This window comes from Poecile atricapillus, chromosome 11 (assembly GCF_030490865.1).
Source record: "Poecile atricapillus isolate bPoeAtr1 chromosome 11, bPoeAtr1.hap1, whole genome shotgun sequence".
NCBI lineage: Eukaryota > Metazoa > Chordata > Aves > Passeriformes > Paridae > Poecile > Poecile atricapillus.
This window is the reverse complement of record NC_081259.1, coordinates 13268319-13340229: the sequence shown is the minus strand read 5'-3', so window position 1 is coordinate 13340229 and position 71911 is coordinate 13268319. Positions and strand designations below refer to the sequence as shown.

At 42.1% G+C, this 71911-nt stretch overlaps 1 protein-coding gene across 1 annotated transcript; it reads left to right on the top strand.

Annotated features, from left to right (window-relative positions):
• The first annotated feature begins 17401 nt into the window (after nucleotides 1-17401).
• RFX7 (regulatory factor X7) lies at nucleotides 17402-67073 on the top strand. Its single transcript, XM_058846922.1, has 9 exons — nucleotides 17402-17761; nucleotides 39543-39576; nucleotides 46730-46812; nucleotides 47595-47717; nucleotides 53513-53633; nucleotides 55363-55443; nucleotides 56104-56311; nucleotides 58576-58871; nucleotides 59773-67073. The coding sequence occupies exons 1-9, from the start codon at nucleotides 17613-17615 to the stop codon at nucleotides 63082-63084; spliced, it is 4407 nt and encodes a 1468-aa protein (XP_058702905.1). The 5' UTR covers nucleotides 17402-17612; the 3' UTR covers nucleotides 63085-67073.
• The last annotated feature ends 4838 nt before the right edge of the window (nucleotides 67074-71911 follow it).

The following is a 71911-nucleotide window of genomic DNA, read 5'->3' as shown; positions in this document are numbered from 1 at the left end:
ACTGTAAAGGCACTGTTTGTAGAGGAAGTCATTATCTCTGACCTGAATTTTAATGTGTCTTGTAACAACAAACATCGAGACTTTTCCTAGGAACTAGCTAGTTAAAAGTAATGTGTGATGCTGGCCATGGAAAGTTGCTAAAGTTATTTATAAATCTTTCTCCTCTTTTTAAGTACTAGAAGATTAGTTCAAGTAGAAGTGGAGTAGTTTTAAAGTAAAATCAGGTTAAGGAGATACTGAATGCAATAAAATAATTTTAATATTTTGTAGCAACCCAACTTAGCAGAGGAGTTTCTGAGACAGTGTCAGGTTCTAAGGGATTTGCTCACAGCACCCCTGGTTTCTGTTCTCTTGCTGTCTAACAGCTCTGCAGTAGGCCTGAGTAACTCCTGTGTTCTGCTCCATTCACTGGCCTGGGGCACAGTACAATACTGTCTGTCCTGTGGGCAGAGGAAATCAGAGAAGGAACTTTCTCTGGCTGGTTTGGGAGATGATGCTAGAGATCACAAGAAATAAGCAAAAGGAAATCAGATCCCCAGAAAGGGTTGTCAGAGCTCATTCAGCCTTAGTGAATGATCTAAAGAAAGAGTCTCCAATGCCAGGCTGGGACAGCAAGGAGAGCTGTTAAGAGTTGAGCACACAAGTTGTGAATAGCAATGAGCAGAATTAGTGGAGGTTTGCCTGATGACTCTTTCAAATCAAGCACATGAAGAAAAGAAATCACTTTACCAGCACACAGTGGAAAATTAAGGACTTCAAAAGTATTTGCAATGTGTTGCTTGTGAAAGAGGAAAAAAGCAGGTAATGGCTGTGAAAAATAAGTTCATTTTTCCTTTTTATTTTTGAAGTCAGTACAGCATGAACAGCAATCATGCATCCTGTGCTCCTTTGGTCCTTTGGTCCATGACCAAGTGCTGGCCTGTAGCAGAGAAACCACCTCCACTAAGGCTGTGGTTTATTTTCCAGCCTTTCCAAATGTGTTGACATTAACCATGAAGCTGCACATAATGTTATTCCATACTATGTATAATTGTGTTTCCTTATGTAGTCAACTGTCCAACAGGAACTGAAAATGAGCTTCCTCTTTTCTGGGCTGTGTTGAACAACTTTTTGATAAGTGCCAGGCACTTGTGTTCCTGAGCATTCAGTGTTGCACAGAGCAGCACCCAGGTTTGTGTCAGTGGAGTTTTACAAAGCTTCCTGAGTTACAAGGGCAGTTGTCCACCTGAAGGGGCTGTGCTGAAGAAAGCAATACTTGTGTAAATTTGAAAATATATTTTTCCCAACTTGCGTAATATTTTTGTAGATCTCATCTAACAAAGATTTTAGTTTTGTTGGAGATTCATTCTGATGTTGGAACTCTCTTTCAGGAAAGTGGTTAAGCTCATATATAGAAATAAGCATGTGAGCTGTTACCAAACTCACACAGGTGCTGATCAGATTAGTTTCATCTCTTTTTGACTGGAAATTGATCTCTCTTCTGAAATACTGTTCATGCTAATCAGAATATTTTTCCAGAAAGCCATGCTAGTTGAGTTAGTATATTTGCCTTTAAAGTTTGGTTTCTCCTGGCAGAGGCAGTAGTTTAAATTGTGTCTGGGCTACACCAGAACAAATTCTGTAATGAATATGTAAGAGATGTGAGGAGCATATCTAGTTCCTGCAAGTAATATGAGGCACCCCGTTTTATTGTTTTAACTATGACTATGCTGTACTGTTTGAAATTAAAAAATATTTCTTCTTTTGCTTTAAATCTGTTCCTAATATTTCAGATTGTCACATTGTTTATCCTTTGAGTTAGTAACATGGTATGAAACAGAACTGTTTCTTTCCAAGTTCTTTTAGAATTTACTTTTTTACATGAGTTTAACTTAATTTTTACAAGTGTTCATAGTAGCTGTTCTCTACCTGCACCCCTTCACTTGCCTTTTCTTTTTCTCAAGTTTTTCTTTTCTGTATATAATTTTTCTGGCAGAGGCTAAGATGCAGAGACCCACTTTGGGACAGGTGCTGTGTCACCTGGAGTCTTTGCAATGCATATTGCAGTCATTGACACAGTGTAGACCTGAGCTCATAAACACAGCTTTGCACTCATGCTGTGATATTTGTGTCCAGGTGACTTTAAGCTTTTACTCTTAAAATATCTCATTGTTGCCACCGCCGGTTCAGCTTCATGAGAGCTTTAGTCCACAGACAGTTCATGTAACAACCAAACTTTTGTGTGGTAGGTCAGCTGGTGTTCAGACATTCATCACTAAAGCAGACAGAATAGTGGCAGAAATAGTGAGAAATTGCTCCTTTGGTAGAGGGAGAAAAACTGAAGAATGGAATGGGCGTTTCATTATCTCAAACACCAGAGAGTGCTGACACTGCGATGTGTTGGCACATGTGCACAGTCTGACAATAACAGCTATCATGCCCAAATTTCCATGGCATTTATTCATAATAATCCCTCTTTTTCAGTAAAAATGTGAGGTTTTGGTGACTTTTCAGAATTTGTTTTCTGCCAAAAACTATGTATCTTAAAATCTGGATTCAGCCAAACTCCCTAAGACCAATCTGTTTGTTTGTACTTTGACCAAAGGATTACATTGATGGTTTCCCAGGATCCAAAATTGTATTTAATCTGTTTACAGAGCTACATATATTATTTGAATGAGAAAGAGGGAAATGAGAGTGGCCATATCTACATCAGCTGGTAGCTGTTCACAGGAAGCAGCAATTACTGTCTAGCCTTCTTCCCTGGGAAAGCTCTCCCGACTGCTTCCCGTACCATGGAGCTGTGCCATGCACTGGCACACAGCAGGGCCATGCAAAACAGCAAATAAAGTGCCAGAGAGCAATAAAAACTAGTTTGGGGGGTAGATTAATAAGGATGACAACAATTCCCTCATGAACAGGACTGAAGGTAATTTCATTTGCAGTTGTCAAACTGAGCTAAACTGGCAGGGGAAGGAATGTGTGTTTGTAATCAGTAGCTGTGCACTTGCAGTGGAGGAGGGACTTGGGCATGGCACACTTAGGCAGTCTCACCTCTTCCAAATTTGCTCAGCCTGTACAGCATCCTGCATTTTTCCCCTTTGCTTTGTTTGGTCCCAGCTCACATATGTGTGAATCATCCAGGGGGAAAGTTTGAGAGATGCTGTGTGTCAGGTCAGTCCAGGTTCATTCACTGTTTATCCTTAGAAAGCCAGAAACAGTGGTGTGTAAACAAGGGGGGAGGGGAAAGGAAGGTTTAACAACACAATCAGGGTTAATCTTTTCTTTCAATGGTGCATGTCATTTGGTTTTCTGATTACACACTAAACAACAGTTATATTTTCTTTAATTCAGTTATACAAACACAGCAGCCAATTAATATTTCTGCACTCTCTGTGTTGTGAGAGGTGCACAGAAAAAACCTTTGTTATTTTTCTAGTGCTAAATCTGTTCATGTTAAACCATATTCCTCTACACAGCAACAGCAAAGTAAATGACAGCATCAATTCAATCCTTGAATGCTTGATAAATTGAGAGGGGTTGTTTACCTAGTGTATGAAAAAGTCCCTTAGGGATGAGTTTTATTGTGATCTGCATAGTCATCCATATTCCTATACTGTCTGTGCTCATGTTTGTGAGTTAAACATACACAGTAATTTAGCATTCAGATAATCCCATGGCTATAATCCAGACAGATTTAGCTCAAATTTCTCTGGGATTTCTATTATCTAGATTTAGCAATGTGATGTTGACTGGGTATTTTAAATTGCTGCAAATGTTTGGTTTTTTTCTGCAATAAACAACATATTTTGGTGTTCTCGTAATTGAAGATGTAGATTCTTTCTGGCATTAACCACATGTAAGAATGTATCTTTGTGAGGACAGTGATTGCACAGCTGGAGCATGCTTTTAATGGATTCCAGCTATTTGACTACATACCACATAAAATCATACAATGTTTATATGAAAACCAGGATAACATATGTGAAAATACAAATGAGAATTATCTGAAGAACATTTATGTCCACACATCTTTCCTTTGAAAATCAACTCAACTGCTTCAATTTTAATAATATTCTATTACAATAGATTTGACAGTATGATAATATAGAGCCTGGCTCTCTTACAGCACTTTTCCTAAGTAGACCAGAGCTTTTATTGTTTTCAGTTTCCTCAGATGGAACTTCTAGTCTTTCTCACTCAGCAGTTTCGAGGAAAACAGGGAATGTGGGGGGAAGAAAGAGCATCATTATCCACATGAAATGAGGGGATATTAAGCCCAAGTGCCCTGGGTACCTTTCATAGCAGACCACCCTTTGTCATATGTTGCTCTGATTAAGTGCAAATGTATTCAAGAGAGCAGAGCAGACACTGTAGAGAGGGTCCAAATGTTCTTGTACCAAAAATGCCAGCCCTCCCACGTGCCCTAGCATTGGTGCTTTTGGGGCTGCAGGAGTAAGAATTCTTGTGTGGGAGATTTTTAGGACGGAAGTGTACTGTGGGAAAAATTGTAAAGCTGCTTCTTCTACCCGAGTAGCTCAAGTGAGAGTGTCTGAATTGAGGGAAACAACGGAGCAGGGCAATGCATGCTCTGTGCTCTGCCTTGTAATTGTGTTGCAAATGCACCAAGTACATTATTCACCCCCGGGCCAGATCTTCTGGGAAGAGGCTTGTGCACACTTGGCAATAATTTGATGCTAAGATTGTGTCATCCATAAGTGTCTCAGAAATTCAAAATAAGCAAACCACTTGGAAATATTTGCAAAACAAACTATTTGGAATCATTTATGGGATTTAGGAAGCTGTGTGTCATATTTTTGGTCCCTGGAGGATTCAGACACCAGTTCAGTAAGTGAGTTTCAGGTATGCTGCCCCTTAAAACATCCCCATCGTGCTGTGTTGCCTTCTCTGACTGTGCATTACTGACAGGCCCAGTAACTGTAAAAATCTTGAGAGGTATCTTCAATGTGAAGAAAGAAAGAGGATGTTTATTTAATCAGTTGTGATAAAACTGTTCCACATATAAAATTTATTTGCTTAGTCCCCAAGCAGCAGGTTTGCAAGAATGATGATTAAAAAAAAACCAAACCAAACCTAACTGAAACCAAAAAGCATGAATGAGAAAGACTTTTATAGCTAACAATCATAAATCTGGGTAAAAACTTTCTGAAAGAAATATCCTGCGTCAGTGTGTCAGTACTTTTGGTTTCATACTTGCTCTGAGTTACTCTTTGCAGTACTACAGCAGCTGGTTTCAGAAGCAGCAGCAGTGCTCACGTACTTGCCATAAAAAAGTCTGAGCATTCACTCTCCTCGCTTCAGTGCCCTGCTAAAGCAGGGGTCCTGCTCCTGCTGCACTAAGAGCTGGTCTGAGAAGTCATATTTATGCTCAATTAGCTATCAATATCTGTGTCTGATCCCTAGTAAGTCAGAACTATGAAGCTGTAATGCCAGTGAGATAGAAAAGCAATCTGAGAGCTCTTAAACTGCTCTTCTTCCAGACGGTGCCTGTGGCACCAGCGGTTGGAGCTGGGAGTTTTCAAGGCCCAATTCTTTTGTTTCTCAGAAGAATTTCTTTAAGCCCCTAAGGAGTGATATCAAAACCCCAGGTAAGCAGAAGTGTTTAAAGTGGACCTGACATAACTGTGTATTAGCTGTATCTTTTTTGAAAAGAAGTATAAATCAATTTAAAGTTTTACAGTCAGTGTCTGAGGAAGTTGTCAGTGCACCCACAGGCCTTCTCATTGCTGCACATAGCAGCTCCACACTCACCAGTTGGACTCTGGCTGCCTCCTTTATTTTCCTTTGTATTTTTTTTCATCCTATTATATCCTGACTTCTCATTCAGCAATTATTTTGAATCATGCTGAGGACACTTTTCCTCTCTCCCTTTGGATTTCCTCCTGCTGATGCGAATGCATCTCAAAATACCACCTTCCAAAGTTACCAGATCCAGAGCTTGGTGATGTGTACTGAAGTATCAGACCAGCAAAGAAAGACCAAGAAATGAAAGAGCACCATGTAGCTATTGACAGATTGTTTTTATGACTAAGCTATGATTATCCTTCATTAATTTGTCTGTGCTTTCAGAAAGAGAGGAAATTGCTGAAAAGCAGAATAGTATTTTTTGCAACAGACAACTGTGTGCTGGGATTGTTAAAATTTCTATTCAAGAAATCCCTCAAAATGAAAAAAAAAAAGAAACCCTACTGTCTTACAGAGAGGCAGCTCTGCAATGTTTAAAAGTAACACCAGTGTGCTCTATATCTGCATCTGTAACTTGAGATTAAAACATAATTTTTTCTGTCTCCCTGGCATTTATGCAGTGTATTGTTTCCTTTCTGACAGCTAAATTATTAGTAATAAAGCTCTGTAACTGTGCCATGACTCTGACATGGCTGTGCATCTGCATCACCTGCTCTAAGCTGCACCAGCAGAGTGAGGGCAGAATCTGGGCCTGGAACATTAAGTTAATCAAACTGTGTTCCAGTAGCAGAGCTGATGCTTTTCTACTCCTTACCTTGGTGCTGGAGGAATAAAGCAACTCAAACTAGTCAATTGCTGCAATTCTGAAAACAGATTTTCTGTGCACAAACTTGCCATCTGCACAATCATCCTTTTCCTCCTCAAGTAGCAAACAGCCAGAAGGTACCGAGCCCCCTCTCTGTGCTGCAGAGGGAAGAATCCCAGACATGGCTTTGGTAGCTGAGACCTGATGGCTTTTTTAACCCATTGAAGTATTTTCTAAAGATGCTCTTCTTTCCATGTGCTTGGCTGGTGTTATGGTGACCATGAGTGAATATATCAAGTTACTGGTATGGGAGTAGCCCTGCCAGGAAGCCAGAGGGCACGGTCAGTGCAAACTGTTTTTAGACGCCTGAACAGGCACAGCTCTAAGCTGGGTGCCTGCTAAGTTAATAAAAGGACTAAACTCCTACCTCCTGTGTGTGGACAGAACACAGACTGTATCTGAGGCAAGCCTTACTCCTGGCCTGATGTCACACTTGGCTAATTGGCCCTTACAGTATTGTGTAAATAGCAATATTCTAAAACTATGGTTAGAATTTTTGAGCTTGGGTTCTGCTAAAATTTGAGGAGAGGACTTTGAAGAACTGAAAGGGGAGGAACTAAGAAAAGAAGCGAAAGAGAAATGCCCCAACATGGGAAATTTTTATGAACAAAATGTGATCAATTTATTCTCAAAGTTAAAGAAAATGAGCAGAGGGAAAGCTGCCCCTACTTCCTTTCTTCTTAATGCTGAAAAAGATCTGTTCCTTGCTTCATGAGGGAAAGAAAATTACTTGAGTCAGGAAAATCAAGATAGGAAGGTGACCTGCCAATTTATTTATTTTACTCTTTGCATGGTAGTATAAAAGATCCAGCTGCAAAGTGTACTGGTTTGTAAACTGAGCCACTCCACTAGAAATTGTTCAGATTAAAAATGCTGAAAAACCCTGATCACCATCCCAAATAATGAAGTCCAGTATTTTATTAATTATAAGCCCCATGCTTTTCTCCTATTCCCAGATCATATAAGTGATATGTCAGTCAGTGATACAAGTGATATATGTCACTCATATAAGTGGCAGTTTTTAGGTAAATTTCCATAATTTCATACATAATTTTTATTAAAAGGTATTTAAATACATGAGTTGTCTCTTAGGTTCTCTTATAAACAGTAGAGGACATGAAGTGTTCTCTTGTACTGAAATTTATACCTTTTTTTCTTTTTTCTTTTGAATTGTTAGAGCAATGTTAGAAACCTGATAGTGTGGGAACAGTTGTGTCTTGGCTGTATGTGGTATTCATTTGTAAGAGTAGTGATACAGAATTGTTCAGCTAATTAAGACATTGATAAAGCATCTTGATAAAGGATGCCATTCTTCTCTTATCTAAACTGATTTGATTCTGGGTTTGTTGCTGAGTTGAGCATCCAACCCAAGCACAGTTAAGACCATGGGTACTGAGAAGACCACAACCACCACTGCTGATTCATTCACTGCCATGTTCATCTGGCACAGGAGCTGCTCCCCAGCCTTTTCCTCCCATCCCTTTCACAGGTTGTTGTCTGCCAGGGACAGGGTTCTCTCACCAGATCTCTGGCTTCATCCCCATCTCACTGGTACCTCTCTCAATAGCCTAATTTTGGCTCTGAGCTACATCTAGTGCTTAGATAGGATAAGATTTCAGCCAGATGGATTATGAACAACATTTTCTTTTCAATGTTCTTGGCTCCAACCCCACAGAAGGTTGCTTTAGCCCAACAGAATGGCCTAACAGAAAAGTTCCATCCTTCAGACAGCTGAGCCAGTTGCCTTACTTTAGCACGCAGTGTAATTATTGTGCATGTTCCACAGAAGGCATTCCACCCACAGCTTCTGTTTTGCACCTGGAATCTGAGTGTGTTGCTGACATCAGGGCCCCACAGTGCCTTATAAAGGAAGATGAAGGCATTAAGAATCTGGACCTTGTACAGTATCCTAAATAAACCATCTTTCACTTCTTGTGTTTCACCCTGATAAGAGAATATAATGTCTGTGCTCCACGGAGCTCTTTGCTGGTGAGTGAAACTCAGTGTGAAGCTTATAAACTCATTCAAATTGATAATATGACTTTTTCCCACCTTGATTCAGATTATAAATCAATGAGATCTCGTCCACCACTCCTTATGAGTAATTTTGCGATCACATATTCATGAGGAAAACTTTTCAGTGAGATTCTTTTCAAGATAAGTCTTTGCCAGCTATTGGAAGTGATCATTGCAGAGCCACTAACATTTTTCTGCTCTGTATCAAATGCATCACAAATCTGCCCAGCATCTTTGTCAATCATTTAAAGTGTAGCAGACAAAAATAATATTCTTAGAATTATTACTGGAAGAATTTATGGTCTCTTATGAAGTGAAAGTGATTTTGATATATGAACAGCATTGGGAGAAACTGCCAGTGAAAACTCACACCAGACCTGTGTGTGTAATATTCTTGTCTCGCAGGAAGTAGTGGGAGTAGTATGTGATAAAGAGTTGTTCACAAGTCAGAATCCTTAGGAGCTCTCTAGATGACTCTTCCTGCATTTTGTGATATTCTGCTAAGAGAAAGTTCCTCTTTCCCCTTCTTGAGCCTTTTTATGTCACAAACTGTGCACACAAAGGCATGTGTGTAACAGCTCACACTGGTTGCTCAGCAAAGGAGGTAGAGTAGGATCAGTTACAAAACAAAGGTTCCACTTATGATGGTGGTTACAGTTACAAATCTCAGTGCAAAATAATGGTAATTATTAAAAGAAAGATATTCTTAAAACTGTCTCCGTTGTTAAAGGCTAATTTATTTTTTCACATTATAATGAGATGAATACCAGAGAAGTCTTCACTCACAGCTTAACTGGAACCACACTTTTCATAATGAAGTATACAGCCCACAAAAAATTTGTATTCCAAGTGTGTGCACAGGCCCTGTTGTTCCAGACTGTACCTCTTTTCCTGAAGTGTGCAGTGACAAGCTCTTCAGTGTGCTTATTACTGTACAACACTGTAACCAACTGATGTTTATTATTGGCTGTGCATTGGGTCAGTGCAGTTTCACCACAACAAGGTACATTCTGGTACGGGCTGTGCCTGAAGGGCTCTATCCCTTATGGAGCAGCTCAGTGGGGATAAGAGCCTGCATCTTAATAAGGATGTGCTGAGCATCCACCTCAGCCTCAGGGGAGAGCAGGTAAAGTGGCAAGTCCTGTCCTTGTAGTCTCCAAACACAGCTACTCTTTATTTGTACCTGGCCTTTTTCCAAGCCTCTGTGGTCGAGGAAATCCTCCTCATGTCCTGCCTGACTTCATATGGCTGCACTAAGGCCAAATGCAATTACTGGCATGTGTATTATGCAGAATAATTCCATCTATGTAACATAATAAATACATGTGTACTATACCTGTTATGTTCATAGAGCAAAGATGCAGCCATAAAAATATGCACCAGACTGCTCTGTACAAAGAAGACAGATGGTATTTATTCTATATTAATTAATATTGCATGCAGAATTTCCTCCTTCTTTAAATATCTTGAACATCCTTTTTCAAAATTTAAATGTACACATATAGATTTTTTTTTTTGTTTTGACAGCTGACTGTTGTATTTTATCTCCATTCAGCATAGGTGGCCTTGATTAGTTCTTACAAGTGCTATCTGGTGAATCTTCAGTCTACCTGTCATTATTACAGTTCTCCTTTCTACTTAAATCAAGTTAATCAATTTATTTAATCAATTTAAAGATGGAAAGCAAACAACAGCACAAACACTCCTGAAATTTGGAGAGTTAATAAATTAGGTTTGACAGGATTGATGTCTGCAGGTTTTGGCTTCACTGGCCATCACCTTATTTAATAGTTTGTTTTTTCTCAGTCACATGTTTCAGAATAACATTACAGATAAGGACGAAATACAGCCACTGCTGAAATTCTATTGTTCAGTGTGACTTGTTCACAAATGCTCCTGGAGACATGTGGTCTTTGCCTGTCGTCGTAGTTTTACACTGGAACATTTCTGCCTTACAACTAGAGCCACACATAGACATGGCTAAAAACAAAATAGCAATGGCACTATCATGGATATTCCAATGCCATTGCTTTAAGGGATATTTTAAAGGAAAGTAGGCCAAAAACTTGACCTATTTTAAAAGACATGGCAATCTGTTCTTTTAAAAAATCTTTCACACTTCATTGAGTCCTTCTCTGTCTCGTATACCATGAAAAATATTGTACAGTAACAAGATTCAGAATTATTCTCTCTACTGTTACCACACAAACAGATATTGCAAACTGAAATCTGCAGTTTAACAAATTAATTTTTCTCCATCACTGATCTTGAAAAAGGAACCATCTTAAAAATTACCAAATGCATACATTGAATTAATTAGGTGTAACTAACTAAAACTGCCACATTACTGCACCTTCTCCATAGTGTTTGTTGCAATGGATCCATTTGGCAACCAGGAAGTCTTAGGATCCGTCAAGGATTTTTGCTTCTAGGACTTCAATGTTTTGAATTTGAAAACCAGAAGCAGTGAGCCATATTTCTCAGTTATTTTGCTGTTTGAAATCTGGCTGTGAAACTCTGTTTACTTTGTGTTGGACTCCTGCCAGAGGAGGCCTGGTTTTAGCAGATGGTCGTGGAGCGGAGGCCAGACGTTTCCTGCTGCGTCCTGACGAGGCACTGATAGCAGCGCTCCCAGGCACAGCACTGATGCCTTCAGCAGCCACAAGGATGGAGAGCAGGCGCTGCTGACAGAAAGGTTGTGGAGAGTCCATGAAGCAGCCCCTGGGGCTAAAGACTTTGTGGAAAAGAGGGTCCTGAAATGGTGCTCAGAAGTGGTGGAGCTGTCAGACAGAAGATGAGCAGGGGAAGAGCTGGAGTTTTGACCAAGAGGAACTGAAGTGTAAAAACCAGATGGGCATAAAGCAGGACTGAGGAGTGTGATTGCTTTGATCTTTGACAGGACACTTCTCTGTCTTGTCAAGAAGAGATTTGAAAGAAGAAGGTCCCAATGGAAGGCTTTACTGTGGTGTGGGTTTACCTGTCTGCTCTACAGTCACTGTGTGCAGGGAGCATTTTCCTTTCCCCCAGTTCTGGAGTGGGGGGACAACTTCTCTCAGAACAAATATCCTTAATATGTCCTCAGGCTGGGTTTGATCTTTTAAGATGCTGCTTGCTCTCAAGATGGGGAATCAAAGGGCAATGCCATAATCGCAAGCACTTGAGTATCACTGGATTGCTGCCTTGGCAATTTGCGGCAAAAAGAGAAAATGCAAACAAATTTCTCAGGAGGCTGTATGGCTTGGAAGTCTTCCAGAAATCCTTCAGGCATCAGTAAGATTAAGGACATCCATAGTTTATTTGGGGATTCAGATCTTGAACCATGTAGCTAAAATTCATGGTTCCCATGCCATATGGCTCTGTGTTTGGGGATTTGGTGCTCTCCCATTCCCTGCTATCAGATACCTGGAGCCACTGCATTGTGTGTCAGGCTGATTTGGGTAATGATTTTGTGCAGGTGGCGAGGCTCCTGTGAACTGCTGACCCCTTCTTTGCACTCCAGCCAATCTGCAGGTAGGCAATGTTGCATTTTGAATGCTTGTGCCTTTCCAGTTTAGTACCAGATCCCAATAGGAAAGAAATCCCAGGGAGACTGAAGAGTTGATTGCTTTGTTACATGTCACTTGCATGTATTTCTCCCTCCTTGCTATTATTCACTCAGAATCTCCCCAAAACTGAGTCTCTGTGTCAGCATAAGAGACAACTTACAAGATCAGGCATCTGCATAGGGGTCTGACTGAAAATATTTTTCCTTGAGCTTCTACCTGCAGAGCATCAACATTCAATAACCTCAAAAATGGGGAAAAAGTGGTTTAAAACCTCATTCAGCCAAGTACCAAATTTTGGTATTAATTTCAGTGACATCCTTCCTACTTCCTACTTAACAGTCTTGATAAGACAGGACAGTCTGAGTCACCAGTTTCATCACCCCACTTGTCATCTTCTGTGTAGTTTTCTTAGGCTGTAGTAGTTGCTGCCTTTTTCTACTTTATTGACTTCTTCCAACTTGAAGACAAGAATGCAGTATCTAGGAACACCACACTCCATTTTTAACAGCTCAGCAGCTGAGCCCATTTGACATTGCACTGAGACAAAGATTCATTGTACTCTACAGAGAAGACAGTCTACAGAAATTAAGTTTCAAAGTATCTGTATAATCGAAGAACATGGATAGACCTTCATCATAACTTATGGAATGCAAGTGATCTATGTCTTACCCAAGATGCAAAATGCCACATCCTCCTCTGACCAGCCATGGAGCCATAGCCGGGCTGGGAGCCTGGGCCTTGCTGTCTTGCACCTCATGATCATCCATATCCTCACAGAGGAGGGGCTCATAGCCTGTTCATTAGCACCCTAAAGCTGCCATGCAGAGGTCTGAAACCTGTTTCCATCACTAGGCAGAGGGGTGGTTAATGCTCTTCCTTTGCTGGAGAAGGGCTCATGATCATGGGGCCTACCTAAGACTTCCCCAGCACGTTTTTAACATTTCCTGTTATTTGCCAAGTGACCATACTGTGCCCCACACAATGCTCATTCCCACTCCAAACAGATGCTGCAAGACCCAGCAAAGATTAGAAAATTTCTGGTCAAGCAGGCTTTCATTGTAATTAAAGTAGCCCCCTTTTCACTGCCCAGTTTGAACACAGACCAGTTTCTTTTATCAGCTGGGATGATGTGAGTTTGAAGCTAGGCAAACTGGCTTTTGTTTGTTTGTTTGTTTTTTAATAGTTGAAACTATAAAAGCTGAAGTTTTCATTAAAATTTGTTAGGTGAATTACTAGTTATTGCACTTTGATTTTACAGATACTACACTTGAATGGAGATAAGAAAATAAACAGAACCAGAGTAAAATGTCTTTGGCATAGCTCAGGATACACAGAGACAGACATCCCTAGGGAAGGAGAGTTGCAAAAAGGCATCAAAATGGAGTTCACTGAACTGGTGTTTAAAGCTTTTGGGAAGTGTCTTTTTTTAGCAAGCCTTTAAAGTCAATTATCCTCAGAGAATGTGCTTCATGTTTGTCTTGAGAATAAAGATAGTGAGATTTCATAATGTATCTGGCTCATAACTCTGAGTGTGCAGGTCCCCTGGCCCTGTGCTAGACAAGAGGCGGCAGATCCCTCTCTATGGACAGGAGAGTGGGAAAAGCGCCTTCCCCTCGGTGCTGGCTGCAAGCTGGAGAAAGGGCAGCGAGGCATTCCTCCTTGAAAGTGAGAGACACTGTATTCCCCAACTGTCAGACACAATTCATTATGGAGAAAAACAAAACAAAGCCACGCTAAAGTACAGCAGAGAAAATCCTGGAAAATAGGTTAGACAGTACTAAGCATAGTAAAGCATAACTTTTCCCCACAGAGAAGGCTTGTGTTAGATCCAAAGTTCCAGAAATGGAGGGAAAATAAACAGAGCTTTTGGAATTAACCTGGCAAACTGGAGTTGGCTCCCACCTGTCACAGGACTGCACAGTGGAAATCGTCCTCATGCAGACAGCTGGCTCTTTCTCCAAAACAGCTCTTTCATTCTCTTTTGAAGACCATCCTCTCATGAGTATGTCTGTCCAGCATGGGAAACTTGCAGTGCTTTTGAGTTAGAAAAGACAGGAATTTTAGAACTAGTACGGCAACATCAGTTCCTAGACAAATAAAATCTGCCTGCAGAAGGAGAGAGAAATCCCCCACCTACTCACAATTCAGCTGCTGTGCTCTTCAGCGAGGGCAGATGTTTGGAAAACCAGAGAGAACAGGAAGGATCCTGGTCCTGCCAACACTGGTCTGGTTTCTGGCATGCTTAAACTTTCACACATGTCTTTCTTTACAGTAATGGGACTTAAATTAACTCCTATTAAAATTAACTCCTTTGTATTACTTTTGGTGTGTTTCTTATACAGTGCTGACCAGGAGCTAAATCTTTGCATTAAATCAAAGTTTGCAGAACCATTATGTACAAGAACTCCAGCAGATATTGTAGTGGTCCTTGGTGGATAATCCCTGGAGATGTCAAGTCAGTCCATTTCATAGCTGTTCATCTCATAGCAGTTAAATAATTCCCTTCAGCATCTTCGAGTGAATTCTGGCAGCACAAGCTCTTTGTCGACACAGTAATTCTGGATCTATTTGCTCTTTGCTGTAGTTACACGTGGCCATGTAAACTGTGTATGAATTGCCACCATCTTTGCCCATTTTGCACAGGTGCATGGGACTGTACAAAACATGAGGTAAATTCAGGTGGCTGTGTGGGAGGCAGCCAAAATGGCCCCCATTTATGAGCCTACAAAGGGCAGGACTCCCGCTCAGTGTGGACACAGGCACGTAACAGACCCGTGGCAACCACGGGAAAGCACCTCGGGAGAATTACTCCTAACAGGAAAAGGCTCGTGGAGAGCAGAGTGTGAGCTTCTCTGCTGTACTTATACACAACACAGCCCCATTTCTTCTAGGTATCACATTGGGAAAAAATGTTAAATTTTCATTTACTGCTAGGCCTGAGAAGGAAATCTCTTCTTTACACAAAAGACGACCTCGATCTTATTTTGGGCTTTTGTGGAATCTTATTTTCGGCCTGATGCTCAAACCTAGCAATAACAGGCTTATACTTGAAAGACTTCACACCAAAAGGCACAGGAAAAAAAAAAAAAAAAGTTTGATTGATGGAGAGATATGGGAGCATAAACATAGCTTTTGAAGCCCATGGACTATTTTGACCACAGAATTGCAACCTGGAAGTCTGGCTCATTAGTTTAATCTCTGTGCCAGTTTAATCCTGTTCTGCCCTAAAACACCTGGTGTGATTTCAGGGTGGCATGGTGGCCCTTGGGTGCCAGCCTGTCATGGTATTGCAGATTTTGCTGAAGAGAAGTGACTCTTTTTTTTTTTTTTTTTTTTTTTTGTGTTTTGTTTTTTGTCACATGATGCCCACACAGCTGTAAATAAACATGATTAAAAGTACATGTCTGGGAACTAAATCTATGAGGAGCTAAATAATAAACTTGTCTTCCAGCTGCTGGTTTAGACTGAAAGCAACACTGAAATGATGTGTATTTTTTACAATTTATTGTAATGGTCTGTAATCCTGCATCCTGATGTACATCTGTTGAACTTCATTCTGAGGTGTAGGACCATCAGTTTCAATCTGGGACAATATATAGGCATTGGCCAGAATGATTTTATGGCTTGGATCTCCATGGGTTGGGATCTGACCAGGCAGATGTGACAGAGTCCAACAAAAGATCTCAACAGAAGCAACCCTGGCTGTGTTGATACAGTTGCTATTAAATGGAAATTGCCACAAAACTAGAAAATGTCACCAAGGTCATTCACCCTTGTTTTCCTATGCCAGTTTTCCTGCATACTGATGTAGTTTTCTTGCAAAAAAGCATAGCAGTTAGGATTTAAAATTGATCACTTTTCTGTTTACTTCTGATTAAAATTTTTACTTGTGGGTTTTTTTACTTCCTTATTTTTTTAAACGACCTTCAGAAACTTTCAATTATCATTAAAAAAATTTTTAATAAGGGGCAGGAACAAGAAAGCTTAGGTTTTTTTGGTTCTAATGAGAGGTTTTTTAAGGGGAAGATCACCATCATTGTCATAGCCATTAATGTTCTGATTTTGGAGCAGTGGAGACATAAGCAAATATTTATTTTTGAAAGGCCTTTGCTTCGGTTGATGACAAAATGCTCATCTCCTAAATTTAGCAATGCTGTGTCTCCATGTGTATATTTATATTATTAGTCACCTTTAAGCCCACATTTTCTGTGATCAGCACAGGCTAGGGAGTCACTGCATCCTTGTGTCGGTGAGGGTACCTGCATGTCCACGCCCCTGCCAAGTGGGCTGAGTGTCCAAGTGGTGAATTCCTGTGGGAACAGACTGGAACTGGAACGGCTGGGAAAAGAGGGAAGGGAAACAATAACCACGGAATATCCCGAGTTGGAAGGCACCCACACGGGTTATCAAGTCCAACTCCTAATAATGACTTTAATAATGGTCACCTTGTATCATAGTCCCTCAATTTAGGTATTTACCTGTCCACTATCTCAGGCTGTGCAGCTCCTCTGGATTTTTTTATTAAAAGCCACGATTCCAAGGAGCAGAAATACGGCTTGTACCTGCAGTTTAGAGAAAGCAGTTGCGGTAGCTGCACAATTTAAATTTTGGGAAAACGTTTTCATAGAAAGGCTGTGGGACTAATGGCAGCCCGGCAGCACTTATGCCTAGGGGACACACGGGAAGCCTGAGGGCAAGCGATGGCCCGGCCTACCGCTGCCCGTGCGGGCGTCTGGCTTCCTCAGGGCCATGTGAGCACGGCGGCGCTTGTTATTTTGTTTCGAGGCGCGGCGGAGGGCGGGCCGGGCGCGGGGGCTGCGGGGCGCTCCCGGCCGCGGTGCCGCAGCTGATGTAATGCTGCTGCCGCCGCAGCGCCTTCACGTGTCTGCGGCGCGCCCGGACAGCGGGGCAGAGCGTGTGCCGCACGGGCTGCGCGCCGTGCCACACGGGGCCACGCACACACACTCACACACACACACTCACACACACACACTCGCACACACGTGTTATTTGCGCCGCCGGGCCGCTCCGGGCGCAGTCCAGCCCCTCCCCACCGCCGCGGGGGTCCCGGGGCTGACGGAGGGGCCGCGCCCCCCCCCCCCCCCTCCGGCTGCGCTCGCCGCCCCCGGCCCCAGTCGCGGCCCCGGCCCCGGCCCCGGCCCCCTCCCCGGCGGCGGCGGCGGCGGCGGCGCGGGGCGGCCCGTGTGTCGGGCACGCCGAGCCTGCGCACTCGGCGGCCGGGCGGGCACGGCGGCCGCGGGGCGAGGAGCGGCGCGGGGCGGGCCGGGCCAGGTGCTGCTGCGGGGCGGGGGAGCGCGGAGCGACCCTGCGCGGGGGCGGCGGGGGCCGGGCGCCATGCGCCGAGCCGCGGGCCGGGCTCGCCATCCTGCGGCGTAGCGGCGGGACGGGTTCCGCCCGTGATGTCCCCCGGGCAGCGGGGGAAGGCGACTCACTCGAGCGCTGCGGCAGAGGCCTAGTGCGGCCAGCGCCGCTCGCGTCCCATGGCCGAGGAGCAGCAGCCGGAGGGGGGGCAGCCGCCGCGGCGGCTCGCCGGCACCCCCGCGCCCGGCGGGGCCCTGCCGGCCCTGGTGCCGGGGCTGCAGGGCGGCGAGGCCAGCGCGCTGCAGCACAAGATCCGCAGCTCCATCTGGTAAGGGCCGGGCCCCGGGCCGGGGGAGCGGGGGAAGGGCCGGGGGGCTGCGCGGGCGCGGGGGGGGGCGGTGAGGCCCCTTTGTGCGGGCAGCGCGGAGCACACGCGTGTTCGCGGGCGGGGGTCGCGGCCGGGCCGTGGCCGCGGGCGGTGCCGCCCGGGCAGGACCAGCCCCGTGTGCGGGCGGGCGGCGGCGCTGCCCGGCTGCGGTGGGCGGTGGGCTCGGGTCACCTGCCGCAGGCGCTGCAACAGGGCGCATCTTGCGCGGCCCGCTGCGCTCCCGGCCGTGTGGGCAGCGCGCACATGAGCGCCCAGCACGGCGCTGGTGCAGCGGGGGATGCGGAGCCGGGCAGGAGGGGTGCGATTGTCCAGCCTCCTGTAAACCTCTGCTCTCCTGAGCTCCCGGTCAGGCAGTTCAAATGCAGTTTTGGCTGGACCTCACGATGGTTTTCAAGTTTCTGCATAGGAATCCAGGTTATTTTTTTGTTGATTTTTTTTTTCCCTAAAAATTCAACTTCCTAGTAAATCAGCATTTTATTTAAGATTTTTTATTTTATGTGTATAGAGGGAACGAGGTGAATCTAGTTTAGCTTGCTGCAAATAAAGCACTTCGTTGTTTGGGGTTTTTTTAATATCTGCAAGAGGCTGTCACCTGCAGCATTTGTATTTTATGTATGTTTTTAAAAGCTGGTTTTGGCTGAGGGCACTGATAAAGAGTACTGAAAGTTGGGAGTTGTAAATACAGGTTACTTGTATAATGTTTTCCTTTATATACACACACACCATGTGTATTTAATACATTTACTCGTCCCAATAAAAACATACTGATCTAGCTTGCATATTACGTCATATTACAGTTAGATTGTGTGGTTTGAATGGATGTCACTAGAAAATAAAGAGAATCTAAATATAATTTTACCTTCAGATTTTTTTATTGTAGGGCATACTGAAATTTCATTTATTATTTGGGTGATGGTTGTTTTGTTTTCATTTATTTAAACAGTACATAATAGTTCATTCTCCTTGATCCACACTTGCTATCTTTTGTTTTGGTGTTCTCTGCAACGTGACCTAGAGAAAGAATATGAACTGCAGAATTTTCTGTCTTTTTGAATCATAAAATCTTCACACCCTCCTAATATATTATGGTATTTAGTGATGGTCTTTTCATGTTTCCTTCTCTTTGCATGAACCTGCTGTTTGGAAATGAGCCTCGGAGAGCATGTTTACATTGCATTCAGATTAGGTATCATGTCCAAGTTGAAGACAAAATGGCTACTAAGTAAAACCTCTGCTTTTATTGTGGGTTTTCTTTTCAAGGAAAAAGAGTAGATATGTTGGCTTCTGAAATGAAAACTGCTTGTTTGATTCAGGTGATATTGGTGAATAGCCCAAGCCCATGTTCGGTACAAAGGAATGAAGCGTTTTCCCCGGGGTGAGTGGCTCGCCTGGTGCCAAGTGCCTGTGACCAGCAGAGGTTTTGGCAGCACCTTGCAGCCCTGTATCCTGGTGCTTTCATAGGCGTTCCTCACCTTCACAGAGTGTTCCTCCTGGCTACCTGCTTCCTGCATCGGGCTTCAACTTCCCTGCTGCTCTCAGGCAGCATCCGTTCCCTGCAGGTTGTGCTGTTGAAATGCAGTATTTGAAGATAAAATTATTTTTTTATAAGAAAACGTTTTCTGTCCAGTCTTCATTTGAGGTTAGAGTTTAATGTTAATTTGCATCTTCCTGGAGATGTGGTGGTTGTTTTGGCGTGGCAAGGATGAGGAGCGCTGCCGGGGTCATTGTGCACACTGTGCCCCAATAAACAGTGGAAAGTCTCCTTCTGTACTGGCAGTCTGGGGTTTGCTCTCTCTTCAGTGGGTGCTGGTGATGGATAAATGGGCAGGAGAGGTTGTGGAATGCCAGTTGTGAAGATGGCAGTGCACTGCTGTTAGCAGAACGAGGTGTAATGTGCAAAGCAGAGCTTCTTCCTCTTTTCTTCTTCCCTCCTCTTCCTCCCCTCTTCCCCTGCTGTGCCAGTTGCATGTGCTGGCAGGTTGGCGCATTCAGTTCCCCCTTTGCTGCTTTGGTTTAGCACATCCAGGTCACTACTCTTCTCTGTTGTTTTCCCCCACCTCCTTTTTTCCTACACGTGTTTGTGCATAGTGGATGGAGGCTTTTAGTTGGTTGTGTTTGTTACAAGTTTTGTTTGGTTGGTTTTTTAAAAGGTTTCAGTCTTCAGATTGTATTGTCAATGAAAATAGTGGTATAGCAAAATATAGCAGCTACGTAAATATGGACTTGAGGATCACAAACAAGTCTGTGCTTGTCCCTCCACTTTACAGACAAATATAAATATAGAGAGTGATGCAGGCCACGAGTGGGACAATGAGCTATTCATTATCTCAGCTCATGCTTATTTTATTCTGTTCATTAAATTAAAATGTAGTTTGACAAAACCATATTAAGTAATTGTGTACATGTGGAGTCTCTTATATTGAAACAATAGTTTAAGCCCTGCTGATTACATTTGCAGGCATGGTCAGTATAGGTACTGAAGACTTAAAATTATGCTTTTTAGGTGTCCAGTCTGTTGCATTTGGTTTTGGGTTGGTTTTTTTTTGGGGTGTTTTTTGGCATATAAGGTGGCCATTAGTTTGAGCTGAGGAGGGGAAGATAAGAGTGACTTAGCTGTGCTTAAAAGCAAATCAGGAAGTATTTATTTGCATTACAACATCACATACAGGTATTTAACTGCTATTTGGTTACAGTAATTGAAGCTCATCACTGTCTATCTGTATTTGTGTCCTGCCTGCCCCTCTTGAGCACACGCAGCAAAGTGGTGTCTGGTTTTGTTTCGTGCTGTGTGTGTGAGTTGCTGAGGCGGTTGGATGTGTTCTTACGGTGTGGGTGAAGCGGGCAGAAATAATACTGGATGTCTTTTCCCATTGACGGATTAGAAGTCTAGACAGAGAGAACACGTCTTTGGGAGCCCAGCCTGGCTGATTAGTGTCAGCATGGGCGGGTTTGTAAATTGCCCTGGTCTTCGCTGGACACTGGACCTTAATCTGCCTGTTTTTATTTCTCTTTAGATTCGTTAAAGCTTTCATATTTATTAATAGCTTTTTGTCCAGACGTTGGAGCCCGAGGCGGGAAAACCTCCCTAGTCAGCTGTCTGAGCATATAGAGTAATGGGGTTTCACTTATTTCTTCGGGTGAGGGTACTGTATTACCCAGTGTGTGTTGTTTGTATATGATGTTTTTGTACCCAAGCATATGGTGGTGAAGACGGAGTCTACTCAGTATCACATTGACTTGCCAAGGAATATCTTACAGCTGAAGACAGCCAGCAAAGTATGGATGTAAAAGCAGCGTGGCACAAGGATTGAGATGCGGAGATGGCCAAGGGAGGATGGTGTCAGCTGAGGGTCTGTCATTGCTGGCATAAAAGGAAAAGACCAACAGTTTTAGGCAATTTAATCCCACCGCTGACTGTATTAATCCGAAATCCAATAGCTGTGAACATTGAAGGAACGGACAGGTTTGTTTTCTTGTTCACTGTTGCGAATAACTGGTGATGGTTCTGCAATGAGCACTTGTTTACCATTGTAAATAGTAATCTGGTGCTTGCATCTTGGCATAGGTTTGCCCTAGCTTCTTTCACCTTGCCTGCATCTCAGCTCTTTTTGTTGTAAAGACATCTGTTAGGATTTGAATATAGCAATTCTGCTTGAGAGATTAATTTCTCTCCTTCCCCGCCCCGGTGTCTCATGTGTAAACCAAGCTGAGGACCAGTCAGTGTGGAGTGGCAAACACAAAGCACTGCATTTGCAGCCATTTCAGCTGGATGTGGCTGTGGGTTTCAGACCCATCATTTTTGTCCTCAAATCGCTCTTCTAGCTGGAAGTTGTATTGGAAAACCACATGAGCTGGTCTGGGCAGTGCCGAAATTATGTGTCCTAATGCCCAGTTTGTCTCATGTTGAAGGAGGAGTAGGATGTGAATTGTGCCCGTGTTACTTTTGGGCTATTGGTGTTGTGCTAGAAAACCAGATTAGCTGATTGTAACACAAGTGTGTTCTAATCTTTGGAAGGCTCCATTTGTTTTAATGACTTAAAACATTCCTGCTCCCTCCTACAGTGGCATCCATCACTCCTCATTAGGCATTGTCAGCAAGCGTGGATCGTCACTTAGCTGTTGGCAGAGCAAATGTTCTGCAACTTGGGAAATGCCATTGAGGTTTTTCATAATAGAAATTGCTACTTATTTGTATAGTTAGAGTTATTTGTATATAGTTATAGGTCAGCAGAAAAAATGATTGACAGTCTTGATATTTTTAATAAAATGCCTGGCAATGAAGAGGGACGCTTGAGGGGTGTGTGTTTCAGGCTTTTAGCAAATGCAGATGGATATAGCTTTCTGGTAGCTTTCTTCTGCAGTTGAAATTTCTGTATGTATTTTTTTAAAACAAGTATTTATTGAGTCAGGTTGGATTAACATGTAAGCCAATCCATCTGCATTTTCTCTATTTCTCATAGCTTGGGAGGGGGAGGTGGGAAATAAGAGAAAGAACCCTTAACATAACCCTCAGTATTTTGGTAAGTAGCCTGTCAAAATTGAGAGAACTCAAAATTTCCTCTGATTACAGAGTACTTGTGGTTATTCTGTACCCCCAGCCCAAAATGCAGCGGATGTCATTCCCTCCTTCATCCTGGTTAATTCATTGTTGGAGGTGGGAAACACAGGTTATAAGTCTTCAATTACAGATTACTGATTTCTGTGAGGAAAATCAAATAACTATCATTGACAGGTGTACAGCCTGCACTCATTTCACTTAATCTATGCAGCATCAGAAGTGTGTTTACCTCTTTTGAAAAAGTACCTTGAGCCACTCAGCTGAGAGATGGTGTATAAAACTGCAAAGATTTCTTATCACCAAGTCAGTTTTCCCTAGCTTCTTGGTTCTTCTGTTTCCAGGTGATGGTAAAGTTTGCCTGTCCTGAATGTGTTTCCTGATATGGTGTATAAGCAGTCAAATACATAGAAAAAAATTGAATAAAAAAAATTTAGAGTAGTTCATGGTGTTTTCAGGGAAGGTCACCCCTCCTTGGGCAAAGCATTTAGCAGCTTGTCATTCTCCTTCACACTCTGCTTCCCCAAATGGACAGGAACAGAAAGTGGAATTTGTTTCATTTCACTCCACCTGGTTCTGTACAAGTTCCCATGTAGTTATTGTGGAGGAAAAAAAATGCATTTCTGAGGTGAGGGCCGGCTCCTAGGAAAGATGTTTCCATGAAACAATCCATCCTATCACTTCATGTGCCTAATCCTCTGACTGCAAACAAATTTTAAACCAGGGTGTAACCATCTGTGGTGCAGAACTCCTGAACTGGGCAAAATAAATCCTACACTGTTTGTCCCTTTCTCAACTTGACTTCTCCTGGAGATGGCCTCTGTGGGTTGTTCGGAGACCTTCCACTCCTCTGAACAAGGGCCAGGTTCACCCTTTATCTGTTACTACACATTCCTGTACACAGAAGCTCCTTCTGGGGAAGGCCCCCAGAAGAATTCCTTCTCACCAAAGCAAGGTTCAAAAGCTTTTGCTGTTCCCTGCTGCTGTGCATCCCTGTGCTGCTGGGAAAGCCTCCGAGTGCCGGGAGCGGGCAGGTCAGCGGCGCAGCAATCGGAGCCAGGGTGGCGTGGGAGGAGAAGCGACTTTCCAAAATGGGGCACGGCCACCACAGTGCTGCAGTTTCTAGGTCAGCAGGTGTGGAAGCCAATTTGGTCTGCAGGCGTTTTTACAAGGTTAGAAAATAAACCTGAGTAAAATGAATGGTGACCTTTATGTAACCTTTGGAGAATGGAGCTGAGGTTTTATTGAATATCCTGGCTCCGAGTTGGAGGGAATAGCTTTGCAGAAAGAAGGTCTTTATAAACCTGCTTTTAGGAGGGTGGATTTTTCACTCTTGTTTGTGTATTTTGTTTGTTTTTGTTTCGTGGAACAATGGAATCTAAAAACTATATGGGGGGGGGAAGCACTAGTCATGTGATAAAAGATTTGGATAAGTTTTACTGATGTTCATTTGGAACACATTGGAGTGCATGCAACTGTTGACTTCACAATATCAAACATATGCAATTCCTTTTTTCATAAACATTTTACTTTCCACTGCAGGAGTTTCTTCATTGAAGTAAGTCAGATGTGGTTCAGAGCAGCAGTTCTAATGAGTCCTTAGTAAGCACAGGGTTGCAGGATTGTCATCCCAAGCCTCTGTAGCTGGGTTGCTTGCCAGCTGGGAGAGTTCTACGTTATTTACATGTGTCCATGTGCCACTGGCAAGTAGGAATCCAAATTTCTACCTTGGAAACTCCCCCCTAAAAGTTTCTGGATACTGTATAAATTAATCAGAAAAAAACTGTATAATTGGATGAGATGACAGTCCTGCTCAGGTCGGGGTGATCAGCTTTATACTGAAGCACTGATTAATCTTTTAATTAATTGGAGCTTGGGGTGGTTTTGTTAGTCTTTTTCTGTGTGTGTGTGTGTGTGTAATTTTGAGAGCAGGGGTTGAGCTTAATGTTTTTATACAGATCCCATAACTTATGTATGTTGCCTTCTCTTGTTACTCTACTCAGCTGCTTGCCAAACAGAAGTATTTGGAGAAGGGCCAGAGCTGCAAAATTCAGATCAGGATCCAAATTTGGATTTTTGGTTCAAGCCTTTCTAATATCTAATATTACAAAACCTCATATATAAATACAGAACTCTTTATTTTTAAACTGTGGCAATGAGGACAGGGAGGTAGCTTCCTCGCTTCCCTCTGGGGCAGTCCAGGTAGACTGCTGGACTGTGTTACAAAGCTATCAGCAGGTGATTCAAAGGTAAATTCAATAGGTGAAAAGGCAATGAGTGCACTGTCACCCAGAAAGAGCCTGAGCAAAGGCCAGCACAAATTGGTGCTTTCAAGCCAATGAGAAGAATCCCCTAAATCTAAAAATTTTGGAAGAGCTGGGATGTTTTGTGGTGTTCCATTAGATCTTTGGGAATTTTGAGGGTTTATTTTGTTTTGTTCTAAATGGAGTTAGCCACTATCTCAATTTTAATGCTTTCTTGATTTAATGGAAAAAGGATTATCTCTCATCAAGTAGGATGCTTGTTATCAGCTGCTGTGCCATCAACAGGCTTTCAGTAAGCTGCCCAGTGTTTTGTGTTGTTGAATGTTTAATCATTAAGACAGTGGAAAAAAGAACATTCAAAACTTCCCAAATATTTTCCTTGTTGCTTCTTTTGAATTGTTTGTGGTTGCTGTGGTGACATTGTACCTGTCACAGGGTGGGAAGCCGGGTGTTGCTGCAGGACTGGGGATGGGGGTGGCTCTGGCTGGTGGGACCTGCACCTGATGAGTGGCACTGTCTTCGTAGCTGGGAGCTGTTGTCCCTCCCCAGCTGTACCCCGTGGACAGCACCTGGCTGCTCCAGGGCAGGATATGTGTCCCTGGCAGTCTGGGGGGGTACCTGTGGTCCTCCACAGTGACGAGTCCCACTCAGCTTTTCCCTGGAGCTGCCTGGGAGTGCCCATTGTCAGGTACTTCAAGTTTGGGAAGAAAATCTTGTTCCTGGGGAAAATTGTTTATTAAATGAGGTATATTTGTATCTTCCCCTGAGAGGAAGTTTGTGGTTAGATGTCAAGCTCCATGATCAATGGCTGTGCTTTCTGATGGATGGCCTCAGAGGCATGCAGGCAACCTGTTTTTCTAAGTCAGAAATTCCTAAGTGCCATTATAAGGTTGTTGGGACACCTGTGGGTGAAAAAGTTAGATTGCAGTGGACAGTAGGAATTATAGTTCATGACTATGCATATAAAGCAGTGAATTATACTGTTTTTAAAGTGGTCAGCAATACATACTGTTGGAACTTTTTTTCATTACAAACAAGGTATCTACCACAAGCATCCTTTGGACAAACAAAAACTAGTGTGTGAGAAAAGCGTGCAGGATAATAGGATGGGCAGTTTGTTCTCCTGTGTTTGCCTTACCACCTTCTTGCTCTTGTTTAGAAATCACTTGAAAATACCTGGAGTAGTCTTTGTGACTTTAGTGGAGATATTCCTGTGTGCCTTCTCCCTCTTCAGAACCACTGCTACATTAAAGTACAGACTGGAAAGGCAGTTAGTCAGTACCGCAAGTGGTACCTCTTTGGAGGCCTCTAAATTGAAAAGCTTTAACATTCATTTAATATTTTTTGTGGATGGAATTTTAGTCTTGTTTTTATCTGCTATGAAAAAATGTGACAGCTCCTTCTTCCAGAACCGCGTCTTAGTTTTATTGCTAGTTAAGGGGAGGAAAGTACTAGAGAGGTTTGGGTACTTTTTTGAACCGGAGGGAGAATTTTGCAAGAGGATTCTGGATCCTGTGTGAATGCAGTGTCTGAGGACAATCTGAAATTGAGACTTAAGGGTTCTACATCAAGGCTGGACATCCTCTGGCATGACCAGTTTGTTGTGTGTGCTGAGGGTGTGCAGGCAGTAGTTTTTGGGAAGAGCATGCAGGATGCCCTGCCAAAGAGGGCTGTGCTCCTTGCTGCTTGCCATCATCCACTCAGAGCTCCTGTCTCCTGCACCGTGCTGTGTTCAGGCGCTTTGTGCAAGGCCATGATTGCTCTGTGGTCCATGTTCTGCTTCTGTGGAAGTTGGTAGCTGTGGGTGAAGCATCTGTAAGGCTGGCCAGCCCTTAGTGAAAGCTGCAGCTCCTTCTGCTGTGATGGGATTGTCTGAAGAGAAGGCTAAAAATAATTTTGAACTATTTTTGCAGGAGTCAGATTATGCCATAGAAACTTTTTATCCAAGCTCTGACAGTGTGACAAAATTCCTTTCATTAAGGGTGTATAAAAGGTTGGTCAATTTTCTTTGTGGTTTGATTTTCTTTATGTATTAAGCCTTTTGGCATGATAAATGATGAGGGCCTACAGTTGCTGTTAATGGTCGTATAAACGAAATGAATTAGTTGATATTTAAAAGTCAGTCAAGTTACTCACTGGCAGTAATTGGAAGCTGCACACCTGGACCCACATTTTGCTGAAGAGCTAAGCCAGCTTTTGGCTCCAGGAGCCTGCTCTGTAGCATTACCTTCATTATGCTTGATTGCAGTGGTGTAGTTCAATCACTGACTCCTAAAAAGTTGCAAAATGAAATGTCAGCTGAGGGAAAAGTATTTGTCTCTTTCATTCAACAGGTGAGTGAAATAGGAATGATGGATATAGTTTTAAAATTAGATAAATATCCCTGGAAAAGGATATTTTGAACATAATCTGTTAGTTGTTGGGAGATAGCTTGCTGAATCAAATAAAACATTTGGAAATGCTGGTGGTTTCTGTGTGTTTAATTACACTGGGCAAAGGTTTATCAAAATGCAGTTTATAGTGAATATTCAGTTAAAAATTAATCTTGAGCATCATTTTATCATGCAAAAAAATGCTAAAATGCCGATCCTTAAGATTTGGTAACCTCTATAATTAAGTCTGTGATCCATGAAGATATCCAGACACCTTTCCCTTATTGCTTACTTCTCAGTAGAAGCCAGGTGTCTGTTTACCCTGTAGATGTGTGCCTGAATATACTTTGATTAGTCAGTTTTCAGGTAATGGCAGCTAAAAAAATACTCTTGATCTCCAAGGCTAAGAATAAACATGAAACAAAATACTTTGTTTTGTTTAGTACCAGTGAGTTTAGGCAGTCCCCACTTAGCTTTCATGGAACATATCTGCATGGACTGCATCTTTCTTGCTAGCAGCTTACTTTTCTTAGAGGGCGTAGGAATGTGGGTTCATATATCACCATGGTATGTACAATCAAGTTGGTGGAACTTGTAACTTAATTGAAAAACAGAGTTTAGCTCATATGTGCCATGGTTCCATGTCTGGAAGCCCCTCTGTGAACCCTTAGTCACCCTTGTATGCACTGGGACGCTGTCAGTGAGTAGCTCCAGCTGTTCAGCACGAAAATATTTGCAATCGGTGTTTGCAGTGCAGAACTAATAATTATTATTTGTCACTTCACATTGATTTTTGTCACTTTAGTAAGTACCTATACTGCTGAGTACTTCACATAGCAGTAGCTTTGTGGTGAGACCCAGTGTAGGATCAGGAGATAGCTCAAGTGTGTTGTATTCTTCTGGAATCTGTCAAACTCAGAAAGATGAGTTGCAGTTTTGGCTTGATTAGTTCAGCTCCTGAGCAAAGGAGTGGCAAAGCAGCATATAGTTCACAGTGCAAATTGAAAACAAACTGTGTTAATAATCAGGAAAGGACATTTTCATTCTCATAATGCAGACATCAGCTCTCCCACTGGAATGTTTACGCATGATGTGATTCACAGGAATGAAAATCCAGACCGATCAATTCTGTAGTGCTCTTAAACAATGTCTCCTTCTGGAGGGACCCCTCAGACAAGTAATTGTAGGTAACATTAACGTGAGACTTTTACAGAGGAATGATTCAGTGGATTGTTAGATGCTGAAAATGTGCAGTAGCCTGCAGGTGAATGTCAGCAGTGCTGTTACTCTGGTGAGTATTGCCTTAGAACTGTACATACATCTGAAATACAATTCTCTGGTGTTACGGTTTTTGGAAAGTCAGAAGTTTAGTGCAGCTTTTCCGAAATCTGATCTAGATTTAATCAAGGACAGCCTTTTCTGGTTTTGACTCTTTTACTAAGTAATTTGTGGTGTAACTGTGCAGCTCCCTGGGATGTTTGGAATATACATGCTATGAATAATGAATCCATGCAGGTGTTCTGTAAATTGTCTGAATAGGGTGCTAAACTCAGGAGCCTGTGTGGCTGTGGCTTCAGTACTTTGTACTAGGAAACATCACGTGCCTCTGCTACATTTTCAAAAGAAAACCATGACAATATGAAAACTTCTGAAATTGGTATCAAAATGCTTATGCATGGTGCTGTGCCTGTTACTTGAGATGAAAATGGCAAAGTTGTTAGGTTTTTGGGTCCTGTCCCCCTGGTTGCCTGTAGCAATAGGATGGCAAGGCTGCACACATTGTTTCCTCTTCTGAGGACACAGAGAACTGAACCCTAAAGTTGTTTGGTGTCAAATACTGGTCAGATCCTTTCTGTTCATAATTTTCATTCATGAGCAGGTTTTAGATTAAGTGTTCTGATAGACTCACTTGTTCAGTCATCACAGCTTCAGAGGCAGCCTGGCAGGGAAGGAGCAGCATGTGGGGTGGAGTGCATGGTGCTGGCCTGCCCCACGCTGCAGGTTCTGCAGTGCTGCCCTGGAGCTCTGTGCTGCTGCTGTGGAGCTGGGCTGGCCTGATGGTGGCAGCCCCAGAGCTGCAAACATGACCCAGGCAGGAGCAGCCAGTCCTGCCATGCAGGGCCATGTAAGGTAGCTGCTGGACAGTTAATTTGCCACCTAGGAGTGAGAGTAGTTGTGTTTAAACTGTGCTGTGTAGGTGCAAACTGAAATAGATGCATGCACGTATGAACTTACATGGCTTTAGGTTAATTAAATTTTGTGCAGATTTAGTTTTAAGCAGGTGCAGCTTACACATTTAGACAAGCTTTTGAGTCTGCAAATAAACTAAAGTTTACCTAGTTTGTAGGCTAGGGAAATTCTAACATTTCAAAATTAATCCTTAGGAATTGGAGTAGCATGTTGTAACTCTTCTGAAGATCCTAGTTCAAAACATGCCACACATAGGTTATTTTTTCTACCCCCAGAAGCAGAGGATGGAAAGCTGACGAGTTACACTGCTTTAGCACTCACTGAACTGATCTTTGAGATAGGCAAGAGTCTTCTAGCTACTTGCACCTCTTTATTTGCAGAGACCAGACAACTTCTGTGCTGAGAGTGGGTTGAAGCTGATAAGCAGAGGTGTGTGAGAAGTGGCTCGGTGCAGGTGCGAGGCTGAAGGATGGATGCCAGAAAGAACCTATGGGAGCTGAACAAGGGGAGTCCTCTGAGATGGGAGGTTGTATGGTCACCATCAGGCAGCAGTGCCATGTTCATCCTACATGTGTTCAGCTTTAAATTTTCACCTGATGATAAAGTCAAGGACAGGAGAAGGTTCTGGGATGTGCCAGTGAGCAGCATGGCACAAGTTGGAGACACTTGCCTCTCCTATGGCAGTGAAGCTGTGCCCATCCAGCAGGAAAGAAGTGAGTCAATTCTCTTAGTAGGCAGGTGCTTGGAGAGTGCATGTAGATACTCAGGGCATTACTCAGCACAGAGAAACCTAAGAGGTTGCAAGAATTGCATTCTGTGGAAGTCAGCAGTTCCTCAAGTGGAAAAAAGGGTGCAGAGGAGCTATGTGGTGGGCAGCCATGAGAGAAAAGGGAGCAAGGAGAAGGAGGAACACATGTGTCCAGAAATCAGGGCAGAAGCAGGGATAATAGGACGTTGCAAGCAGCGTTGGGAGGGCTAGAGAAAAGCTGCATTTGTTTGCAAAAAGACAGGCTGATGCCCATGGGGGAGCTGTTCAATGTGGAGGGGAGAGAGGGCATGGGGGAGGAACCAAGAGTGTGCCAGGGAAACCCTGCAGGTTAAGCTGGGCCTCCTCAGTGCAGTGTCTGTGAAAGGCCTAGGGCAGCCTCTGGGTTGCTTCTCTGCTTCCCAGTGTGTGCCAGGCCCAGGGGGCATGGAGGTGACAGTGTGTTGGGAAGGCTGGGGCTCATTTCCAGGCTGACAGTGGGACACCTGCAGCTGTTGACCGTGCAGGTTTTGGGGAGGGAATGGCTGTGTGTGGTGTCTGGGTGCTGGCTTGTTCTGACAGTGTGTGGGGCTCTGCAGGGCAGGGGGGGTCTCATCTCAGGATAAAACCACAGAAGAGCTTGGACAGGACTGGATTGTGGTATTTCAAACCAGATGACAGCCCCTGGGTATCAAATGTATAGGGAAATAAAGAGTTACAACCAGTAGCAGCAAATCTCTCTTAATAGAACATAACTAGGATAGCTGTGGGTCTTGAACATGTTGAAGAAAATAATGGGAAATAAAGAAGAAGAAACACTGTTTTTATTAGCAGGCTGAAATCTGCCATCCAGGCACCTGTGCCAGCACTGGGAAACACGTGTGGTAGGAAAGCCTTGCTGCAGAGCTGCTGACACTGGGAGCTGTTCTGTCGGATTCAGCTGAGCTCTGTGCAGTAAACACAGCCCTGTGCAGATCTCTATGCTTCTGTGTGTGTGTTACATGTAAGCAGAGTGTAGAAAGTGTAGAACTCTTCCTATTTTCTCACATGAATATTGTTTTGCTTTGCCATCAGCTGTCTGTCACCACCATTTCCCAAGGGAAAGGCATCAGAGGACCAGGTCTGTGACCTGTGGCAGGCTGTGATGCACAGCAGGGTGCTGCCTTCCTCCTCCTCCTCTGCTTGTTGGCTCTGCAGGCATGGAAAAGAAACAATTTTATGCACAAGTTTTATAGATGCACTTAATTTCCTGCTTGGTTTTTAAGTGCTGCTGAGGAGTGTCACCCCCTTAGTTTCACTAGGCATCCTTTTTTGGAGCCATGTGGGACAAAGGCTGGAGAAAAATCCTAGTTGGCTTTACAGCGCCTCCAGTTCAAACCCGTAAGTAATAATGTTGTGATGGGGTTTCTGATGACCTCGGCTGAAAATAGCACAGCAGATCTCTTAGCTATCTATAGACTGGATTCTGAAGCAACCAAAGGTTGATTTGTTTATTCATAATTAGTTTTAAACCCAGCAGTTTTCATTGTGGAATACATGAGTTGTTGCAATGGATGATTTGCTTCATAGCCACAAACCTGCATGTCTGATGACTGCTTGCATCTTTCTTCTTTCAGTGGGACATTCCTGAGATGAAATTTCTACTGAAATAATCTTTTTTCATGATGCTTTTTTGAGATTGTAGATTGTTAGTAATAAATACAGGATGCGGCTCCTCTCTAGTCATTATCTTCCCACATCCTGTACAGAGGGCACTGCATCCTTGGAACAGAATCTCCTGCCTGAATGTAACAATATGCACTGATTTTAATTCAGAGCAGTGTTGAAAGAACCAGGGTGAGAGCTGTGTAAAAAGCATTTTCTTTGTCTCTTCTCAGAGTTCATTACAGTAAGTTGTGGCAATACACTGAATTTAAATAAATGTGAAAAAAAAAAAAGCCCTACCCCAGAACTTAAATGACTGTCTTATTGGAATAGAGCACCTGGCAGTGTGTGGTTGTTGCAAGTTCTTCCCAGTTATTTTAAGAATAGTGGAACAAGCCTTTAGCATTGAATACAACTAGATTTCTTCAGAGAGTTGAAAGAGATGTTTATAGACCTACATTTCAGACGTAGGTATTCTGATGTCTGCCGGCTAATTATTTCTTGGCAGTTCATTACAATGGGCTACATTTGAGACTTGGGCATTTCATTAGCAGCCTTATCTTCCTTCTTTGTTCAGCTGTTTGTATAGTTGGCATTATTTATACTCATAAAATGATCATAGTGTCAGAAATGGTGAAGGGATTAAATTTTTATCCTCTGTGAACTATTTTAATTGCATTTATTTTAGTAATAAGTGTTGAAGTCACGCGTTTGACACATTTTAACCTGCATTAACTTCAAGGCATGCTGAACCAGTACCTTTTTCAGCACTGTGATGTAGCATTGCTCCTTCTTATGTCTGATGGAAAACTGGTTTGGCTTATTCTCTCTGGTGAGTGGAAGGAGATGGAGTAGGTTACAGGGAGAATGAAGTAGTTGCAGCTCACTCTTCTTATTGCACTCTTTTATTGGCTTGCTGAGTGAGCATTTGCCTCCTGATTTTGCTGAGAAGGGTGGTTTGCCTGGGATTGAGTAGGAATCTGCCTTCAGACTGAGACAATATTTACTAGTTGGTGAATACTTGCTTTGTATACTTTTTGAGGCCTCCGAGTTGGACACTTCTACATTTCCAGTGGACACTTCTCCATTTTTATACTTTAGGGAAATAGCAATACTTCATGTGCTTTTAGGATGCAATTGTGGTCCCTGTGGCTTTTATATGGAATAAAAATAGATCTGCATTTGAATCCTGAAAGACCTAATTTGTCTCGTACTAAATGTTTTCTGCTCTCTGCCTGTGTTTGAGTTAGGCTCAAGTGCCTGGTGTCTGGGGCATGACACTGGATTCTCCCCAGGGAGGGAGCAGTGCAGGCAGGGACAGAGCCCCTAGGTGGCATCAGAAGCCACCTGATTTTTGGCTGCGGCACTCCCGAGGTGGAGAGGTGAGGATGGGAGGTGGTTCCTGGCCCTGGGGTGCAGGGCCATGTCTGCCTGGGGTGTGCTTTCCTTTCTCAGTGCCCTGTGCTAGAGCTCTTACACATTAGCCCAGCGGTATGGATAGTCGTCATTTTGCTAATTCAAACAGGTTTCAACCTTGTGCAGCTCTGCTTTCTAAATATTTAATTGAAATGCTTTTACAGCCATTTTACTTCTTTATCACTGTGAGCCAAGCCAGACAATGTAACATGGCATATGTTAAGATGTTAATTGAGTAGCGGCACACATAGGCGGCTGTTTCATAATTTTCTCCTTAGATGATCCTTGGCTCCAGTTTAACATTTCTTTGTGCTTCTGAGTGGAAGGTTATATAAAGATATATTTAGAGCTGTTAGTCTAAGAAAGAGAAGCATTAATTCAGTAAGATTAAGAATTAAGGGCTGATTGCTGCAGGCACTGCTGGGACGCAGTGCTTGTCGTGGTAAGGATGTGATAATAGTACCTTTCTGATAGTACCACTTACTGTAATGGGGTTGGTAATCCTTTTATTGAGTGGTTCCTCACAGCATGCAGAGTAAATAGAGATTTTTTTTTAATTTTTTTTTTTAAACGTCACCTGATGTCATCAGTGTTGTGGAATTCAGATTGAATCTTTCCAAAAGGGTTCGTGGTCAGTTTGATAATGACCCTCCCTATTTTAACATGGCTTTCAGAAAGTTGCCTTTGGCAAAACTGTCGATGTTGGTACTTTGTAGTAGAGTCTGACTTGTTTTCCTTGGGAGCTGAAGTGGGTTTTTGCAAGAGACAAAGGGGCAGCAGGACACTGCACAGGAGAAAGAGTTCCTGGGTGCTGTCAACACCCAAATGCCTCCTGTGCCTGGGAGACACATGCCTGGCAATGCTGCCCATGCAGCCCTTGCAGGCTGCCCCTAGGCCCTGGTGTTAAGCAGTTTGACAAAGAACCTGTGGGGATGGTATGGGGGAACAGCTGATACAGTGGGAAATGGAGGCTTTGCAGATCGCAGTAATTTCTGAAAGGCCATGTGGCCAAGACACTCAAACTGCTGTCTTGGGTATCCTTCTCTTGTGGAAGGCTTGTTTTCAGGTGTGAGTTAAATACCAGGGCAGCAGGTCGCCATGCACTGTCAGAGTTGTGTGCGCTGCACGTGAGCCACTCAGAACTTTCCTGTGGCCTGAACAGTCCCTGGTGGGTTTTGGGTTTTGTTTTGCTTTTTCAGTTTTTCCAAAGACAGTTTATTTTATAACTTTGTAAACATTTTCTCAGATGGCTGAGAGAGTAGTTTGCAGGCTGAGGTAAATAACTAGGTAACTGTGCCCTTGGTAACTGCACACTGGGGTTTTCCATTTTAGTTGCAACTTTTTGCTCTGAGTCCTGCATGTTGGGTAATAATGTAACTTAATACACCAGTACTGGAAACTGGGAATCTGCAGAGGGATCCCTGGCTGTCTTGTCAGGAGTTAAGCCCTGCCTTCCTGGTATATGGCTCAGCTATGAGCAGGGATGGAAAGCAGTTTCTTTTCATCAATTGCATTATGGTTTGGCAGAAATAATGTTTTCTGTAGGCTGTCCAGTAAGTGCCAAGCATATGAAACACAGCTATACAGAGGCTGTTTTCAGGAGGATGTTTCAGTTCATGCAAATATTTGCAATCCTGGACCTAATGGGATACAGAGTATCTGTGGCAATTTCACTGAATGCACCAAAGTTTTGATGAAAAAAATCCCTCTGTGCCCACCTCCTCAAACCATTACTAAATTTTGCATGACAAATTGGTGCTCCACTTGTCTGCTTAGTTTGGTTGAACTGAGTCTGTTGTTGACATCCTCCTCCATTTGAGGAATCAGTCCACTGCCAATGCCTGAATGGTGAGAGCCATGTCCTGTGTGACTTTTGGGGCTGGGAGGTCTCCCCTGACTGAGCAGAACAGCGATGTCCTGGAAGTGCTGCTGTCCTGCTTCTGCCAGGGACTCATCCCCAGAGCTTTTGGCAGCATCTGGCAGCATCCTGCTCAGGACAGGAGCTGTGGGGCAGGATGGGTGTTCACAGGGGTGTTCACTGTGCTCACACAGTGCTGGTCACGCTGCTGCCTTTCATAGGGGCTGAATGCTCTCAGCTGCAAAACTGCTGAGGGTTAGTGTCAGTGCAGTGCAGGCTTTGAGAAGGGTCAGGGTTAACCAGGCAGTAGCTGACAAATCCAAGGGCTTTCTTTTATTTCTCCCAGCCACCTCCCTTTTTCTGATCTCACAGACATAAGGCTTCTCTTATCCTTTGTGGTTATATGGCTTCTCCTATTTGTAACATTAAGGAGGTACTTGTACTCAGAGTAACTGAATTCTGCCACTTCTGGTAATACAATAGTCCCATATTGCTCAGTGCAATTCAGCTGCCTCTTCCTGAAAGTAAACTATTGCTTAATTAGAGAGGAAGGTTGGCAGCATCTGGTTCAGTGTCACTTAGAAAAAAAAAATTGCATCTTCTTGCCTTATTCTTCTGCTTTCTTCCCCTCTCTCTTCTTCAGTGCAAAGTAAACTCAGCTGCTCACCTGGAAAGAGAACACGCTCCTCATTCTGCCCATGCCAAGTAAGGTCTGTTCTGAGCAGAAATACATAAGTAGGTCAGGGAAAACAGAAATGCGTACTTTGGCAGAAGATGGAAGAGCAGTTTGAGGAAATACTTTCATGTGATTTCTCCCCATCTCATTCTCCTAAAGATAATTTCAGGAGTTTGTCTTCAGCCTTTAGAAGCTTCAATCACTACAGCCTTTGAAAGTTATCTTCAAGAATCCTTGAAACATTTTGACCCTAAAAGTCAAAAGCTGAGGCTGTTACAGTGGGCCAAAAGCTTTTCTGTTAGGCTTTTTGCTGCAGACCCTGAGCAGCCAACTCATGTTCCCTGGGAAGTTGTAAGGTCTGGGGTTCTCCATGAAACACAGCAGCTTTTGCAGGGAGCTGCCCTGCGCTGCTTCCCCAAGCACAGCCTAAGAAACCTCCTTTTCTCTGCTGTTTACTAATTAGTAGAAGCTGGGTGCAGGTTTTGAGTGGCTGGTGGGTAGGTGACCAGAGATGACTAGATTGATCTGTGCTGGTGGTGTTCAGAGCAGAGTTGACATTTTTTGAGGAACATTGCTGTAAATGCTACAACAGGGTCCCTCTTGAGTCACTCCTTGTGCCTTAACTTTGAAACAGTCAGTAGGATGGTACCCACTGAACAAATGTCTCCTTGTTGGTTGTGATAGTGTCTCTGATTTTTGATTGGAGAGGAGCACCTACAAAGTTTTGATCTAAAATTTTTTGCTCCACGGTTCTTGTGTTGGGTCATTGGGCACAAGTTGGTAAATCCAAAGCAGCTGTAAAAGCAGCCGCATTTGTTGTTGCTCACAAGAGATAGCTACCCCTAGAATCACAAATCTTGTTCTGGGTAAAACTGCGTGAATTGTTTTTTGGATCAAGTAAGTGAACTAGTTTAACTTGAGGGAGACTGTCATCATGAAGAGCTACAAAAGAGAGAGTAACACCAGCTGTGCTTCTAGATGGGGGTAAATCACAATGAGCTTCCAGAAGCAGCTCCAGAAGGAGCTGACTGTGGGCTTTAGGTGCAGTTTCTGAGTTTCCAGTGGGCTTAGGTTCCGAATAGATCCAAATGGTTATTTTCATTGGAAAGAGCATCATTCCTGCTGCTCTCCTGCAGCTACTCCTAGGCTTGCAGCAAAATGTGTGGGTAATGGCCTCCAGATGTTAGAAATGCCTCTGTGTCGGGCCTGGTTGTTGGAATTGCTGGTTGCAGGCACTGTAATTGCAGCAGTAATTAGGGAAGGGATGCATTTGACAGCGACAGAAGCAGACTTACTTGTAAATGAAACTTCAGCTTTTAAAGCATGCATGTCCCTCTAGAGAAGAGAAGGAAGTGGGGCAGAATAAACAAAGGTGGCAAGTGTAACTGGGATGTTTGTCCCTTTGCCACCTTTGTCACTTGTCCTTTTATCTCCTGATGTGATGCAGAAGTGTCCTGCAGTGTCACCAAATGCAGTGTTTCTGTGCAGTGCTCAGGACCATGGGAAGGTCACTCCCAGTACTGTCCCAGTCAAAGGGCTAATTCCTCAGGGTTGCCACTGCTTGACTTTGATGTGGATCACCTCCACTGGAAGGAAAATAAGTATTTTTGTCATTAGGCACAAGCTTTATGAAATGAAGCAACATTAACCTGTGCTCTGGTTAGGAAGAAAGAAACCTCAGTTTACCACTAACAAATTTTAATGATGTCCTCCCAGTATACTCAAGAGTGTGGAGCAGGAGATGGAAAATTAAATAGAGATCACACTTATCCCTGCTGAAGCAGTGGGACCATTGCCTTTTAAAATGTCACAACATCTGCTTGCAGATTGGAGACATGAACTGGCCATCCTTTTTGTGCCACCAGTTGACGAGAATGAAACATAGTGAAGCTGTATTTACTGGCCCTATTATTGCTTCTCTGCTGCAGCTTCTCAGCACTGTTGATCAGTGCTGTAGGAGCAGAGGTCACAACTGGAAGAGCCTGAACTAAATTTAAGTTTACGTTTCCTGACTCAGACTCATATTTGGAGATAAAAGGACAGCTCTAGGGATCTCCTGCCCAGCTGCCTCCTGGCAACTTGCCTCTTTCATTTTGCAGGAAGAAGATGTTAATGCAAATGGACATGCTGATGCTCAGGTTGGCAGAGGGAAGCTGTGCTGGCTGGAGTGTGCTCTCCTGAAAAGCCCAGTGCATGGTGTTGTCTGTAGAGGCTGTATTAGGGCTAAGTTTGCTACGGCTGTACCCTGCATCTCCTTGCATTTTATGCACCCTTTCTGCATAAGCTGTCATGTGAAGCCATACAAGAGGTTTGGGTACAAGAATGGGTACATATGCCCGATTCCTGTTGCCTGCTGCTTTGTAGGAGAAGCTGTTGATCTGTAGCAGCACGGGATTTGTGAGACCTTGCTTGGGGCTGGAGACAGTGGATAGGTGGAGTCCGGGCTGGAGAGGTGCTGCTGGAGCAGCTGTGTCCCCATCAATTTGCTCAGCTTTGGGTCAGATGCACTGGCAACGTGCAGCAGCAGCAGGTTTCTGTGCTTGGTGTCCTTTGACTTTTCTGGTAAGGTTTTTGATGAGTGAGATGATGTGTAGGTTCCCTTCTTCAGTTGCTGCAGTGTATGTGAGCATCTTTCCTAAGGCAAGGCAAAGCTTCCATTTTACCATCCTTTTTAAGAACTCCCTGTTCTTAAAAATCCCCAGCAGCTCTGCTTTACTGTCTCCTTGGTGTTCCTGTCTACCCACCTGATGGCTTTTCCTACACAAAGTCAGCTGAAGTGGATGTCTGCTGATGGATCTGCTTCAGTGAACTTGTAAAATATTCTTACCTGTTGAAATCTTTAATTGTGTTCTGTCACTATAACCTGAGCAGTTTATGTATGGGAAGGGGCATCAGTGTCAGCAGCCTCTACAAAACAGATTTTTAGATTGTCTTGTTTCAAAGTAGAAGTAGTGTAACAAGCAGGGCAACCAAACTCCTGCCTCTGGGCATCTGATGGAACAGAAGATGCTGGTTCCTATCACCACCAGACACTAGAGCTGTTTGTTTTGCTTGTTTCTTACTTACAATTTTAGTAGATCTATCAGCTGCCTGACTTGGTCTAGCTTTGTATTTGATAGCATCCTACAAAAGTAAAGAAACTTCCATGAGATGTTTTGTTGTGTGAGGAGATTGAATTACCTTTTATTTTACAAGGAAAATAATTGCTCTCTGAACTCAGAAAATGATAGTGTGATGCTTGTTCAGTAGGTGTTCAGACTGGGGTTTTCTGTATGGGAAACCACCTTCTCTTCAGAGCAGTGATAAAATGCCTTCAACTAATGCTGTCAGACAAAACATGTGAAGTATAGCACCCTTAAGAAACACAAAAGCTGCTCATGGGTGTGTTTATAGGAAGTATAATAAGTTCCATACTGTTTGCCTGCCTTGGCACATGCACTGAGGTCATTCCTGGCATATTTCAACTGAGTCCCCACCCATTGTCGTATTAATATGCTAGCTGGGAGGTAGAGAGACTAACTTGGAAAACTCCAGAGTTGCCAGTGGAATAAGAGCTGTGTGCCTTGTAGCTGCTCTTTGGAAGGCTAGAAATACATGCTTTAAAGTGGTGGGATTTACTGAGGCATGGGGAGAGGGGGATGGTTAATTGTGTTTACAGATAAACAAGTCAAATGCATTTGAGTTGTGTAAGAGCTACAATAAAAGTAGTGACATCCATCCTGGCTGCATTGTATCTTGGGATAATAGTTGCAATGGTATTTCACTAAAAAAATACAGTTGTTATGTAAAAGAACAGAGCAGCAAGAATTCTAACAAGCAGTTAAGTTTGGGTGACTTTCTACAGAAAAATAGTTGAGTATTATTCCATAGACTAGCAAGATATTTCAGAGAAGATCTGAAGCCTGTAGTGCAGTGATAGAAATTCTAATATGCAATGTTTTCATCATTGATTTTAGACTAATTCAGTATTTCTCTTCTCTCTTTTTTTCCCTCACATCTAGCAAAACTGTACAATCTAAAGTGGACTGCATTTTGGTAAGTACAACTCCAGAATGCTTTTCAATATTTAACGAGCTGCGAGACCAAAATAGATGGCTCTGGAGACTGACAACTATTATGAAGGCTTTCATTAGCAGTACTTCAAGGTACTACCACTAAATGTGATCAAAATTAGTTACCATCTCAGGTACCTTCCCAGAAATGTGCAGCACTACAGGTCCTGTTAGCTCTGCTGTGCTGCGAACACAGCAGAGAGATCATTTTTTGAAGCAGGAAAGGCTCTTGAATTGCAAAAATATCATCTTCATTTGTGCATTAAAATAACAGGATCTAGGCAGTGATAAGAGATTCTTTTTAGGAAGCACTAGTTCAGAAAGAGGTTTATTTGTTTTTAGTAGTGAGCGGGTTGTGAGTTTTTTTTAAATCAGAGTCTTGAGCTCATAAATCTTAGGACTGGAAGGGATTGCTTATCCTGACTTTCTACCTTCAGCACTTCATCCAGAAGTACCAGTGGATAAGATAAAAAGGTGTCATAGACAACCATCTGGATACTATCAAATAGTATGGCTGAGCTAACAAAGAGTACTCCTCAAAGTCACATTATCAAAATCTGATTCAGGTGATACTGAATTGTCCTGCCTTAAAATGTCTTAATTTATTGTTTTATAAGATTTGAAGCTGTATTGTGTTGCAAACAAACTTTGGACCCCATTTAACCTCTATTTAAAAGTTCTTGGGTGCACTTAATGGGAATAGGGATGCAGAATGTAATTTTTGTCCCCTTTATTCCTTATTGACATTTGTGAACACCAAGCAGCTGCCCTAAGATCTTAACTGTTTTGCATATAAGTCTTCAGTGGTAAAAGGACAGATTGCAAAACTGGTTTTGTAAAACTCTTTTTCAACACCAGGTATTTCTGTACAAAATAATGGGAGTTGGGGTAGGTGTTTCTGAGTAGCATTGGAGAGGGAGTAAATAAGTAGGAGGTTAAGCAGTCATCTGCTTTTGGCAATCTGTTTTAAGAAAATGGAATTACACTAGGACTATTTTTGCATTAAATTCTGCAGATTTATGGACTTTGTGTACTGATGCAGGGATTATCAGTTTGTACGAGGGTATTGGGTAGGTCTTATCCATTGGATTGACAGAGAAGTCTTGGACACAAAGCAGTCTCCATGGCTTGACTTGGAACAGAGCAGCAGTGTCCTGATGGTCTAATTTTCTGTTCCAGATGCCTCCTTGTCTGTCCTGCTGATGAGTTCAGAGGAGTCGTGTCAACAGTGGAAAAGCCACTCTAGGTTAGCAAAGGTAGATCTAATTCAGGTAGTTAAAAAAAGAAAAATCCAAGATCAGAATAGTTTGAGGAAATCAAAATTTAGCTGAATTCTGGCAAAATGGTTTCTGTGGTTTTAGGTGCTTTGGAAAGCTGTGAGCTGCAAGACAGAATGTAAAAGCATGTTGAACTGAAAGTCTGTGCCTATGTAGCTCTGAATCCCTCCTTCAGCAGCACCAGTCACAGCCCCCGTGTGCAGAGCCACACAGAAATGTTCGTAGGCTGCCAAGTTCAACGCAGTTCAGCAGGGAGAGAAATAGGAAGAAACAGAGGTGATGGCAATATGTTGTGTTGATGTTGTGGAGGTGGCTCATAGCAGAGGGCTGTGGAAAGCAGCCAGTGTAAGGGCACTGAGAATGCAACTGCTCATACAAGAGTCCAGAGTCATCTCTTCAACTTGTTACACTGCACCACTCACATTCCAACATACTGTCAGTTTCTGGGAGATCATAAGAAAATCATTGTATACTGTGCAATCCAAAAACGATAATTAGCAAGAATTGTGGTGTAAACAGTCATTAAAAATTCATTATAACATCTTTTTAACTGTAGTAAACATGTCTAGCAGTAGATTCTCTTATGACTTCGCTTGTTATATTTGTAGCCACATACTAAGTGAACTTTTGAACCCAGTTTTTGAAATGGTTTGCTCCATATAATCACTCAGCAAGAAGGCCAAGGTTTCTTTCCTTAGTCCTCTGCAAAGAAGTCAGTGCTGGTGAGAGAGTGCTGGATCGATGGCCGTGGAAAGCAGAGCTGCTGGTGGTGTGGGGTGTGCTGAGGCAGCGTCTGTCGGTCCTGTGGCAGCAAAGGTGCCACTCGTGTCTTGGCCCTACAGGAGACCGACAGAAGCTCCACAAAGCCTTGGCACCTGTGCTTGGGCACTGTCACAACAAAGCTGCCATATGTTTTTAGGGCTTGTTTGGAATATTTAGCACCTGAAATATGGTCCTGCTTCTGCTCAGATAAGGTATATCAAATGTATTTATTATCTGCTTTCTAGAATAAAAGGGTGTTTTTAGTATTAGTTATTTTCTGTCCTGGTGATATTTCCAACAAACCATCTCACCTAGAGTAACTTACTTAATCTTTGCTTTTTGTTTCTCTGTTCATAGAGTAGGGAGATGATTGCTTGACTACTTTGCTGTTTTTAGTTCTAGTTGTTAAATAATAAATGTTTGTTCTGCTGAAGTATGACAGATTTTAGGGCCTTTCTGCCAGTAGGTGCAGGTTACATTGTGCTTGGCACAGCCTTTTTCACTTTGATTAGAGTGTAGTTGTCTATAAATACTCAAAATGTGGAAAGAAATATTAACAGCAGTCCGTGCTCTCTAAAACAGTAGTCTTGCATAAAGCTTGCAGAGTGCCCCTGGCCTTCAGCTCCTCTTACCCAAACTCCAGGGCAGAAATAACCTGTAATTCTGCTTTCATTGTGGAAATTTGAAATAGTTCAAATTTGAGTGACATTTGCACTGTGTACATTACAGAAGTAGCAGCTCTTCCAATTGTTCCTTAGTATATTCTTCTATCTTATTTAAAGTTTGGCCTGACTAGGTAAATGATGCAGAAAAAGCATGGGTTTTTTGCTTGGAGTTTTCCTCTGGTAATCCCTTTTGACAGCTTTGAAATGGAGCTTGACTCATGTTTGTGACCTGACAGTGGATCAGCAGGCAGAGAAAACAAGGAGAGAACCAATCCACCAAAGTCAGGAAACCTGAAAGATATTTGATTTTTGAGGACTCATGTTCTTAGAACTTAGGTTCTCTGGTTCAGGCAGAAACATGAATAAACTGTTTCCTATAGCGCAGATTAAGTCCTTAACCTCATTTTATGCTGAATAGATCTTTGTCTCTTTGTGCTGGAGAAATTTGCAGCGACAAGTTAGTGTCTCCCAGAATGGAAACAGATATCAAAACCTGCTATTTTAATTTAAAAAAAACTTACCCCACATTGTTTTGGTCATCCTGGTTTTTATTGTTTTATCACTGGTGTTTATTTTGCTCAGTCAAAATGCCTGTTAGAATGAAAAAGAAAGTTGCATCTGTTTCAATGAAAATCTTGTTCTATGTCTATTTTAGGCATCTAAAGGACAAATTCATTTGAAGCAGATGTGTGTGGCCACTGATCTCTGGTTTAATTTGTTTGCTACTTGTTTTGTGCATTTCTGTAGTTTCCTATCTGTATTTGGTAACTGTCAAAACAGAAATAGCAGAGATTTCTGTTCCTTTATGTGTTAGTGAAATTCTTTGCTTAGCTGTGACTTGAGGTTATTAATTCTTTGTCCTTAGTTTTTCTGTCTCAGAATGTAAGATCGTGGCGGTATTTTGAGTGCTTGATAGATTTTTGGCTAAATTGAAGCCGAGTTGTAAAAATTAGTATGAATACTGCCTAATCCCCATCTTCACTGAATCTCCCTTTGTTTTATATGGTTCCAGTTGCAGGAGATAAAGGTAATGTGTGAAGAGCAAGAGTACCAGAGGCGATGCTTTGTGCTGGCTTTACACCTCAGTCCTGCAAGCAGTTCAGCATGCTTGTGCATTTTTCTAATGCAGCTTCAAGAAATATGATTTATAAATAGCCTTTGGAGAATTAGACCATCTTCATCTGATGTGATAGAGCCAGTCAATCAAGGTCAGGATACTTCAAGCAGGATTTTTACTTAGATCCTTTTAAGTAGCAGAAAAGGGTTCCCCAGACATTTCACAGGCTCTGTGGTTTTTAGAACAAGGGTAGCATAAGCTTTAACAGGCTGCACAAAGGGGAGTTGGTACAAGATGGTGCCAGCATCACATTCTTCCTTTTGATACCATGACTCTCTTCCACTCTAATGACCTGTTTTTTCCACACTATCGACCTATTTGGGGATTGGGGTGGGAATTTATAGAATATTTTGTGTTCTTGTTTCTTCTTATTTATTTCCATATGCATCCAACCTAGTGCAAAGAAAAATGAGTGAATGAACCTTCTTCTTTTTAGTCAGTTAGTAGACCAGCTGAAGTGCTCCTCCAATTTCCCAAATTCTGTGATTCTGACTGAATTAAAAAATTGTAAATTTTTGATGCTTTGAACAATTGCAGTAATAGCAACTGCAGTTATTAATGGATTCATCAAACCATTAACATTGAGAACAGGTGGATGTCAGCTGAGGTTGAAGAAGACTGTACTTACCAAGACTGTAACTAAATTTTGAGGGTTTCAGAAATGTGAAAACAGCCTAAACAAAATGTTTTAATAAATTTTAAGTAAACAAAATGCAGTCTTTCCCAAATCTACTTGCACTGACTGTCACACTACATCTTCTTGCTGCCACTTCTTCAGTTTTAAGATGATTTTCTCTAAATAGATTCAGTCTCATCTAATAAGCTTAGGTTTATCTAATTATCACCAGGTAGGATTACTTCTGTGAACTGCCTGTGACTTACTTTAACTCTCCCATTCTGAGGAGGTTCTGCTTTCCCAGGGCTTTCCCTTGCTACTGTTGCTGGAAGCTGAAGGAGTTGTGCAGAAAGTGCTGCCTAGGGCCAGGCATGGAGAGGAGTGGGGCTGGAGTGCAAACAGTGAGATAAAACATCACTTTCCAGCTGCCTCTGCGAAGGATGTGAGGAAGCCACAATCCTCAGCCACCTCAGATGTAGGGATGCAGTTTTGCTCATGGGAGAGTCACCAGCTCACTCATATCCTTTGGAGAAGGTTCTGCTAACACAATCCCAGTTGCATTTTTCCTTTGTTGTTGGGGTTTTTTGTTATTTTCTTTTTCTTTAATTAGGGGAGTTGGCAGGTGGGACCTGTATAGCTGAGTGGCTCAGACAGGGCCCTTCCACACAGCCCCTTCCTCCTACCATGACACAGAAATGGCTTCAGCTGCAGTGGGCACTGAGATTACTGCAGTGTATTTTGATGAAAGGTTTAATATTTCATCTAAAACTTCGGCTTCTGTGTTGCACTTGGGCACATTAGATTTGGAAGGGAGATCTTGTTTTCCACTTCAGTGTCAAACTCATGGGGAGAGGAGGGAAGAATATATTTTGCCTAGGATGCTTTTGTCTCGTGGGTTAGTGCTTACCATGCAAGGTTGTCCCGCCCAGACAATGCCCTTTGGTGTGCTGTGTGGGCTTTTGCCATTTAAAACAAAAAGAGTTAAGTTCCTTGGACAAGAAGATGTCTAATAATGAAGTACAAATTTTCTTGTTAAATTTCTGTCTTCTCAAAGTGATTAATTTTCTGTAAATTCTTTCTTTGGAGAACATTGACTTTGCAATAATGAGCTTGCTAAAGGAAAACCCACCAATTTAAATGCTGTGATTCATTCAGGAAAGGAAGAACAGAGAATTTGACAAAATGCACCCATTATTATTAAGAAATACTTCTCTGGATACATGGTGGTCTGAGCACCACTGCTCTGTAAGGTGCTGTAGAGCCACACAGAAACTGGAATCAGGAAATTTCAGGAGTTTGTCAGAGTAAAAAAGCCCCAACCAAATGTGGTTTGCTGCAGCTTATAAAAGTAACACACACAGTGTCTGTTACCTGTGTGCTTCTGGAAGTGTTTCTCTTGGCTCTGGGCGGGCCTGTCGCATTGCTGGTGGCCCTGTTCTGTGCGGCAGTTCTGGGCTAGGGTTTGCTGGCCAGGATTATTGAGACTCCGTGCTCTCCCAGCACCCTTCCCTGGATACTGTGTCCCACCAGTCCTTGTGCAGGGTCTGGGGTCAGGGAGGAGGAAGTGGAACCTCCTCTTTTGGGTGCTGCAGTCAGTTTTGTGCCAAAGAGGTTAGTTTGGAGATGACTGGGTCTGGTAGGGAGCCCCAGTTTGAAGTGAAGTTTAGGTTTTTGGTTTCCCTGCTCTCCATTCTGCTCACTGCTGAAGTGAGCCAGGTCTCACTGCATATTGGTCCCTCCTCTTTTCTCTTCCTTCTGGAAAATTCTACATTGGCAGTAGGACACCAGTAAAGACAAAGAGAATTAGCAGCAATCCAGAAGTTGTAGTCTGACTTTAAAAAGGATCAAGTGAGTCTCCAACTCTGTACTGATGGTGCACCACCTCAGCAGTGCTTCTGTAACATCTTCCTGAAGGAAACATCCTGTGCTTCCTGCTGCATGGCCTTCCTTGCATTCCTGCTGAGCAGGCCCTGGGCATGTTACCACAATTGATTTTTCTTCTATTTTTAAGTCCATGTAGCTGGTTTCAGATGACCAAAAGCTGGTCTCTGTTTAGGAACCACTGGCTGCACGCACCAGGTAAAACACCCTTGTGTCTGATCCTAGCTGGTATCCTCTGGAGGAGGAGTGTGTGGCATAACTGAGATGGGTGTTAACTGAAGGGCTGGTGTGCAGTAACAGTTTCAATGACTGTTTTCTAAAGGAAACAAAAAAATATAAATTACTTCAATAAAGTCTGTGACAGTTAATTATTAGTAAATATAGTGAATTGCAGTATCAGGTCTGGCATTCCATGCTGTTACAGTATAGCTGGTTGTGATGCTGGATTCTCAGAAGAGTTTCACATGTACTCTGACAAGACCAAGTTTTCAAGTTACATGTCTGGTTACAGAAGTGATCTGTTGTTAACATTTTTCCAGATTCTGCTTTTATTGCATTTGCATTTTGTAATTGTAACAAGTGCTTTCTAGTGGGTGATGATGTGCAAATAAAATAGGAAATCACATTTCTAGTCACACAGTGCTTACATTCATGTTCTTTCACATAAGTAAATATATTCTTGTTTGAAATTATATTGTTTAGGAATATACTGTCAGGTGACAGTTTTTAGCTGTCAAGCTCAACTATTCTTATTTGCTTCCCCCCCCCTCCGCCTCTCTCCACCTTTTTTTTTTCCCCAACCAAAACACCTTCTCTAGCAAGAAGTTGAGAAGTTTACAGACCTAGAGAAACTCTACCTCTACCTTCAGCTGCCTTCGGGTCCCAACAATGGAGACAAAAGGTATGTGTGTGAGTGTAAAGGTGAGAAGCTAGTACTGAAAACTTGCTTTACTTCCTGTGGCACTTAACTGCCAAGGAATCATTCACATGATATTGGTAGCAAAAGCGATCTTGATTAAACATTTTCTACTCTTGTTTTCCTGAAGATCAGATGTTGGGGTTTTTTTTAAACTTTAGAATCTTTTATTGCATGAAAGGCTTGTGATTATAAATATCCTAAAATGAAAGAGTCATCAGAGAAAGTGTTTCACAGTCTGTGTAATTGTACCTTCACTGTTTATGTATGAAGTCATAAAATAGCAGCACCAATGTGATGGTGGGTGAAAGAAAAAACTGATGGTATTTCTGGTAACACTTGTTTGACTAAAGGAAGTCCTAGAAAACAAACCTACAGATCAGTGTCACAAAATAAACCTGTTCCTAGGATGGTTACAGTCAGGCAGGTGCCTATAGGAAGCACACTGAGTATCTCCTGGGAGAACTGGGTGTTCCCAAAGGACAGCTGGCAAATTAAGTGGGCAAAAGCCACTTAATTTGGTGGCCAGTAAGGAATAATAAATTTAAGAGTCACTGTGTATCAGTCAAGAACTGGACTGTGGAGTCTCTTCGTTAAATTGTGGATGAAAGAGGGAGAAACTGCTGCCCATGGCACAAGGAAAAGGTAAATCCATGAGGCACCTTTTTGTCTCTGGTGTCTCTCCACCTGTACAAATTATTAAGTCTTGTAAGTGAGGAGGAGCTGTAGAGCCATGTCTTCATCAGCACTGCTCATTCTCTCCTCAGTGATCAGATCTCCATGTCGTCCAGCCGTGCCCAGCAGATGCACGCCTTCTCGTGGATACGCAACACCCTGGAAGAGCACCCCGAGACATCCCTTCCCAAGCAGGAGGTTTATGATGAATACAAGTGAGTGCCATATGAACAGCTTTAGCCAGTGCAGTGTTGTGTGATGCTCACTCTGCAGGTACCCAACTTGTGTGTGTGGACACATGATGGGCCATGCTGCTGTACCTGAGAACGTAGTAGCTACTCTGTGGCATTCATTACTACTTCCTCTGGAGACAAGACTGTGATGTTTAAATTGTGCATTACATGTACAGCATTACATGCTGAAGGAAAGGTACAAGTATTTCTTAAAAAGTAAATATCAGTATCGGGTGAATGAATGAATATTGGTTTTGTTTTGTGCAGAGTGGCCCAGGTGAAAAGCATCAGTTACTGTCTTACAATGTGTGTTGGTCTGCATGTTTACATACCTATGACTGCCTTAACAAGGGTGAGGGGTTGAATTGTTCCCCATAAATGCAGCTATTTTGCACATACAATCTTGCCCATTGCACCTTTCTTTCCAGAATAATGCATAAATATTGGACCTTCTTGTAGCAAACCTGATTTCTACAGAGGCACAATATATCTGAATATGTATGAAACCAGTAACCAAGGCCACTGTGAGTCTGTGTTGTCAAGTCTCAAAGCTACCGTGTAATGAGAAAGCGATTAGAAGCAAGGGAGAAGGAGCTGTCTGATGAAAGTTGGATTTGAATTCATTTACAGAACATACCCCATGGGGGAGGGGGAAAGAAATAATCATCCTCAGCCCAGTTGCCTGAAGATGAATAACAGATTTATGATCTAGTATGAGTATTTCCATAATCTGAACGATTACAGTAATTTGCAGGGAGCTGAATCCCTTCACCTCTTAAGTGCCTACAGGATTCACCCCATAGTAATTGTTATTGCAGGGTTGTCTTCTGCAAATACCTCCTTTTAATTATCTCTGCTGAAGTGTTTTACTCTGATTGAGCTGAAGCATGATGGCACTGGCTTGCCTGGGGTTGATAAACATGCACACACCTATTTCTGAGCTCCTGCACAGCCAGGAGCGGTGACGCAGCCTGGCAGTGCAGCCAATGGCACCGACGTGCCGGGATGGCCAATCCCCGAGCAGCAGCCGCTCGCGCAGACACAGCAACAGCGGCAGCTGCTGTGCGGGAGAGAGATGGGAGCGTTATTCTTAAATATATTTCTTATTAAATAATTTATGGCCTGCTTCAGCAACAAATCTGCTTGGCTTCCATGCTGTGCCAAGCTGCAGATGCCCGGAAATATCATCATCTACAGATTGTGGAGTGTGAAATTTGGATGGCTTTGTATGTAGCTGCATCAAGTATTTATGTATTGTATTTTTTTTCCCTAACAAAATAAGGGTGGTAAGCAAATACTCAGGAAAATATCAAATGTTTGGAATCTGTTCTCCTTTGAAAGCTTCTGTTCTGTTTTTAAAACATTCCGTTTCTTTGAATATTTTCATGAGCTATTCTTGCACACCAAAGGAGAAGTAGTCTTGGAGTGGGATGTGGGGAACAGGCATATAAATATGTGAGTTAGTTTTGATAAGTCTTTTTTCTTTACCTAAGGGTGCTAAGACCTCTCAAAACTCAGTTCTGTTATATGAACCACTTCTCCCTTCTGTGTGCAGAGATGGATCTTGCATGAGCTCACATAAGCAAGCTTATGCACTCTGCATGCGTAAATCAAAAGTGCAAGGCCTCAGAAGAGTGCTGCACCATACCAGCATCTTCATTCCTGCTGTAAATTTTGGTTAAAATAAATCTTGCAAAACTACTGGCCTTCTGCATCGCCTTGCATGTTTTTTTTTTCTTATGAAGAGGGAAAGACAGAAGCTTGCACTCCACACAAGTTCACCATCAGCAAGTGCTGACAGTGTTTGCAGTTCTTCCACATTTCAGTAGCCCCTTCTCACTGGGGTTATTCAATACAGTGGCTCTTCTTTCTGTTTTGTTACTCTTCACTTTAAGTGTGAATTCATGTTTCTAACTGGATAAAAGTAAGTGGATTCATCTTTCTTTTGAAAGGGATAAAATAAATTAAAAATGCATCACAATATAAGGCAGTAGCACTTGGGAAGGCTGAGAGCTTGCAGCTGAGTTTTAGAAAGGCGGTAGATGAGAGCTGGTTCACCTCCTGTTGGTGCTGTGATGCTGCTTGTACTGACAGAATACACTGAGCTGTAAGAAGCTGAGTTTCTGTTGGGTGCTCACAGTTCTGCCAGCTATCCTCTGGGAGTTATCTGGGAGTACAGGCTGGAAAGTATGGGAGCTCAAGGGGAGGTGCCCAGCATGTTATCCAGCCTGCAGTGAATGGATGCTGCTTCCCATTAGATCCTTTCAATGTTTTCTTGTAAGTCAGTGGTACGTGGATATCTTGTTCCTATTAGAAAACATCCTCCTGCACACAGTCATGTGTAGATTTAGCTGAGTTTAGAGAACTAGGATTTCAAATATAAATGCAGTCATGCAGTACTTTTGCAGGCAAAATCCTTATTTGTCCACAAAATGATTTGTTGAGCCTTCAGTAAACACTTGAGACCTCTTATCTTACTTCTACTGCCATGACGCAAGGGACAAAAGTCATTCATATCTAGGTTTTGTGTCCTGAAGATTCACTTGATACGCTTAATATGGATTAGGAGGTCTTGGAGTCATCGTGTCTCTCTTTCCCTTAGTCTGTAAATCATTAATCCTTGCTTTACTGGCTGCTAGGCCACTTGGTGCCACCTGATGCATAGATTATATGCACTAAGTGTTAAGAATATCAACCAACAAGTTAGAAAAATATTCAGAAGCTAGCACAGAAGAGGACAGTAGGTATAGGTATACCATGTCTGTTGAACACATGAAGGACACAAAGTACATGGTAGTTGGGTAGTGCTCATCCAGGGTTTTTATATAAAATTCCTTGATAGGAGTAGGATGGGACCTGTTGTGTTGCAAAGCCTAGTCCCATGTCATAAGCAACTACACATATAAGTCCTTTGAAAGCAAATCAAACTCCATCCAAAGCAGTTGTTTCTCACCTCTGCTGCTGATCTTGGTAGTCTGACCTGCAATTTCATTTCTCTAGTTGTTTTCAGACATCTGGTTTCCATTCTACCTGATTATAAGGACTCATTTATATGCCAGCATTGTTTCTCAGCTCAGTGAGGTCTTATATCTTTCTGAGGTTCCTGACTCTAACCATTTTTGGAGACCAGTTGTTTTGGGGATTGGATAAACCACGAACTCTGTTTTGTTTCATTCAATAGGTTCTTTATCATTTGATATTCATGCTGGTTTTTTCTGCCCGGGAAGCTGCGTAAGCTGGGCTGCACAGCTTGTTTTCATCAGCTTTTTGGTTAATTATTTTTTGTGTGTTTTAATTCAGGTGCACTGCCAGTGTATTTTATGTCTGGAGTACATTTAATTTGAAAATCTTACCAAAAAAAAAAAAGCCTTTTCTGCTTATCATGTAGGGGAGCTGCGTACAAAGGAACAAAGCAACCGCGTGTCCATTGTCATTCCTGTCTCTGCTTAGACCTTCCCTCCCCCTGTCTGTTTCCCACCCACCCTTCAAAGAGCAAAACAGCTCCTGGGCTCAGCAATGTGCCAAGAGTGCAAGTAGCAGAGAAAGGAGCTTCAGGGGAGAGACTCCTGGTATGTCCTGTCAAGTCAATGAGGGACCACCGATGGATGGGGAGGGTTCTCAGCCAAGCCAGGAGGGGGAGGGGCCATGTAGAATGATCTGTCTGAAAACTGAAATTCCATGATTATACTGGTAGCTCAGAAATCACAAGCTTGCAGGAGCTGCCACTTTGGATATGAGGGGACCATTTAGATTGTATGTTTTTGCTGCTAGCAAGTGATTGTCTTAAACCAGATGTGCTAGACTTGAGGAATGGATAATTTTATTCCGTTTTTATTTATTTCTTTATTTTCTTCTAAGGGAGGAATAATTTTAACTTTGAAGTTAAGAGATTGGTAGATCCCTAATCCTGGTGTTTTACTAGCTTCTTTTTTTTTCTTTTTTTTTCTTTTTTTACTTTATTTTGCTGACATTGTTGAGTTTCAATCAAAAATACTGCTGACTATGGCAGAGAAATTTGGAGAGTCCTCCTTTGGATGGTGTTTGAGACTTAAAGTCCTGTAATCAGCATCGGTAAGCAACAAAGACCCTCCATTCAGGAATTTTCAGACTGAAGTTTGAATCCATGGAGGCCTGGCAAGATTCAAGGGACAAAAAGCACACCAAGATCTATTTATTACACACGGAGCAATGTCTGATTCCTGTGAGGGCAGGAATCAGAAAAGTGAGGCAGGAAAGAAGGAACATATCTAGACATATCTAGAAAACAGCTTCTGTGAGTGACATACGTTGAAATGAAAAGTGTTGGTATATAAATTGGATATAAAGCTTCTTGATGTTCCACATAGAAACTAGACTGATAGCTGACTGTACACCAGTTGTAAGCAGTGTCTCCTGCTGTGGACACAACGGCCCTGGACAGCGGGGGAGGAGGCTCTGCAGGGGAATGTCAGATCCAAAGAGCATAAATGTTGTTTGTCATCATCAAAATCATTACATCCGTGGTGGTGCTTTCCAAGTGAAAGATACCAATATATAGCCAGGGTAAAAGCAGCACATACTTGCTCTGTAGTTACTAATATTTTTACTGAGAAAGTAAAGGCATTGGAAGTATCTCAAGAAATACATACAGCTTTCTACAGAGCTGCAGCCTGAAGACCTTTTGACTGGTCCACTTGGATGCAGTTTGTTACTAGGTGATGCTGGGGGTGAACCATCTGTTTCAGACTGCTGCTTTTTCATTGCATCTGCCTGAGTTTCCAAGGTACATTTTAGGCCACAGCACATCCCTGCTGTGCAACAGCGCAGGGAGTTGCTGTCTTTGTGCAGCCCTGAGCAATTCCAGAGTAGGTCCCGGTTTTCTCCTTTGCTTTATGTTTCTGATTTTCCAGAACATTCACCTTTTGTGGCAAAGCCAACCATTTTTGTTCTCTGCTTCAGGAGCGTGTTTTTTAAATGTCTTAGATGCTGAAACAGAATTCCTTTTGCTGTTTTTGAGAACTGAAGACAGATAACAGTGCCCATTTTACTAGAACTAGTAAGATGGCAAAACAATTGCATTTTATTTCTTTATTTCCCTATATCATCAGGTTGTATACTGAGTCACATGATGATCTTCATTTGCAGCAGCAGTTGGAATCTCTGTTTATTTAGGGCTGTTACATAGTGTAGTCTATAATCAAGTATCTCTCATAGTTCAGTAGAGTCACAGTAGTAGGAGGGCTGGGTCCTCAGTATAAGGTTATGTTTCACCTATAAAGCTGGTTCCCTGGGAAGACATCTTTTGAGTTTAGTTCTGTTAAGGTCAATTAAATACAAGCTGTATATGCAAAATCTTTCTCTGGACACTGACACATCTCTTACCTACTGCTTTTCAAATATTCCTGCAGGACTTCAGGCCTTACACTCAGGCTGTGCTTCTGGCTGGAACAGGGTCTCTGCTTTATTATGTCTTGAAATAAGTGAATTGAAACATGCTTCAAACTGAATCGTGGAGTAAATCTTAGCTGTGCTCTAGATAGTGCCACTGCTTGTTATGTCTCCACATGACTTGTCTTTGAACTCAGTAGAGAACAAGGCAAAAACTATGATATTAATAGCTCTGTTTATACATTTTTAATGCATTCAATTCGTTGTGGATAGCTTCATTAATGTTAAATATGGTTCTAAATATGGATGGGGATAAGTGTTTTCTTTTGAAAACCTTTGGAGTCTAGCATGTAGGCTGGCCTCTTGTATTAACTACAATTCCATTCACGCTTTCTTTCTCTTTGTTGCAGGAGCTATTGTGACAATCTTGGCTACCACCCATTAAGTGCTGCTGACTTTGGAAAGATCATGAAAAATGTCTTTCCAAATATGAAGGCCCGTCGTCTAGGCACAAGAGGCAAATCAAAATATCCTTTGCTAGAATGCTTCTCAGTAACTTCTGCACTTGCCTGGAGAACATCTGTCATTATGGCTTAACTACCGGCTAAATGTGGAAGTAATGTTGAATAAAAAATGCCGACACTTTTTCAACGTTCTTTAAAAATTAATTGCAGTAGTGTTAGGTTGCAAGGTATAACTTGCAACTTGTTTGGAAACAAGTACTTAAATTTAGGTTCTGACACTTAGTTGTCACAGCAGCAAGGCATCAAAATATTTAATAATTTAGTGCAAAGAGAGATACTGGAATAAAGGAACCAAAACTGTTAGTGATTTTCAAACCAGTTTTTTCATAAGTCAGAATTTTTTCTTTTCTGAGCCGAGAACTACACTTTCCCATGAGAACCCTTAGAAGCCATGGTGAAGTAATGTCCTACCTGCTGCATTCCCCAGGGCTGGCTCTCGCTGCATCCTGATGTGCTGGGTAGACAAAGCACCTGCAGTAAGCTGGGGATGAAGAGCATGAAAAGGCTAAAAGGCATTGAGGCACTCATAGGCCCTAATTAAAAACCACTCAAAAGAAGTAACAGTAATGATGTGGATGTGTTGTGATACTGGCTTTTGCCAGGTCTCACTTGAAGCATGCACTTAGAGAATGAAGCGCTAGCAGGCAGCCCAGAATTGCTTGTCTTCCATTGAGGGAAAAAAACCTTCCATGTTGTAGTAAATGGAGAAGTTACGCGTCAGTTAAACTGTTTCATACAATACAGTGTTGGGTTATCTAGCAGTGAAATCTGAAACTTAATACTCATGTTTGCATAGAGCTAGAGAGGTGTTAAGGAAGAAATCATACAATGTAATTGTAGCTTGACCCAGGGGGATATCTCTAAGTTCTATTTTCAATGTTTCTAATTCAGAATGATCAAAATGTGACCTGGTCTCACACCTACCATAATTCCCAGGCTCCTTGGATTTCTTTTACTGTAATTATGCTCCATCCAGGTTAATGCAAATGGCCTAGGAAAGAATATAGACATATTTAAAATTAGTGATCCTGGAAAGGATTTGTGTGTCATGGAGAAAAGACACTGTGTGTGAACTCCCAGACTAATTCTATGGGAAGGAAAAAATAGGCTGATTTGATTCTTAGACCTATAAACGAGTGAGTTTGAGTAATAGAGGGTATTTTTGTGTACTGATTTGATAAGTGTACGAAAAAGTCTTTGTCTTTATTTGTACAGAAAAATTATCATGGATGAGGAGAGAGTGCCTCAATAATGGTGTGAAATCTTAGGAAGAAATGCACTCATCGGGCACTTTATCTTGCCCTGGGAAAATTCAGTTTGAGGAAGTCCTTCAAGAATGCATTTTTTAATAGTGATTAACTTTTTTCTTTTTTTAGTCTCACATCTTGTTTCAGAAAGAGAGTTTAGTCAAAACTTATGTTAATTATTTGAATATTGAGGAGCTAATTGCAGCTGCCTGGCATGGTTTAGTGCTTGTTCTAAGTCATCAAATGAAATTCGTCATACCCAGCATCTCCACATAGACTGAGAAACCCAATGACATGGCCAAGAATGCAGCCATTGATAGACTTTTGATTCTGGCTGGCTGTGAGATCATGCTAATGACAGGAAGTCTTAGTTCTGTATTGAGTTTTTGCTTTTGAAGCTTATGTGGGTTATCAGAGGAATTATTGCTCTTCTCTCATATCCCCCATCTAACAAGCATACAATGTAGACCTTAATTGTTGTTCACATATTGCTACAGTGGACTGAGGAAGAAGGCTTTTGTGCATATGCCAACACTGCCCAACCTTGACTTTCATAAAACTGGAGATGGGGTATGATACATATTTGCTTATTTATATATATTTCTGCAAGTTACATTTATTATGCTATTTTTCTGTCAGAACTTTTCAAAATGAAATGAAGATCTGTGCAGCTTTTAAGATTTTTCTTTATGACTCCTATATTCTGAATCGTTGTTTAATGTTTTTTTCTGTAAAGTTCACAATGAATTGCAACACTCAAGCTAATTTAGGAGCTGAAGTAGATTTCCACAGTGTTCCTATCCACCATATACACATTTTTAACTCTGATTTTGTTTTGCTTTTACTGTATTTATTTAAGGCAGTGCTAGGGAAGAGATACCCCTGTGAAAGAAGCAGTTCCTGCATAATAATGACTGCTGAGTTGGCAAGACTCTGGATACAGGGAAAATCAATTGTTGGTGCTCCAAATATTAGGGTTCTGCGTGATTTTCTTCCAGAAATGTAAATTCCACATAATGCCTTTGGAAACCTGTAGATTATCGTTAAGACATTTAATTTTGCAAGATACTAATGTTGTGATCTCGCTCTCATAGCTTCATGTAAAGCTGTGAACATACTACTCCAACTTTTGGTGTGATTCTGATAATAATTTGCTTTCTATTTTTGTTTTCATGCCTTAATGACTGTTATTAATTAAAGTAACCTTTCCTCCTTTGTTTGTTTGTTTAGTTGGATGGAGCAGAGCCATCGGGGCAGCTGCAAAGTGCGGATGAGGAAGTCGTCTCTGCAGCCTGCCGGCTTGTTTGTGAATGGGCCCAGAAAGTGCTGAGCCAGCCTTTTGATACAGTCTTGGAATTGGCTCGTTTCCTTGTCAAAAGTCACTATATTGGTACCAAGTCAATGGCAGCTTTAACAGTAATGGCAGGGGCACCAGCAGGTAATGAGATAATGCTGAATGTTAAAATGAGAGACCTTCCTACTGAGAGTAGTAACAGCTTGGTTTGAGCAAGCGCTTCTGTTCAGGGCAAACTTTAACACCGACTCTGAGCATTGAGCATTCATTTATGTGATTTTAGCCACATTGCTGCAAATTACTGTTCTTGCTGGTAGTCTGGGTAAAGATCTGAAAATCAGCACTGGTCTCAGGTTTAAATGGTGATCCTCCCATTGCTTTGGTGAGGACCCTGCAAATGTAAAGCACTTCAGGGCACGGGAGTACTTGTGCTGACCTTACATGATTGGCTAGAACAGGAGTTTGGTGCTGCTACAATGCTGGTTTCTAGATAGACTGCTGGTGTAGCTGTGTTTCTGTCTGCTAACTTGCCCTAATTTGGAAACAATTTTCTGTCAAGAGCATATTTTTTGTGTGGTTTGTTTCCTTCTGCATGCGCAAAATCAGTCTCTTAATCATTTAAAGTGTGTTTTGGTGACCGTGGCTAAAGTAAATTACAAAAACGAAGGGTAAGAAGGGAAATGCAGGTGCACAGTATGCCCCCAGACTTGCCTTTGAGAAGTTCTGACTAGGCCTATCTAGCAAAATGTCTTCAGATCAAGGCCAACCTCTTGAGACAAGACAGTTTTAAATGGAAAGTGGAGTTCAGGTGATCCCCTTCTGGATCGTGTTCTTTCTCCTTCCAGCTCTCTTTCCTTTATTCCAGCTTGGACATGACAGGTGGCAGTGGTGGGTTTTGCTGCTTGTATGCTCCATTGTGACCTAATGCTTGGCTACATTGGTTCTGCTTGCCGTGCTGCCAGAGGGGATGCTCAGTGTATGGACAGCTCTTCAACTCACGTAGCTTCTCCCCCTCACTTTCTTCAAGACAAGATGATTTCCTTCAAGGAAAAGGGCAGTTACTTCCAGTGCATGCCTCTATGGCTTGGATAGTCATTTTGGAAGAGGCTCTTCGTAGCATGACAAACAAAAATATTTCCATTCCTCTTGCAGGAAACTACAGTGTCTCTGCATTAACTGAGAAAAAAACAACTTTTACCATCAAAGAAAAGTTTGAGGGTTTTTTTCTTATCAATATTACTTGCCCATATAGAATAATTGTGCGCCAGTAATTGCAATATATTTGGGCATTTCACTGCTCTGTGAAGAAGAAATTGTGAAAGTGGAGACGTTGTGACATTCAGCTTCTCGTGGTACATGCAGATTGCTGCTGGGAGAGTGGGCTCCCAGATCACAGTTCCTAAATGTGTGCTGCGCATCAAAACCAAATACTTGGGTTTAGTATTGTAAAATTAGTATCAGTAAAACCAGTAAAGTAGTAAAATGGTGTTGATTAATTTATAATTAGGAGTTATTTCAAAACTGTGTAACCTCAAAGTGTAAATGAAACAATGTTAAAGCATTTCTAAAGGGGTAGTCCAGCAAGGTTATTTGGTCTCTAAAGAGTATGCTAATCCTCTTGACTGTTAATAAACAAAAGATCATAAATGTGATGTGATTTTGTAAGGGAAATTAGTACTAGCTGCACAGAGGACATAAAATCTGTTTTTTCCCTGAAAGCAGCACTTGCTGGCTTTGTGATCAGCAAAGTAATTTCTCCAGAAAAAAAATGTTCTCCCATTCTAATTTCCTTTGTTTTTTAAACTTTTTTCTTTTTTTTTCTGAACACTTGTCTTTTTGTCATTTTCCCCCCATTATCTGTGATCACACAGAGGTTTTCATCCTTTCTGATATTAGATGCACTATATTTGATGCCTTGGCCATTAGATAATGTCATCTGCTCAAAGTTGTTCCTCTGTGACACAGACCCACAGCTTTCTGGAAACATTTTTCATTTAAAGCTGCCTTAGAACAGGTAACAAAACAAAACCGCGGCAGGTGCTGGATTTTAAAGGCTCATCTGAAACGTGCCCGCCGCCCTCTGCTGCCACTTCATTGAAGTGCACAAGGCTGAGATGGCGCTGACACACAAGTTACCATTTGACATTACTGGGAACAGGAGGCCCATACAGAGTATTTTAGCAGCTAAAACCCAGCTTGTCTAACAGACAGAAATTTTGCCACAAATTTGGAAATAAACTGAAGTTGAATAGATTTAATTATGAAGTGGATGGGAGCACCTCATTGAGGAGGTGGTCCCAGAATGGTTTTGGAGATGCCTGCCATGTATTCTCTGTTCGATACAGAAGTGGCACCACAGCAGACAGGGTATGTTTGTTTGTAATTCATTCTCCTTGTTTTGTTTTCAGGAATAAAAGGGATCCCCCAGCCCTCAGCTTTTATACCTACTGCTGAAAGTAATTCTTTTCAACCACAAGTGAAAACTCTGCCATCTCCTGTTGATGCTAAGCAGCAGCTGCAGCGTAAGATCCAGAAGAAGCAGCAAGAACAGAAACTGCAGTCTCCTTTGCCAGGAGAGTCTCCAGTAAAGAAAACAGAAGGGGCTGCAACCAATGGTGTGACCAGTATATCTAATGGAAGTCCTGCCATTCTGTCCCCTCCACCTATTGGCATTGTTGTGGCTGCTGTCCCCAGCCCCATACCGGTAATGCTCTCCAGCAATTCTCTAGAGAATCCACCCTATGAAAAGACTGTACATTGCCAGTAGCTGAGCAGTCATGTCGGTGGATTAGAACAGTTTGCATTCAAAGGCTTGGGTGTCTTATGATTTTCTGTCTGGGCTGTGTTATACCACATTAGTTACAGGGTTGATACAGAGGCAGCAGAATTCTGATCATGTAGTATGGGCCAAGTTCATCTTTGAAGTCATTAAAGTGAGCCTTGACATGAAGTTTAGCTACATGAGAGAGCTGACGCCAGTTGTGTGGGTCACTGAGGCCCTAATACAAAATATAAATTGCTTTTCATTGGCCCAGTGCATTTAGTGGCAGGTACAATTTTATTTTGAATGAATGTGTGTAGTACAGAGCATTTTTGTCTTTCAGCCATATAAAATTGGGCTATGTAGTATAGGACGGTTATTTGGTTTTAAGATGTTCACTGTGCTGTTCATTTTGGTAGATAAGCCGATTTATCTGCCTGATAGTGAGTTTGTATTTAACTCACTTTGAAACTTTAAAAATGAGCAGTATTTTGAACACATCCTCTCCTCTTTAACCTTTGTATGTCTGTCTTTTTGTCCCAGGTGGTGAAGAAACATGAGAATGACCCTTTCAGTAGCAGAGAATTAGAAGAGCAGACTAGTGTGTATACTGGTGCCTCATGCCTTAAACATAGAAGGCATATATCTGTCTACCAATCCTTAGGCAGAGAAATAGAAATTGTCTTGGACAAGTAGAAGAGCTTATTTTGTTTCAAACTGACATTCACTAGCTTTGGTGTATTGAGCTATGTTGTCTTTCACCTTTGGAATGCTTGGGGCTGAGGTCATGTATGGGCTTTGGGGACTTCTTGCTTCGTTGCCACAACTTTTTCTGTCTTTACAGGTGCCAAGGACCAGGCAGTTGGTGACATCTCCAAGTCCCATGGGATCGTCTGATAGCAAGGTCCTGCCGCTCAATGTTCAGGTGGTCACTCAGCACATGCAATCAGTCAAGCAGCCACCAAAGACTCCCCAGAACGTTCCCGCTAGCCCCGTTGGTGACCGCTCTGCCCGACATCGCTACCCGCAGATCTTACCCAAGCCAGCAAACACCAGTGCTCTCACCATTCGCTCTCCCACGACGGTGCTATTTACCAGTAGCCCAATCAAGACTGTTGTGCCAGCTCCACATGTGAATTCCTTAAATGTGGTAAAAATGACAGCAATATCTCTTGCCCCGAGCAGCAGTAGTGTGCCCGTCAAACAGACGCCTTCAGTTAGCACTAGTGCAGGAGCAGTGGAAGAAGGGAGGACTGGTCCACAGATCAAAAATGGATCTGTTGTTTCCCTTCAGTCTCCAGGATCCAAGCCTAGCACTGTTGTAGCTACGCCTGCAGTCAAGATCAAAACAGAACCAGAAGCATTGCTGGATGAGAACTCTGCACAGGGCCAAGAGAGCTCTGACATGTCTAAATCCATAAAGGCAACCCCTGACCTGCCTCCTGCACAGCTAATTAATTTTGAGGTTGCAGCCTTGAAGGTTTCAACGGATGAGGTCATGGAGCTAAAACCAGGTAAGGGCTGTGATGCGGAAGCTGAAGAAGCAGGGACCAAATATAAGACACAATCTGATGAAATCACACCGGTTTCTTCAGCAGGCAATAATCAAAGCACTCTTAAGCTCACAGTTGCCAGTCAAAACTTGTCCAGCACCAGCATCAATTCACCTCCTACTGGTGAGTCTATGATTAAAGAAAAAACATGTACTAAAAGTCCAAGAAAGCGACAACCTTCCACACTTCAGGATTCCCAGTTACCACCTGTAAAGAAACCACTAGTAGAGCAGTTCACAACTGGTAATGCTGTGGAGGGTCAAAAAGCTAACAATGCTAAGAAGGCTCTGAAGGTTGGATCATTAGCTAACAGTGACAATACAGCAACACTTGCTCAAGTTCCCAGCAAGGTACCCGTGACAGTACCTGTACCTTCTACAGCTGCTGCAAACTTAGCAACAGATCTTTCTTTGAGCACCAATTTAAATACCTGTGATCCTGCTTTAGAACAGCAGCTTGCATCAGCATCATCTCCAGATATAAAAGTAAAATTGGAAGGAAACTTGTTTATCATAGAAAATGATTCAAAATCTGATGGCAGCTTTAACCCAAATACATGGCACCATATCACCAAAACCTCTGATTTTGCATCTGTGAATTGTGATCAGCAGCAAGATATCAGTGTTATGACTATTGCTGGGCACTCTGGCTCTGGTGACTTACAGGAATCTGCGTGGGAGCCGGTGCACTGTGAAGGTATACAGCAGGATGTGTACAGCCAGCAGTTACAGAGCCAGATCCAGGACTCCTTGGATCAAATACAAGCACAGTCTTCAAATCAGTTACCTCTGCAGTCTGAGCTGAAAGAGTTTGAGCATGCAGTCCCTCAGTCAAATGAAAACTTCTTTTCATTTGATGATGACCTTACCCAGGACAGCATTGTGGAGGAGCTGGTGCTCATGGAGGAGCAAATGTCCATGAATAATTCCCATTCTTATGGTGGTTGTCTAGGAATGACACTTCAGAGTCAGGCTGCAGCTCAAGGAGCTCCTGTGTCATCTCACCCAAGCAGCACGCACTTTTACCATTCGATCCATAACAACAGCACTCCAATACACACTCCCACTCCCACTCCCACCCCGACTCCCACCCCCACCCCGACTCCAACACCCACCTCTGAAATGATTGCTGGATCTCAGAACATGTCTCGAGAGAGCCCATGTTCAAGGCTGGCTCAGACGACTCCTGTAGACAGTGCCCTAGGAAGCAGCCGGCACACGCCCATTGGCACACCCCATTCCAACTGCAGCAGCAGTGTCCCTCCGAGTCCTGTGGAATGCCGAAACCCGTTTGCATTTACTCCCATCAGCTCTAGTATGGCTTACCATGATGCCAGCATCATATCAAGTAGCCCTGTGAAGCCAATGCAGCGGCCTATGGCTACCCATCCTGACAAAACCAAGCTCGAGTGGATGAATAACGGCTACAGTGGGGTCAGTAATTCCTCGGTTGCAAACCATGGTATCCTTACAAGCTACCAGGAGCTGGTGGAAGATCGCTTCAGGAAACCTCATGCTTTTGCAGTTCCCGGCCAGTCATACCAGTCTCAACCACGCCACCACGACACTCACTTCGGTCGTGTGACTCCTGTTTCACCTGTGCAGCACCAGGCAGCCCCTGTCTCTAGCACTACCAAGCAGGAGGGCTTTGCTGTTCCTGCTCCTTTGGACAACAAAGGAACTGGTTCATCTCTCAACAACAGTCTGAGATGTCGGAGTGTGAGCCCTGCTGTCCATCGCCAGCGTAATCTCAGTGGAAGCACTGTTTACCCTGTGTCAAATATACCACGGTCTAATCTGACACCTTTTGGAAGTCCAGTGACTCCCGAAGTTCACAATGTATTTGCTAATATCCATGCAGACACCAGTGCCAATAACATAGCACAGAGAAGCCAGTCAGTCCCATTGACTGTGATGATGCAGACGGCCTTCCCGTCTCTTCAGAAACAAACAAACACTAAAAAAATAACCAATGTGTTGTTAAACAAACTTGATTCTGATAGTGATGATGCAGTGAGAGGTTTGGGAATGAACAACATGCCCTCAAATTACACAGCCAGGATGAATCTCACTCAGATTTTGGAGACATCCACTGCTTTTCCTAGTGCCAACCCACAAAGCATGATCAATTCCAGCACTTCAGTTTATGAATTCCAAACACCAAATTACCTCACAAAAAATAGCAGCACCGATCAGATCAGTTTTTCTTCTGGAGATAACCAAGCACAATCAGACATCGGAGAGCAGCAATTAGATTTTAGCAGCACTGTAAAAGACCTTTTAGGGGAGGACAGTCTGCCAACAAACCAGCAGCTGGTGAATCAGGTGGCATCAGATCTCAATAATGTTGCATCTGTCTTTCCCAGCGACATCAGGTTGTCTTCCGAGCTCTCAGGCAGCATTAACGATCTGAACACTTTAGACACAAATCTACTGTTTGATCCAGGTCGTCAGCAGGGACAAGACGATGATGCTACACTGGAGGAATTGAAAAATGACCCCTTGTTTCAACAAATCTGCAATGAATCCATTAACTCAATGACTGCATCAGGTTTTGAGTGGATGGAGAGTAAGGATCATCCTGCTGTTGAAATGTTGGGTTAATCTTGTTTTATAATATGTATGTAGCACACTGTATCTAAAAGACAGACGTATTGTATTTGTCTTAATGGAAGTGCCTCCCGCAGCAGAAACACTTGCTATGTATTGTGGCATTTTTTAAAAAAGTTTGCTGTTGCTCATTCTTCAGTAAGGAAAAGGCAGTCTTACCAATTTTAAACAAATCTCTGAAGGTGATAGGCTATCAAAGAGCCAGTATTAAAATTTGAGTTTTGGAGTGTTTCCCATTCAACATTTCTTGTTTTAGCAAATAAAGAAGTGGTTAATGGCAGCCAATGATGACAGCTATGGTTGATACTTTGGGAGGGTTTTAATTCAAGCTTGTTACTAGACTTTCCATACTTTGTATTGGTTGTTACTTCTTAGTAGGTGATCTTTACTGACCTTTGTCATCCAGGTTTGAAATGCAGGGTGCCTGCAGGTAGGTGAGGTGGTGGGGAGTGGGTACAAGTGGACCAGGTGACATGCAGATGCCTGATAATTGTGTAGCTGTTTGCAGCACTGCTTGATGGTGAACTTTGGGATATCTCTGTAGCATTGGTGCCGTTGGCATCACCAGTAAAACACAGAGATGGGAAAAGCTAACAGGAATGATCAAGGAAAAAGATGCACTAATTTTTTTTTATTTAAGAGAAATAAATCTATGTAGTTATTTTATCCATTAATATTCATGACATACTTGATATTTTAGTTCTCATGTCAATGTTTTTATATTAGGTAAAATAAATGCAAAAAGATTTTGAGCACTGAGATTTAATCTAGGCATAACCCCCTATTTTAAAGTGATAGGTACTGTTTTTCAATGCTAGAGATGGAACAAGATATTTTCCCTCTTTTTCCTTATTTTTGATAGAGAGCTGTTGGAGCTCATTAAAACACTGTTTCTAAAGGTTCCTTTTCTTTTAAGTTTGCTCTTTCCTAACCTAGTGGAGGGCGTAGGAAGATGTTATTTTCTCTCTATTTCAGTAGGTTGAGCCTTTCTGTCTTTCTTGCTCTCTCTCAAACAAAAGATTATAAAAATATTAGAAAATGTGGTTAATCTAAAAATATTTCATATAGAGCCATAATACTGCCAGGCACTTTACAGATACACAGTAAGACACGTGATCTTTCTTTTGGTAAAACTTACTTTAAAAGTACTTACTGTTTTAGAAGCCTGAATTCTGTTTTCAAAAGTGATTTGACAGGGTTGATGAATCTAATTTTTTTTTTAAGGAAAAAAATGCTGCTCCTCTAGAAAATGAGAATTAGACTTCTGTCTCACTGGTTCACTCAAACCAAAAAAGACCTTTTATTTTATCAGCATGGCTCTCTAATGGTCAAAAGAGAGAGGTATTTACCCAGCTATGGCCTTGCTGCTAGAAAGAGGGCTTGCAGAGGCAGGTTTTTATGAAAGAAGTGGTGCACTGAGTATGCTACAATACCATCTCCTAAGCCTAGTATGAAATTGATTACTTTTCCTGTGACCTGAAACAAAGCAGAAAATAGAGCAGGAAAAATTTTCTTTTACATTTCTTTGATGAGTGGTCATGAATTTATGAATGGGGAGGTTCAGTAAACCCCTCCTAGATTTCTCTAAGGGGAAGATGCTCAGATTTTTCATGTGATTAGTGTTTTTCTTTAAGTATCTTGGTGGTTTTCTGTTCATTCAGTTTTTGAAAATTACTCGAGATCCCAGTACTGGTCAATTATTTTTGGCAGTGCTGATTCAACTTGTGCTGCTGCATTGGCACTGGAGGTGCTGGTATATCATGGCTTCTCTTGCTCTTGCCCCAATTCATCACGAGTTTATGGCCTCTTCTGCAGGGACAAACAGTTGTGCCAAGTTATAGCACCTTATGGGGGCCTGATTTCACTGTGCTTGCATCAGAAGTTTTGCCACTTCATCAGGAACAAACCTGGACAGTTCTGATCCCTCCTTGAAGCACAAGGATGTTGTTGATAATGTGGTTTGCTTTAGACCAAGTGACTTCCAAGGCAATGGGGAGGAGACTAAAAGCTGCATAGTAACCTTCTGCTTGTTGTCGTGCCGGGTGTCTGTCAGTAAGACTTGAACCATTTTTCTTGTAGATTAAAGTTGCTGAAGGCAGGGCTTGAATCCTGTACTTGCCCATTGCCTTTTGACAGAGATGTGCTGAACATCCTCTCACCCTGGTGGGAGGATGGGTCTGAGAGACACTCAGCACCTTTTTGTTTCTGTTTCCTGACCTTGTGTGAAGTGCCAGCACTACTGTGAATAGGTGAAACCTGCTTTGATGAAGGGGGAGGGTCCCTTCCAACTCAGCTATTGTGTGACTCTGTGACTCGGTGCCAGCTGCGGGAGGAGCTGTAGCAGCCCGTGTTCCATGGCGGGCTGGCCTCACCTCTGGCCGCGGACACTGACACTGAGGGGGACTTGGGGAAGGAAGGTTTAGCCTAACTGCTAGGTTTTTAAAGAAGATTTCTCACAAAAGCAAGAGTAGATTTAAAGCTGATACATTCTAAATTATGCAGCCATCACCAAAGGTTTTTAAAAGTGCATTTAAAATTTTCTTTAAATGCAAGCATTACATTGGGCCGAACATGTGACTTAATTAGCAGAAATATTCAATAATCAGTGGGTTTAAAGCAAATATATGTTTAATTTTCAAAGTATTAAATTCGATAAGAATTGTTTCAAGTAAAATCCAAGGCACAGGCACAGCTTTGTACATTGGTATGTATCATTTTAGAGATGTTTGTGTGTTGGTGTTATAATTAATGTTAGGTCCCTGTACTTAGTGCTAGTTAGTTCTTTATGATACATTGAGACAGAGCACTACTGCACACCAAAGTATGCAATACCCAAAGGAAAATTCTGTGATCCTAACAAATGGAAGCCTGTCTTTGTCAGATACTCCAAAACTATGAATTTGAGACAGTTCTGACCCCTTGTTTACATTATTGGCTTCCTGCTAACATAAGAAATAAATTATTTTGATAGCAGTTTTTGCTAAAGTATACAAACTAGTGAATTTGTACCCTGTGTACAGTATTGCAGCAAACACTTTAAATTTGATTGCTTGGTTAGTCCAGCAAACTTTCTGGGTTCATATATTGCACTAAAATTCTGTTGAACCTGTGGCAGGCACATTCCTTAGGATAAATGCAACAAATACGGCCCACAGATTTAAAAAAAAGGCAAAACAAAAAAAAAAAAACAAACAACTTTTTAATGTGTTTCATTATTAAAAGGCAAAATGTCATTAAAAGTGACAGGTGAAATTGTCTTATGTAGCAATGTGCATTGATCTCAATGAGATATTTCTATTTTTGATTCTCTTACATGAGAATATTGCAGCAGGAAAAATTAAGTTTAGTTGGCTTCACCATGTTAATACATGATCACAAAACGTGCATGAGTGTTAATGACTTAATCTTGTACAGTACTAGATATATTCCTGTAACCACTTTTATTTTTTTTATTCTTTTGCTGTATTGAAGCTGGTTCAGTGTTAACCAGGTGAGCATAGTTATTCACAAGTTATTTACTTTTTTATGTTAACTAATTCAGCTTAGTTATTGTTGAATATATTGCTTTCTTGGATTATTTTTTATTGTTCTGGTGTTGAAAAACATTTTTGCATCATTTTATCATGATAAGAATTCATGAAGTAAATAATTTGCAAATAATTGCAATAAGCACTGACTTCCGAACTGAAAAGAAGGAAAGCGTTTCTTGTGCAGTGCATCTGAGGATCATATAATAGTCTTGTACTATACTGTGCTTTATTTACTGCACCGTAAGGAAAGAAAAATCCCTGTTCCACATTTTCATTTAGTGCAGGAAATCCAGTTTCTCCCCTCTTCCCCGGTGTTTTGTTGTCTGTTGTACTGCTGAAACTACAGTAGTTGAATATTGCAGTAGCATTTCAGTTATTTTTTTTATTGAAAGTGCTCAAAAATTGTTTTTTAAATGTTTTCAAAAACAATAAAAACATTTTATATTAAAATTATTTCTGGAGTGTTTTTTCTTTATATGGAAAATGTGCTTTGGGGCTGGTCTAAAATACAGAACTTTGTGTGATAACAGATAGCTGTCCGGTTGAACCTTGCTGCAATTGCTGAGCCCAGTAAAGCTGAATGTGAAGGTGAATCTTCCTCACTGGAGTGCCTTGGTCAGCCTTGGTCCAAGTGTTGGTTTCATGCCTGGGTGGTAGCTCTTGCTGCTGTGACATATGACATCCCATTTCTGGTGTTGCCATCCACTGTGCTGGTGCTTGCCTGGTTTTGCTTTCCCATATTTGTAAGGCACTCCTACAAGTTGGTGTTATTGGGGCTTGACTTGCTGATATAAAGGGGAAAATGTGTGCTTTGATCTATGGAGTCTTGTATTTGGATTGTAAAATTGCATGTAAACCCATCAGTGTACCCAGCACAATCTGTGTGAACAGGATGGAAAGGCATTGCCACAGAGCAGGAGCTAGCTACAAAAAAAATGAGAATGAATATTCAGGTTTTCATGCCAAAGAGATAGCACTGGTTAACAGATTACATCCCAGACTGTACAGGTGCTGAGATGAGCGGGCAGGTGACAAGGTTTGATGGTGGCACACAATCACTTAGGCTCATCACCAAAGAAAAAGAATTATCAGGGAGACATAGGACACCATTAATGAAAGAGATTAATTTTATCATGTTATGGGAGGAAATACTATTAATATAGCTCACTGCATTCTAAATATGCTTTGCAAAGAGTTCTCAACAAATAATTGACAGACACACTTCATGTTTCACAGTCATAAAAAAATGCAAATGAAAAACTCCCAAGGTATGAGATGGAATATAATGTAGGAGATAACAGAAGGACACTTCAGAAATTGATAGCTCATCTGAAGTAATAATGGGTCTTAATTGGAACCTCTCAGCTATAAATTTGAAAGAATTTGTCTTAATGATTAATAAAAAGGATGAAAAGAACAAACAAATCTGTGAATGGAAATGTCCTAACAGGAAAGATTTAAGAAGGTGGAAATCTTGGAACTGAAGTAATGAGCTTTGTAGGTTTCAAATTATTAGATGCTTATGTGCTTAATAAAGATACCCGAAGTCCTAAACAATTGCTTTGAAATATTTTTACATCTCCAGAAATACAAATCTGTATGTATGAATGCAGCTGGTATTCTGGTAAACAGCATTTCACCTCTGGGGTTCAGGATTGCTGTGTCAAATGAGGTGGTGGTTCATGTACTCCATACAGTGTCTCTGGCAACTCATGCCTCTTCTCTAGAGCAGACCTGCATTATTATGTGGTCACAGAATAAATGGCCTCTTTGGAAACTGTTCTAGATTAAAGAGACAGAAGCTCCATCTGAAGCCAGTCAGAATTAACCAATGCTTGGATTTTGCTGCTCTCCTCTCTGTCTTAAAAATGCTACAAGTTAAGCTTTGATAAGGAGACAAAATTGAAGAAAAATATATAGTGAGGCTTACAAATTGGAGCAACACAGGAAAGTTATTCCAGATTTAAGGAAGGAGCAGGGACCTGACTGTATACTTAAGATGTTTCTGAGTTGGGGATCCACAAAATAGTTAAAAATTAAACTGAATGTGTCCAGGCCTGGGCTCTGCTGTCCCTGTGCTGTGTTTATCCTCTGGCTGCAGGGAAACCTTGGCCAGGTAGCCATTACAAAGGAGCCTGCAGGCAGCTCCCACTCAGTGCTGGCAATGTTGCCACTTGTGCGTCCTTGCCTTTTATCTGAAAGTGCAGCTAGAAGTTCTCATGTGAGCATCCTTTCTGCTTGACCTTTGAAGTAGTGAGCAGAGTTGTTTTCTGGTAGGAAGATCCTGTAATAGCTCAAATAAGGTGGCATTCCATAGGCAAGATGCAAGTGTGGATTGGAGGCCCATTCCACGCTGCACAGCTGGGGGGTATAACGGGATGTAAGACTGCACTGTCCACTCCAGCAAATGGCATTTTAAGCATTACTTCACAGGATCTGAGTGCATTTGTTACTGCTGTTGTAACAAACCAACACCTTCAGTGCATAGTTAACATTACCTGATGAAATTGCAAATCTTTCAGTCTCTTTTGCTTTTCCTACCCAACTTGTTAAAAAAAGAGAAAGGGGTGAAATACAAACTCAGGAAAGCCAGATTAATTAAATTTGAAGTGAACTGAGGACATGGAAAAAAATTGTTTAGAAAGCATTTAGTGCTAGAAAGACAGCTGTTTCTTGCAGATTACAGTGTTTAAATACCCCAAATGAAAGACTACCTTGATACAATGCAGAATACATAACTGAATGATTATAGTTCGTGATAGGTCATAACATTTCTGCCATGTGCTTTGGATATGTAGGAAATATCCTACTAGTGATGTAAATACTTGAAATGTGTTGGAACATTTGCATATCTCTTCTCCAATGGCTTTGTCGTGCCTCCTCCTGAGTCTGTTCTTCCTGGGCCTGCCTACCCATTTTCTATATCTGGTAATACCTCAGTTCTGAAATCATTAAAAGCGTCCATTTTTGTCCCTGTGGCTCATCTTTTCTCTGCTGTCAGCTTCCTTTTAAATAAACTGCTTTTATATGGATTATGATAAGTTATGTATCATTGGAACTTTGCCTATACACACTACCTAATTAGTTGATGCCTATTAGAATAAAATTTTCAGTGGATCTCAAGCTGCTGGTTCAAGTAATGTTAGCAGTATGCTACTGATCCAAAGCATATGCTGTTGTTTGTATAGGGGGGTTTTGAGTCAAATGTTAAAACTGTACTTGAAAAATTGGCCCAAGGACTTAAATATGCCTCAGCAGTTTGTGAGCTTCATTTTAAGCCTACCTATGCAAACAAGGGGCCACTTTTTGATGGAACTATTTTTAAAGTTCTGTATATATTATACCAAATAAGCTAAATGTGCTTTTTAAAGCCTTCATACATGGTGAAGTTAGGAAGAAGAAGATGCATAAAAAGCTGAAAATACATTTTGATTTCTTCAGGGGTTGATAGCCTTATATTCACTTATTAACTTGTTGGTACTGGATTTTTGTGATGACTAAACAGAACAGGGCAAACCTGACTGCTGCTGGGACTGAATCCATCTGTAGCCTCAGGTTCTTAAAGCACAGGATGGAGGAGGTAGCTAGTGGGAATCAAGAGAAACTGTCCCTGCAGATTTCCTCAGGTAGCAAACCTACCTATTGCTTAAAATCAGTGCTTCTCAACATACTTTAGAGAGCTATTGGGTTCTCTTTTTGCAAATATTCTCCTTTTGTTTCTGGTATGGATGGGAAAACACAGCACTGTAACTCATCCTACACTATAAATTAACTAATAAGGATTTGTTCATCTCCTTTCCCTATCAAGAATACCCTTGAGTGTTCTATTTGCCTGCTCTGTATCGGTACTTCAAAAGGACACTTATTCCAAGGGCTATAATAATAATTTCCCAGAGAGATCAAGCCCAAAGGCTCCCTGCTCTAAGACAAGAAGAAGCATTTTGAAATGTGTTGTTTAAAAAGCAAGTGAATAAGCAAGGATCCATTATGACTGGAAAAAAATCTCCTTGATTCTACCTGCTACATATGTAGAGATGAGAAGGGTGATAAAGTGCCTGTGTCTAGGAGGCCCTGCTTCTTGGTTCTTGCACCAATGGCATAAATGAAATCTGCTCTCACAAAGATTAGTTGTGGATAGCAAAACTAACACAGGGGCCTAAAATGGCTTTCTCTGAATAAGCAAAACAGGAGATCTCAGTGCTTACTAATAAGGAATTGCTTGAGACCTGTTATGCTGCACATAACTTTAAATCACTTCAATGCTTTAGGAATTATCTGAGGTTAGCTTTTTTTATCAAAAACAGTAGCTGTATAATAATAGGAGTATATTTGCATTTCCCGTTGCTTTTGGCAGAGGTAATACTCTGATCATTAATAAATATAATTTTACAGCATACACAAAGCCCTACATTCTTGTCAGTCAACCTGGTTTTTAGGAGTACCTTCTTATGGGATTACTTTCTATGCCAGCCAGGCCTGAAGATACGTGGATATTTCTTGGATGGTGTGCTACTAAGTGTAGTTTGGCATTATCTGTAATTCATTCCCAGTGACAAAACTTTCAAGATCATTGGAAGCCAATTAGTGGACCAAGGGTAACACACTGAAAATCTGTATGCTCAAAAGTATTTGAACACTGAAAACACCTCAGAAGTAATTCAAACCAACTAATAACATCAGTTATTTACTATTCCCATTTTCCTAATGAAATAAGAGAGAAACACTATAAGAAGGAGCATCTTGTGTGAAACTGAGATGTGGGAAGATTGGAGTGCATTAGTGATGCTCAGTCACACACCACACCAGAACACAGCTTCTTCTGGTCTTAGCAATGTTTTAGGCACTGACAAAGAGCATAAAGCACATACTACTTTGTACACATATGGAGAAGGATAATCTCAAGGCATTTAAAGAAGAAAATATGTAATCCCTGGGAAGTTCTTGCTTCTCTAACATTGTGATGGGTTGAGCTGTTAGCAAAAATATCCACAATTCGTGTGTTAAACCTGGGATCACTGGTGGATAATTAATCTGGGAACAGTGACAGCAGTTGACTGGAGCTCATCACCTGCAGGTTTCTGTTCTGGCAGCTCTCCTCCCCCTCAAGCTGAAAATAGAGAGAAAAAGATGACATCTGAGTGCTGGTGATTCAGACAAGTGTTTACCATTTCATTCAAATGCATATGCACAAAATGAGTGTGACTTTCCACCTCCACTACAGTTGCTCTTCTTACTATGCAGGTTTGCTCATCAAGACAGAGATATTTCCAAAAGAAATTGCTTGTAAACTG

Excerpts from the sequence above, each read along its gene's own strand:
- RFX7 (XM_058846922.1), top strand. The coding sequence starts at position 17,613 with ATGGCCGAGGAGCAGCAGCCGGAGGGGGGGCAGCCGCCGCGGCGGCTC. Across the intron at positions 17,762-39,542 it reads AAGATCCGCAGCTCCATCTG|CAAAACTGTACAATCTAAAG; the intron begins GTAAGGGCCGGG and ends CCTCACATCTAG. Across the intron at positions 53,634-55,362 it reads CAAGAGGCAAATCAAAATAT|TGCTACAGTGGACTGAGGAA; the intron begins CCTTTGCTAGAA and ends TTGTTCACATAT.